At 34.8% G+C, this 72,089-nt stretch overlaps 8 protein-coding genes across 9 annotated transcripts; 4 read left to right on the forward strand and 4 right to left on the reverse strand.

Moving 5' to 3' along the window:
• The first annotated feature begins 8,480 nt into the window (after positions 1–8,480).
• LOC133295024 (F-box/kelch-repeat protein At3g23880-like) lies at positions 8,481–9,740 on the forward strand. The gene has a single exon (XM_061493803.1). The coding sequence runs from the start codon at positions 8,493–8,495 to the stop codon at positions 9,594–9,596; it is 1,104 nt and encodes a 367-aa protein (XP_061349787.1). The 5' UTR covers positions 8,481–8,492; the 3' UTR covers positions 9,597–9,740.
• A 4,983-nt stretch (positions 9,741–14,723) lies between these two features.
• On the forward strand, positions 14,724–15,350 carry LOC133295018 (F-box/kelch-repeat protein At3g06240-like). The gene has a single exon (XM_061493794.1). It carries the CDS (start codon positions 14,724–14,726, stop codon positions 15,348–15,350), a length of 627 nt encoding a protein of 208 aa, XP_061349778.1.
• A 10,490-nt stretch (positions 15,351–25,840) lies between these two features.
• LOC133295020 (F-box/kelch-repeat protein At3g23880-like) lies at positions 25,841–27,386 on the forward strand. Its single transcript, XM_061493799.1, has one exon. The coding sequence runs from the start codon at positions 25,919–25,921 to the stop codon at positions 27,122–27,124; it is 1,206 nt and encodes a 401-aa protein (XP_061349783.1). The 5' UTR covers positions 25,841–25,918; the 3' UTR covers positions 27,125–27,386.
• A 965-nt stretch (positions 27,387–28,351) lies between these two features.
• Positions 28,352–32,427, reverse strand: LOC133295019 (protein FAR1-RELATED SEQUENCE 7-like). Of its 2 annotated transcripts, XM_061493798.1 has the most exons (3): positions 32,288–32,427; positions 29,440–31,937; positions 28,352–28,463 (listed from the first exon to the last, which is right to left on the reverse strand). In XM_061493798.1, exons 2-3 carry the CDS (start codon positions 31,716–31,718, stop codon positions 28,460–28,462), a joined length of 2,283 nt encoding a protein of 760 aa, XP_061349782.1. In that variant the 5' UTR covers positions 31,719–31,937; positions 32,288–32,427; the 3' UTR covers positions 28,352–28,459. The 2 variants fall into 2 exon arrangements, with proteins under 2 accessions (XP_061349782.1, XP_061349781.1); XM_061493797.1 differs by lacking the exon at positions 28,352–28,463 and having other exon boundaries at positions 29,329–31,937.
• Positions 32,428–36,280: 3,853 nt separating this feature from the next.
• Positions 36,281–39,167, forward strand: LOC133295022 (BI1-like protein). Its single transcript, XM_061493801.1, has 4 exons — positions 36,281–36,701; positions 38,175–38,288; positions 38,457–38,614; positions 38,750–39,167. The coding sequence occupies exons 1-4, from the start codon at positions 36,431–36,433 to the stop codon at positions 38,954–38,956; spliced, it is 750 nt and encodes a 249-aa protein (XP_061349785.1). The 5' UTR covers positions 36,281–36,430; the 3' UTR covers positions 38,957–39,167.
• Positions 39,168–40,649: 1,482 nt separating this feature from the next.
• LOC133295021 (probable UDP-glucosyl transferase 73B6) lies at positions 40,650–42,414 on the reverse strand. Its single transcript, XM_061493800.1, has one exon. The coding sequence runs from the start codon at positions 42,275–42,277 to the stop codon at positions 40,844–40,846; it is 1,434 nt and encodes a 477-aa protein (XP_061349784.1). The 5' UTR covers positions 42,278–42,414; the 3' UTR covers positions 40,650–40,843.
• Positions 42,415–57,722: 15,308 nt separating this feature from the next.
• LOC133295027 (scopoletin glucosyltransferase-like) lies at positions 57,723–59,165 on the reverse strand. The gene has a single exon (XM_061493804.1). The coding sequence runs from the start codon at positions 59,163–59,165 to the stop codon at positions 57,723–57,725; it is 1,443 nt and encodes a 480-aa protein (XP_061349788.1).
• A 9,368-nt stretch (positions 59,166–68,533) lies between these two features.
• On the reverse strand, positions 68,534–69,979 carry LOC133295023 (scopoletin glucosyltransferase-like). The gene has a single exon (XM_061493802.1). It carries the CDS (start codon positions 69,962–69,964, stop codon positions 68,534–68,536), a length of 1,431 nt encoding a protein of 476 aa, XP_061349786.1. The 5' UTR covers positions 69,965–69,979.
• Between the last annotated feature and the right edge of the window lie 2,110 nt (positions 69,980–72,089).

Consider the following 72,089-nt stretch of genomic DNA (forward strand, 5'->3'; position numbering starts at 1 on the left):
GTCGAGCCCAAAATAAGGCGGGACTGGTCTCGCCCAAAAGTAGGCGCGTCAGGGGGTTGGTTCGCATCCAAAATGCTATATCCATAATAATGTTGATTGGAAAAACTTTTAAAAAGCACGCATAAGTAGCCAAAAGGCTCTTACTAACCGGAGTTTTGGTCATGTGCTCTGAAGGTGCGTTAGGGGATTGGGTCGCGCTCACTTTTCAGAGCTGGGTTGGCCATAGGTTAGTGATAACTCTCTCATGGAGAGCTATTTCTGGGCTTTTATTTGATGATTTGGTGCCATATATTATGCATAATTCCCTTAGAATTATATGATATTTGCATTAATATTGTCTTTTTATGTTTTGAAATAGAAATATGCTAAATGTTGATATTTGAGATTTTTCGAGAGCTAGAGCTATTCACTGTCTTTGAAATTTTTGTTGCAAATCAGAGCCATAACAGAGTTATAGCAATCGTATTTAAGTGAAATGGTGCATTCAAGACACAAGGAATAACTAACTTTTGAAATTCAAATTCAAACAGAGATATAACACAGTTGCAACACTGGATCGGGATAAGGAAGTTTCGCAAGATAAGAATAAGCACATATCTTATCTAATCCCTGTAATTCAGCCAACAAGAGGATAAAACCAATCTTAAAGATAAACCTTCATCCTCTTAAGAGGCTACTCTTTAGGGGATTCAAATTGGAAGAGTTACTTGGCGCCGCAATTTACTATTTTCTATATAAAGAGGAGTCTACACACGTCCAAAACAAGCTTCGAGGTCAGGAACACTTAGGAGATTTTGAGGGCTTCATTAAGAGAGATCTAACTAGTCAAGGGGTGAAGATAGGATCGAGTAAGAATAACATGCCCTATATGGTTTTCTTAAATCGTCCTTTCGAGGCGGGGCCAATAATAAGTGCCTGTTTGAATCCTCTCTTTTTTAAACTAGAAGCTACTTATAAGTATAAGCTAGGGCAAACAAGTTTTGAAAAAAGCTTTTATAATGAAAAATTCTTTTTTTATAATAAAGTAAAATGCTAAAAGCTACAAGCTCTAATGAGGAGTTTTTTTAAGCTCTTATTTGCTTTTCTTGAATTGCGTACTTTTTTTTAAATGAAAAGCTATAAAGATAAGAAATAAATAATTTTTCTTGAAATATGTGCTTTTAAATAATTTTTAAGCTAAAACTTTTATATAATTACCAAATAGTTTTTAACTTTTTTTTTAAGCTCTTTTCTTTTAACTTTAGATTATAAATAGCTTGTAGCTTAAAAATAAGAGAAGCGAGACGACTATACTACTGATGCAAATTGGCAAGTCTCTCGCCAACCCCTTTCTGTCCTCCTATCCGATAAGCACGTGCTTCCCGTGCTGATCCCCCACCGACTGGAAAACAAAGCTTGGCTCGAATTAAAATTCACGAGATTTAAGTCAGTGCCCCGAATCAACTCTCGGCATCCTAAATATTTTTATTTAAATGTTTTTCCATAACTTCAATTTAACAATAATTATTCCAAGTCCAACTCATTGATTAGGAATTTGAGAATTAAACTTTTTATTTCAGAAGTTTAAAAATAAAAATACAACTGTCTATTATTGCTAATAATTTCTCCATTTAATTAATCGTGCGTTCCCCCAGGAGAAGAATAAGTTTATTGATAAACCAAGTTTTTTCTTAAATAGAAAGTTTTTTCTTTTAATTCGGGATTTGCTCTCATCCAAATCTTGTAAATTATTCACTCGCGATAACAATCCGTTATTTAAATCTATTATCAGTACGATGCGTTTACCAAACTCAAATAATATAATTTGGACAAAATAGAGTCTCTATCTAAAACTCTCTTTTTAAATTTATTGAAGGAGATGAATGTAGCTAAGTTGAGAACATAAATTAAGTAACTAAAGAAATATTACCAACAAAAAAAAAAGTAAGAAACAAAAAAATCTGAGTTTGATTTCCACAAAATACATCTTTAGACAGGACACGAAATAAAAATATTGTATATCAACCTGTAAAATAGATAGAATCATGCATCATGGCGACACTGGTTCTTTTAGTGCACAGTGTATATAAATATTTAAATTAAAAGAAAAATTGGCTTGAAAGAGACAAAGAAAACACAAGTTGAACGATATTATAAACTCTTGTATTTTTTTTCATGATGGTAAATGATAGTTAAACAGTTAAATGAATGTAAAAAATCACAGAACGAAGAATGCAGCCCAAAAAACGAAAAAGAAAAAGGTTACAGGAACAGAGGATACAACGAACTTTGAAATTTTCTCTTTAAACCAATTGTGCCATTTTTTATTGTATGATTTGTATAAACAACTAAAAAAAACGTGGCTATAAAATAAGCATAATAATAGAAAAGTTGATGGCAACAAGAAACATTGAAATAAACATGGTTGTATGATTTTAATATGTGAATTATTTTAGATTCTGAGCATGTGTATGAATTGTTTCGAAAGTTAAAACATGGGGCAGTCACATATTGCGGAAAGAAAGTTGACAATCTTTCCAAGAAACAAAATGAGTAAATACCTTTGCTTCCTCAACAAAAAAAACAAGAAATTTATTTTAATTCTTTAGAAAAAAAAGAAGTCAACGGTCCAATGAAATTCTAATTCGTTGAAATTAGGGCTTGAGTCCGTAGGATCCGCATGCGAATTTTTCATGACTTCGTGTAAACGAAATTTGAAATTCCATTCTCCTCAATAATCTCCTTGAACCCTCATTTCGTCTCCTCCTTTGGTTCGCTTTGTGCTCCTACGCAAGCTGTCCTCTTCTTCTTAATTGCAACACCTCCCCTGCTTCATTGCTTCTCTCCATCTTGTTAAAGTGATCTTTTGAATTGTTAAGTTCTTGTTTTCAGACTTTCCTACATAATACATTCATTTGATGTAACTGAACTTTCAATGTGTTCTTCTGCTTTAGTCAACATTAAAGGTTTCAATTACTGCTTTTTGTCTAGCGGATCTAGGAGGGACTCACTGTCAAATTAAGCCCTAAATTGGTTCTCAAAATTACTGTTTTAGTCAACATTAAAGGTTTCAATTACTGCTTTAAGGGTGTGTTTGGTAGAAAGTATCTCAAAACTTTGCTAGGCATCTGAAAATGGATAAATTGGTTCTCCACGTTTGGAACAGGGTTTCCCAAAATTTTCCTACCTAACTGATTTGCCTAGCAAGTAAGTTTTCTGTGCAAAATTGGACCAAAACTAAGGCAATGAAATCCTATTTCTACGGTGGTATTCCATGGATATCCAGCTAAGCAAAAACCATGAAAATGGGTGCTGCCAAAACTACTCTTGTGCGTAGTGCTTCCCACATACTTGTCACAAGTGCTTTCCTCTTTATATTGCAGAGCCCTCTAACCAAGTTGCTGGTTCAGATGCTGAAATTTAGACAAAAAAGGATAAAAAAAAATATATATTGTACAACAACAACAATTACATAACTAGGAGTAGACAAGCAGTGGTGAGTTTAGATAGTTTGCAAGTGGTCATAGATGTTGTCTCTAATCAGCTCCAGGTGATTGATTATCCGAACTATGTTTCTGCCCCAAAAATGTTTCACCTCCATAACCATGAAACCCTAAACCAAAACCCAAAATGGAGGAATCAATAACTCAAAAGCAATGAACATGTTTTACCTGTACATGCAAGGATTAACACGCCACTGCCTCACCGTGCCGGAGTTATGGTTGCTGACCGGAGAAACAACAAACGGAGAGAAAGACAGACAAAGACACCAATTGGCGTTGGGGGTGAGATATGGTACAACACTCACTTGTATGCGGTGGTTATTTTAAATTGTTTTTACAACAGGGTCATTTTGGTCAATTCAACCAATTTTTCCATCACTATTTTATCTTCAACCAAACATAAATTTTGCAAATTTACATAAATTTCTCTGGTAATATTTCGGTGAACCAAGCAACTTTTTTAACATTTTTCTACCAAACTCACTTTTCAACCATTTTTTCATCAATTATATTTCACTAGTATTCAAAAAATTTCTCCTCAACCAAACGACCCCTAAGGTATTCTCGAAAAGGGAAAGAACATAAAAAAAGAAAAAAAAAATCGTTGCTGGGGATCAACAATCTGTTGGGCTTCCTCCTTCAATGCTAAGCCCAAGCCCATTTGAGGGGTTTCCTAAAAACCCTAACCCTAATTTCCACCTCCTCTATATATACTCATTAGTTGTTGGTAGAGGCTAGGTCAGATTTGAGATGTCAGATTTGAGAGAACAAATTTGAGAGAACAAATTTGAGAGAAAAATTGTTTGAGTAAAGCTTTATGCTTTGCATTTGAAAGATCTCTAGAGAGAGAGTTTGAGTGAAACATCTCTAGGGTAGTTTGATTATCACCATTGTTGAGAGGTTGAGTTAACCACCACATTGGTGTATTTGATTATTTGTAACCATTATTTTCATAGTGTATTTCTGATGTGGACTAGGTCCCGTGGGTTTTTACTTCTTCATTGGAGAAGGTTTTTCCACGTTAAATCTGGTTGTGTTCTTCTTCTCTCTCCTGTTTTCGTTTTGATTTTTCCGTTGCGCTGCCTGACCTGGTGAAGTTCAGGCCGAGGTATTGTCGAGATCCGAGATCAGCATCTTGTTGATGGACTTCCGCACAAAGGCCCCTGAGCCGAGCTTGAGGGAACCGAGTTTTCCCAACACAATCTACACGAACTATGTCTACGAGAATATTTTTTTGATTATCATTTTTTAAAATTTAAGCGAAGTGTTGACAATTAATTGTAAGTATGAATTGTAAATCGAAGTTAAATCAAGATTTGAAAAAATATAAATTCAATGAGGAGATACCATTCCATAAAATAAATGAGAATATATAAAAAGATATAATCTTATTATTTGGTGCAGTAAGAGATCTAGTCCAGTGGTTCTGTGATCCTTAACATGGCGGAGCTTGAGTGATTGCTCAGGTTATATTGTAAAATAGGAAAAGGGGTCAAGAACTCAAGATGGAGATAGATCCTCCTCCCTAATAAAAAGGTATCACCTTATATTGAACTGGTCATGACTCATGAGAAAAGAAAATTTGTTACAAGCTGCGTTGAGGATCTACTTCCTCCTCGGAACATATGAGACACCTCGAATATCCTCTAATAAATGTGGGTGTTTTCTGCCATACGATGAGATACCTACTATAACTTTGCGCCCTAAGAATTTGATGTGGTCCATTGGGCCTAATGTAGGTTCTGATCCAAAACAATACAAAATTATATAAAATATATGAGAGGAACTTAGACTCTCTCTTTTTTCTTTTTTCTTTTTCTTTTTTCGCGACGCGAATTATTCTTTTGGGGGCGTTTGGTTGAGAAGAAATTTTTGGAATACTAGAGAAATGTAAGTGATAGGGAAATAGTTGGAAAGTGAGATAAAATGAGATAGGTAGGAAAATGTAAAAAAAAAAGTTGTTTGGTGAGAAAAAATTTTACTGGAAAAATTAGGTAACTTTATAAAATCTATGTTTGGTTGGAGGTAAAATATAGATGAGAAAAACAAGTTGGTTTTACAAAAATAATCTTGTTTTAAAATGGAACAAAGGAACATATTTTCAGCAAATGGATACATGTAAATATGACACTAAAGCAGCATAATTTTCAACTGTGAGAGCAACGATTAACCAAATCAGTTTGTTCTGTGTGTCTACTGACGAGGATATAAAGTGAATACCACATGATCAAAGGGAAACAGTATGCCGGGTATCTCCGTGAAATAGATATGCATCTTGGATAGGTAGGATAGTGATTTAGGTAGGTAAATATGAAAGTTGGCTCAACCAAACATGGTGTAGAGATATTCCCACTTCTCACTTACCCATCTATCTCAACATTTTCCCCCAACCAAACACCCCCTTTAGAATAAGTCAGGTTTCTAGAATTTCAGGTATCTCATATAGGAACTCATGTATGTATAGGATTAATTCCGAGACAAGTAACGTGACAATACTCCAAATATCCTCCCCACGAATAAAATCTATGCTCTTTTATAATTCGTCTTGGATCTCATATTACTACTTAAATCTGTGATGATTTCAAATTATATAAATGAGGCATCCATATTTATTTTTATATTTCCTTGGCTAACAAATATGAAAAAATGATAGTTCATAAAATAAATCATGAAATTACCTTTTATGAGTGCAAAATACTCATTCTATGGAAATTCATCAATTTGCCCAAATCTCTCATGAACTAACATGACTTTGAAAAGAATCATTTCAATTCAAAATGTTAAACTATTGGTGAAGGTCATATTAATGTATTTCTCTATTATGTCTTCATCGGGTTTGAAGGGTAGACAATACATATGTCCCTTTTATTTATGTTAAGAAATTTTATAATATTTAATTATTTATTAATAAAACGGAGACAATAAAAATCAAAGTCGTGAACACATAATCACGGGGGCTTTGAACTATGCAAAAGAATTAATTTAAGCCAAAGATTTAAGCTATTAGAATATGATATTTTTCTTACAAAAATTGAAGTTTCATGTTAGTTGCGTTTTAGGCCTATTACTGTTCCTACAGACTTGTTAGAAGTAATTTGAAATCTATGGCCAGTCTTCCACTAGTCTTTCTGCATTGAGTGTTTTCGTTTATTTTGAGGGAATTAACGTTTCCTTTCTAAGTAGGAAAAAAGTAGGAAAAGACCTTATCTCTCTATATATATATATATATATATATATATATATATATATATATATATATATATATATATATATATATGAAAATAAGTAAAACCTAATAAAAAGGAGAAAAAATAAAATAAATATTTTTTTATGTATATGTAAAAAATAAAATTATATTATCTTTACATGAGAAATATTAAATCTTATTTTGAGTGAAAACCATCAATCTAATAAGGGAAAAATGTGTTTGCCTTGAGGGGCGTTTGGTTTCATGCTTTTTGAGATTTTCTTAAGTAAATGAAGTTTGGTTTTTAGAAAACCAATGTTTGGTTCAACAGGTTTTGACCAAAATCCATCTATATGAAATGTCTGGCTTTTTTGAGAAAGATAGTAATTTGCACTGTTTAGAAATCCGATTTGATGGTGGTTTTTTGAAAAAATCCGGGTAAAGCATTGTTGACACATTTTTTGTCATATATTTCCTTGGTAAAATTTTGTCAAACCAAACTACTTTTTTTTAACTTTCTCATCTATTTAATTTTCCATATGGATACTTAATAATTACATTTCTCTATATTCTTAAAACTTATATTCGACCAAACCAAACGATCGCTGAAAGTGTAAAACTATGATATATTTTTCTCGGTATACCTAAACCGAAAAGTAAACAATCTTTTCTTCTATCTTAAGTTAGCGGGTTTCATTTTAAAGGCGTACGAGTTTTTCCAATTATTAATATGAGAAGTCAAGAATCAAGATTTATAAGTTTTTATCTGATTCACGAAAAAAAAAAGGTTAACATTTATTACTTTTTCTTTTGTTTTTTATTCTCTTTAAAAAACTATTTATCTTTTTAAAGGATAAAGTATGTGTTATTTTAAGTAAAATAATAATATTTTATTTAATATTTAATTAAAAAATCTATCAATATTCTTCCACTCTAACATATGGTCTTCTATTGTGTAATTATTTCTCTCACTATAAAATATAATAATTTTAGTTAAGATAACTCAATATTATATTCTTTAAGAGAATAAATACTTTCCCCATGTTCAGCCTTCAAGATATATATATTTTTTTTGGTAGAAAGCCTTCAAGATATTTATAGGTATGTATTGGATACTTAACAATTTTTTATTAATTTTTATGTATCAAAATGAAATTTAATTTGTAAAGAGTAATAAATTTTTCAAAGGATCATATATATTATTCTTAATTTCTTTTTTGAATTTATTGTTAATTAATTATGCATATATTTTTTACAATTTTAAATTTTTTAATTTGTTTTTTAAAAATTTTCTTAAACTATTTATTCATATTCCTTTACAATTTTTAAATTTTCAAAAAATATTTTAATTTTTATTTTACCTAAATTATATAAGCGTCTATTTTTATTTAATTATAAAATAGGCAAATAACACCCCTTTAATCATAATCTGTTTTTGGTACAATTAGGCTACCAGAAATATAAATATTCAATATAGTAATATTAATTCGATATGCCGGATGCAAGATTTTTTCTTCTTAATATTGTATATATCTTAAAATATATTTTAGAGTATGAATATGCATGTTGATGTTTTTAGTCGACTTTTCAATAGTTTTTTGTGGTGTATAATATTTGTGGATTCAAAGGATTGACCACTACATACCCGTAAGAAGAGTGCTATAAAGAGTACCGAAGAAGTAGATGGAAAGAGTACCGAAGAAGTAGATGGAAAGTGTGCCGAAGAAGGAACGTTTATGATTGCTTCTCTTTATCTCCCTATATATAGTACTACTCTGTTGTACATTTTGTTAAGGTAAGCCAAAATGAAGAGAGATAGATACATGAGAAGATCGAGGAGCAAGAAGAACAAGAACCTGCGTATGCCTCAGGAACTGTTAATTCAAATCCTGTTGAGGTTGCCGGTCAAGTCTCTTGTCCGTTTCAAATGTGTGTCTAAGTCATGGCTTTCTCTCATCTCCGATCCCCACTTTGCAAGATCCCATTTTGAACTAGCCCCTGCACGAATCCATAGACTTGTGTTCTTAGCGGCTTCTGCTTATGAAGCTCGGTCCATAGACTCAGATGCACCGCTTTACAATCATTCTTCTGCTGCTGCGGTCAAGCTTGATTTTCTGCTTTCCCAATCTTATCCTCATGCTGAAATTAAAGGTTCCTGCAGAGGGTTTTTACTTTTGGATTGTTATACAAATCTCTATGTATGGAATCCATCCACAGGTGTCCACAAACGAATATCTTGTTATCCTTTGGAGCCCAAATATTTCACGTTTATACATGGTTTTGGGTATGACCCATCAACAGATGACTACCTGGTGGTGCAAGCGTCCTATGATCCAGGTGCTGATTTGACAACCCACATGGAGATTTTCTCATTGAGAACTAATACATGGAAACAAATTGAGGGTGCCCATTTTCCATATATGAATTCATGCGATGATGCCAGAGTTGGATCGTTATTGAATGGGGCTATTCATTGGTTGGTTTGGAATTATGATTTATCACTGAATGTTATTGTTGCCTTTGATTTAACGGAAAGGAGTTGTTCAGAGATACCCCTGCCAGATGATTTTTTCGACGACTTTGAATCTTGTGAATTGTGGGTTCTTGGAGGATTTCTCAGTCTATGGGCTATAGGAGAAGGTACAACTGATATATGGGTGATGGAAGAATACAAAGTGCACTCGTCTTGGACTAAGGCCATTACTGTGTCTACTAATGACATTCCTACTCAATACTTTTCCCCAATATGCTCTACAAAAAATGGTGATATTGTTGGACTAGACGGTACTAAAGGATTTGTTAAATATAATGATAAAGGACTGCTACAAGAGTATTGTAATGATTCACATGGATGCCAAGTGGCTATGTACACAGAGTCTCTACTTTCACTCCCGGGTCACACTGAGCAACCTGAAGAAGATGAATGACAAGAAAGATTAGGTTGTGAAATATTTTCCAATACAAAGATTAAGAAATGCTAGCAGAAGTTAGTGCATGAACTTTAGCATCTTTATGTTATTTCATCATGATTTTTTTTTTTCTTGCTTTTCTTTTTTGAAGGCGAGTATTTTGTGAGGATGTTATTTCTTTGTCAATGTTTGCAATTTGTTTCCTCCTACTCTCTTTACTGAGTTTTTAGCTTGAAGCCTTAATATTGAATTTATCCCATTGCTCGCATGATATTGCATCTGATCCCCGCTATATGAACTTGATGCAACTTTGATATTAATGAAGGCATGCAATTTAGCTAAGCTATGAAATCAATATTATCAATCTTGGCTTCCTTGCCAAATTGAATTAAGGTTTTTATTTTTATATTGGTGTCTTTATTAAGGCATAAATAATAATTTCCTTGATGAAGATATATTTTATCAATATAAATTTTTTCTTTCACTCCATGGATTGACATGAATATCAAGTAATCAAGTAGTGCACCAGAAAGGCAGGAATTACTGAAACTAGTACAGTAGAATGAAATGCTAAGTTGAACAAGAGTAAATTTAAAATAATGCAATTAATCTTTAGCCTTGTTGAGCACCGCATTTGAGAAGGGGCCAACCGATTTCTTTGTGAGGAATCCAGTCCTTAAAACCGTTCCTCCAAAATATTTTAAATGGCAAGGCGCCCAAGTAAAACTAGCCAAGTTAATCTGCACTGGCATGCTTCAAGTGCAACCTCATATTGTGTAAGGGTGTATGCTTTTCACATTAATTGTTTTTGGCAATGAAATGTTGAAACAAAATAGGAATTAAGGACAAGGGATCAAATTGCCCAACTCTTCCCGTGCACTGACACAACCTATTACTGTTCTATAGACTTGTTAGAATGATTTGGGTTTTGCTCGCTTTTTCTCTGGATTTCTGCACTGTTGTAAGCTTTGCCCCCTTATTTTGAGTAAAAAGTAAAAACAATCAATCTTCATGGGTAAAAAACTGCGGTAAATAAGTAGAAGACGATATATTTTTCTCAGTACCTAACTAGAAAAGTGCACCATCATCTTCTCTTCTCTCTCAAGTTCGCATGTAATACCAGAAGTCAACTGGGAAAAGTTCAAATACCCCCATATAATATGCTTTTAAATCACTAATCCCGTATGTTTTTTATTTTTATCATTTACTCTCGTATGCTTCTTTTAATCCAAATATTCTCTCCTAGTGTTAGAATTTCTAATTAATATGACTATTCTATCATTCTTACAAATTTATACTTCAAGGTCTGAAGGTTAAACAAAGATGCGATTTTTCTGTTGTATGTGTTTGTTGAATTACTTGGAGCTGAAACATTGTCTGATGAAAACCAGTCTATCAGAAAATTTATTCTTGTAAAAAGGCCTGACTAAGGATTGCTTGCTGGTCTCTGGAAGTTTCCATCTGTCTTGCTGAGAAGCAACAAATCGCTTCTTGAAAAAAATTCTCAAAATTGACATAAGAAAGACTTGCAATATAATTTTGAGGGAAGATGTTGGGGAATTTGTTCACATTTTCAGCCACATTCGTCTCAAGTTGTATGTTGAATTGCTAGTGTTACAGTTGAAAGGTTTGAGTCTACTTCTATATGGCATTGCAATTTAAAAGTGAAATTTAGTCTTTTATTTCTCCAGATCACATTTACTTTACTTAAATAGGTCATTCTAGATATAAACAATATATTATCATTATTAAATATTTAGGAACTAAATTTCATTACCTACTCATTGAAAGTAATGAAACCTTGAATTTTGCTATAAGGACCATGAGCATCCAGGGGTTTAGCCAAAAGTTCCTTACTTCATTGCATCTCAATGAATAGCATTGGACAAGCTACTATCAGTGACGAAGCCAGGGAAAAAAATCAGGCAGTGCCAAAAGATTCGGCCAGTTAGAATTAGGTGGTGCCAAGGTTATATTATTTTTAAAAATCCAACTAATATTAAGTTTGTATCAAAAAAAATTTATCTTTCTTTCTTCAACTTCCCAGTCATAATTTTTGTTAGTCATAATACAGCTCATATGTAGTTAGAGTGACACAAGCTACATGTATTTGAATATTGAGTGAGTTGGTAACAAATCATCTTTTGACTAGCAGCTATTTTGTATTCTCATATCTTTGAATTCATCTAGTATATGAGATTCTGTGGTTTAAAGAAGACTATAAAAACTGTTGTGCATTCTGGACTATAGCCTATAGATGATGGGCATGAAAATGAATAAAATGATAACACTCTACACATCAATGCTACTTTTCTGTTCTATTGTTAATTTTTTCTTCTGGAAGGGGGAGTCCATGATTTGTTCAAAAGCCAGGACAATGAAACTACAAACTGGAAATGGGTTGACAGCAGTTCCCTTTCAAGTATGGGACTGACAACCAGTGTAACTGTAAGAAAGGTAGTACGCTGCTGCACTTAGCGACCCCACGCTTAATTCTTTTCAATAATAAGCTGCTAGAAATAAAACATATTTGGCAGAAAGGATGCGTTAACAACTTAGGCAGTGTTTGGCGCGCGGATAAAACAGAATGAAATGTTCTGTTCTGATCTCTTTGGCTCTTCCCTTTCGAGTGGAACCCAAATGTACCTACCGTTTTTAGCCTCATGTCATGTTATGTTCCATTTTTAAAATGCACCAATCCTTTCTTTTAGGAAGAACTCAATTGCCACAGCCTCAAAAGAATGATGCTAATGCTGATACAGAAGCCAGTAGTTGAAGTGTATTTTTATAAGAAAAGTAGAATATTCATATTAATTAGAAACTTTAACATAGTTAAGAATGAAGTTGGATGGAATAGAGGGTAAATGATAAAAAAAAACATATAATGGGTATTTGAACTTTTTCCTTTTTTTTTATTTGATTTACCAAATAAGTTAACATTTATATTATTCATTTAAGATGTTCAAAGGTTGGTAATTGATACTTCCCCTACTTAATTATAAAAATAAAATAAAATTATATCTTACCTAAATTTCATAAGCATTTTTTTTTAATTTTAAAAATAAAATAGGTAAAAGAACACCGCCATTATTCAAAATCTGTTTTTGGTACAATCAGGCTAATTACCATCTGACGGATGCAAAAAAAAATTTCTCTTAAAATGTATTTTAGAAGAAAAACTTCACCGGAAGTATTGAATTTGATGCACTATTTTATTAAAAAGGAAAAAAAATTAGGACTTAGGGAAATATAAAAAAAAAAAATGGACAAAAAAAAATTCTTTTTAGTAAAAGAAAATATCAAATTCAGTACTCCCATTGAAATTTTTCTCGTATTTAGAGCATAAATGTACACATGGTTTTGGTGATGTTTTATAGTTGCCTTTTCAACAATTTCTTTGTGATATATGATAGTTGTTGACTCAAAGGATTGACCGCGACAAGCCTACAATTAGGGGTGTTCGTGGTCTGGATTGGATCGGTTTTAGAAGCAAAACTCATCCGATCCAATTCCTTCGGTTTGATCATGTAATCATCCGTTCGGTTTGAATTTTTTTTCAAATCCGATCCGATCCAATCCAAATTTTTTCGGTTTGGATTGGATCGGTTTTCGATTTTTTGAATATCCTAAAATTAGTTTTATGATTATTGTGCAAATAACATCTTTTGTATATATTAGTTTTGTAAAAAAAATATTGAAATACAAAAATATCAGTAGACGATACTATAGTTATTTTTTTTTGCAATGAGATATGAAGTTCTATAAGGATTAAATTTTGTTGATGAGACGTGACTATTTTTTCTTGGGATTAGTTGATGAGTTAATGGGTCTTAGGTTTAGAAATTTTTGAGCTATGATTGAGTAAAGAACCAAGTAAGTAGAGGAAAATTAATATATTAGATCGGTTTGGATTGGATCAGTTTTCATCAATCCATCCAAAAACCGATCCAATCCAATCCAATCCAATCTGCGGTTTTTTGTCGGTTTTCGGTTTTTCGGTTATCGGTTTTTCGGTTCAGTTTTTGCGGTTTGAATCGGTTTGGATCGGTTGATGAACACCCTTATCTACCGTACATATAGGAAGACTATTAAACAAGGGAATGATTCTGTCAAACTTAAAATTCGTATACATGAAATTAATTTGTATGTGTATTTTTCTCTTTTTTTAATATTGACAAATTTTAATTAGATTCCACCTGATCAGGCTATAATTTTTTTATCATGGCAGGATCCGCCTAATTACACAATAATAAAAAAAGGTCACGGTGGATGGAAAGAGTGCTGAAGAAGGATTAATCATGATTGCTTCTCTTCTCTCCCTCAGCCCAATTTTAAATTCACCAAGCAAGAGGGTGCGAAATTGAAGAAAAAGAAAGGAGCAGTTTTCGTCAAAAGAGCAATTGAATGGTAAAATCTTGTACAACTAAGATGAATTTTTGTTGTGTAACTAAGCTGAAATTTTAACCGGAGTTTTTTTCACTCATTGTTCTTCAAGGTGGACTCTGCAACACTTTGTTTCTACGTTAGTAACTCTTCTTTCTTTGATGGTTTCATTTTGATGCATTTCAATTGATGTTGTGCGGTTTGGTTCCGGGATAATTTTAGAATAAATGTTTCATAAGATTCTTGAAATATTTTGCTGTTTTTTCAACATTTAAATGTTTCGTAAGATTCCGAAAATATTTTACTTCATTATTTAGAGGAAGTTTCGTTGCTAGTTTTTTTTTATCATATGTAGTAGTACTATGCATCATTTTCAGGGTAAGCTAAAATAAGGAGAGACAATTAGAGAGGATTAAGGAGCATGGAGAACAAGAACCTGCATCTGCCTCAAGAATTGTTAATTCAAATCTTGTTGAACTTACCCGTCAAGTCTCTTGTACGTTTCAAATGTGTGTCCAAGTCATGGCTTTCTCTCATCTCTGATCCCAACTTTGCAAGGTCGCATTTTGAACTAGCAGCTTCAGCCTTCACGCACCCATAGGCTTTTCCTATCGGCTTCTGGTTCTGAAACTTGGTCCATAGACGTAGATGCATCGCCTTCTGATCATTCTGCTTCTGCTGCAGTAGCTTAATTTTCTGCTTCCCGAACCTTTCATTCATATTCAAATCGAAGGTTCCTGCAAAGGGTTTTTACTTTTGGAAATGGATTGTTTTTCATCGACCGGTGTTCATAAACGAATTTCTTCGTCTCCTCTTAACTCCAATTTGAATGTCATGTTTTTCACATTTTCCTATGGTTTTGGATATGACCCATCAACAGAAGACTACTTGGTGGTTCAAGCTGTTAAGAAGATATCAAATGATTGGGAAACCCACTTGGAGATTTTCTCATTGAGAGCTAATACGTGGAAAGAAATTGAGGGTACCCCCTTCCCTTACATGAATACCTCTGATGTTCCAAGAAATGGGTTGCTTTTCAACGGGGCTATTCATTGGTTGGCTTTTAACTATGATGAAACAGTGAATGTTATTGTTGTCTTTGAATTAGTGGAAAGGAGCTTGTCAGAGATACCCCTGCCAGATGATTTTCATTTCGAATTTGACTTTGAATTTTGTGATTTGTGCGTACTTGGAGGATTTCTGTGTTTTTGGGTTCTAGGGGAAGTTACAACAGATATATGGGCGATGGAAGATTACAAAGTGCAGTCTTGGACTAGGACTATTATTGGGTCTACTAAAGACATTCCTACTAAATACTTTTCCCCAATATGCTCTACAAAAAGTGGTGATATTTTTGGAATAGACAACAGTGCACGAGACAGGTACTGAAGTTCCTCATATATTGATAAAACGAAAAACTGAACATTACAACTTTCTCAAGACGTACTTATACTCATAACTACAAAACTGAAACTGACTTAATCACGGTTATGCAGTTAGCTCTGACTTAACCATACACGGTTATGCAGTTAGATCAAAGAAAAACTGTTAACTCAATCTGTAACTGAATTCGATGACGTGGCAACTGGTGCAGCTGGATGATTAGTCTCCAATAGCCCCCCACAAGCTGGACGATGTATATTGGACATCCCCAGCTTGGAAACAGCATGAAGGAAAGAACCAGGAGGCAATGGCTTGGTGAACATATCGGCGATTTGAGCAGCAGAAGAGATGGGAAGAAGATGCAGTAAGCCAGATTCAATTTTGCTGCGAGTAACATGGCAATCGATTTCGATATGCTTAGACCTTTCATGAAATACTGGGTTACGGGCAAGATGAATGGCAGAGTTACTGTCACAATAAACGGAAGCTGGATGTGTCCATGGAAGGCAAAGATCTTGAAATAGATATTGAACCCACTGGAGCTCACAAGAGAGATGAGCTAGAGCCCTATACTCAGCTTCAGAGGAGGAACGACTGATCGTGGTCTGTTTCTTGGAACGCCAATGCACATGGGCTGAACCTAAGAATACGCAAATACCAGTGACAGACTTCCTGGTGTCGGGACAGGTAGCCCAATCAGCATCAGTGAAAGCCTGAACTCGAAGATCATTATTAGCGGGAAAGAATAGACCAGAACCAGGAGCACCTTTGAGGAAGCGAAGGATGCGTTTTGCAGCAGCAAAGTGGACAGTAGTAGGACGAGCGACATATTGGCTGAGACGATGCACAGCGAAGCAAATGTCGGGCCTGGTGTTAGTCAAGTAGAGAAGACGGCCAATCAAACGACGATAAGGAGATGGATCATCGAGAACTTCTCCCTGATTGGAATGAAGTTTGACAGAGGCATCCATAGGAGTAGAGACAGGTTTACCACCCAAAAGTCCTGCATCTGAAATGATCTCAAGAGCATACTTCCTTTGATTCAACACAATTCCACGTGAAGAACGAGCAACCTCCAATCCAAGGAAGTAACGAAGATCACCCAAATCCTTAATCTTGAATTTATCATCCAGCATTTGTTTCACACGAGTGATTTCAGATAAGGCAGTCCCACATATCACAATATCATCAACGTATACCAATAAAACAGTAAAGGAGGATGATGTTTTGAGGGTGAAAAGAGAGTGATCAGCTTGTGCCTGAATGTAACCAAGCGAAATCAAAAAGGAGGAGAGCTTGGCATGCCACTGTCGACTTGCTTGCCGTAAGCCATAAAGGGACTTCTGTAATCGACAGACCTGACCAGGCTTATCAAGATGAAGACCTGGAGGAGGCATCATATACACTTCTTCGTTAAGGTCTCCATGTAAGAAAGCGTTGTTTACATCTAATTGATGGATGAACCAGTTCTTCGAAGCTGCTACAACAAGTAAAATGCGAATGGAAGAGATCTTTGCCACAGGCCTGAAGGTATCAAAAAAATCTACACCTTCAATTTGGGTGAAGCCCTTAGCAACAAGACGCGCTTTGTAGCGTTCAAGGGAACCATCTGACCTGTATTTGACCTTAAAAACCCACTTGCAACCAATGGGTTGTTTGCCAAGGGGAAGATCAACCAATTTCCAAGTATGGTTCTGTTTTAAAGCCTGAAGCTCAGTAGACATTGCCTTGCACCAGAGATCAGACTTAGCAGCTTGTGAATAAGAACTTGGTTCCACATGAGAGGAAACATTAAGACAGAAATGTGTGTATGTGGGTGAACAAGCAGTGTATGTTAAGACAATGGATAAGGGATATTTAGAAGGAGTGGAGGAAGAGGGAATCATACCTTGGCAGAGATTGATACGTTGAGTGTGAGATGGGCTACATTGATATTGCTCTAAGTACTTTGGAGGAGCCCGAACACGAGTGGAACGACGAAGAGGAGGAGAGGAAATGCTGAGAGCTGGTGGTATGGGGTTAGGTGATGAGGCTGTGGTAGAGGATGGGTTAGGTAATGGGGCTGTGGTAGGTAATGAGGTTGTAGAAGAATAAATGGGTGAGGGTACAATATGGGGAAGGTAACTGTCAAAATCAAAAGGTGAAGTGTGTGAAGATGGTGGGTATGGTTCAGAAAGTGGTTGAACAATGGGATCAATCAAAGGTTGATTGTTGAATGAGAATATATGTTCATAAAAAATAGCATTTCGAGACAGAAAAAGCTCCCTGGATTGAACATCATATAATAAACAGCCTTTGACACCTGCTTTATGACCCAAGTACACTGCCTTTCGTGCCCTTGGTTCAAACTTTGTGCGATGGTTATGCAGAGTGGATGCAAATGCTAGGCATCCAAACACTCTCAGGTGTATTAATGAAGGAGGAGTACCATGAAGGACCTCATAAGGAGTTTTATCCTGGAGAAGAGGTGTGCAGGTACGATTGATCAAGTGAATAACATGGGTTATGGTATGGTTCCACAGTTTGATAGGTACTTAGGACTGAAAAAGTAAGGCTCTTGCCACATTTAAAATGTGTTGATGCTTACGCTCCACTCTTCCGTTTTGCTGCGGGCACTCAACACAACTCCTTTGGTGTGTAATGCCCTTTTGAAGATAGAACTCAGTCATTAAGAATTCATTTCCGTTATCACTTCGAATTGTAGTAACAGTGGTTCGAAAGTGATTCTCAACAAATGCAATGAAATTCCTCAAATGTACTCTAGTTTCTGCTTTATTTTTCATCAAAACTATCCAAGTATACCTTGAAAAATCATCTACAATTGTTAGAAAGTATCTATGACATTCAACAGATGGAGTAGAGTAGGGTCCCCAAATGTCTACATGAATTATATGGAAAATCTTCAATGATTTTGTCAGGCTAAGGGAAAAGGGCAATTGCTTTTGCTTTGCCAAATGGCATATATCACACGGGCTTACATGTTTAACAGGAATAAAGGAAAACTTAGAGGACATATTTTTCATTACAAGTTCAGATATATGCCCTAGTCTTGAGTGCCATAAGACATGATCACCCTTATTCTGGTTACAAGAATTCAAAGCAGTATGTAACTTCTTGCAATACGCAGCATCCCTTCCAGTCCTCCCATCAATCACATATAGCCCATCCCTTTGCTCAGTTGTACCAATCTTCGCCTGAGTATGGAATTCCTGAATAACACAAGTTGAACCACGAAATATCTATTCACAAGGGATGGTACTCAAAACCTTTGTGACAGAAATCAAGTTCACCTTAAATTCTGGTACATAAAGGACATTAAACAGAATCATTTTTGGGGATATATGGACAGTTCCTGAGAACTTAGCAGTGGCACAATGACCATTGGGCAGGTTAATCATGACAGGCTTAATTTTGTGAATATGAGAGAGCTGTGAATAAAGGTAAGTAACATGATCAGTGGCACCTGTGTCGAGTATCCACTTGCCATGTATGATACCTGGTTGTGAAACTTGGTCAGTATTCACATTTGAAACTTGTGTAAAATTAGCTGCATGCGTGGTTGACAGAGCAGTGTTCTTATCCAAGATATTAAGGAGGTGTTGAAATTGATCGTTGGACAAAGACACACCAGAATTGCTGGCTATCAGGTTGCTCATATCGTGTATCTTGCATAGCATTGTTCACATTATGAGTAACAATGCTCCTTGGTTTGTAAGTCAGTGGAAATCCATGAATATGGAAACAAGTATCCACCGTGTGGTTAGTCCTACCACAATGTGTGCACATTTTATTTCCTTGAGTGCGTCCTCCATTATAGTTATTAAATGTAGTTCTTCCTCTTCCTCTAAAGCCACGTCCACCATAGTTATTACTCTGTCCACGTCCACCATAGTTACTTGATGAACCTCGAAATGAGTTTTGCTCAGTAACAACAGCAAAGGTTTGAGCATTCGTGGATCTATTTTCTCCCTGAAATTGACGTTCTTGATGTACTACCATAGAAAAGACTTGATTAGCATCTGGAAGAGGAGTAATGAGCATGATCTGAGACCTAACTTGAGAGTATTGATCGTTCAAGCCTTTCAAGAAACGAATTACTTGATCTTTATCTCGATATTCCTTCATCTTATCATATCCTCCACAACAGCAACGAATTCTACAATTACACGTTGGAAGTGGCTTGAGATTCTCAAGTTCATCCCATAAGGTCTTTAACTCAGTAAAAAACTCTGTAACATTCTTATCTCCTTGCTGTAATCTATAAAATTCTTCTTGAAGATCAGATACACGAAACAAATCTGATCTGGAAAATCTCTTTCTCAGATCTGACCAAATATCACTTGCTCTTTCTATCCAAATCACAGATTGAACAATAGGTTGAGATATGGATTTATGGATCCAAGCACTCACCATATTGTTGCATCTCTGCCATGCAAAGAAATTCTGATCGGTTTCCGAAGGTGGAGTTATGCTACCATCGACGAATCCGAGTTTGTTCTTCGAAATGAGAGCTACGGTCATAGCCCGAGCCCATGTATGGTAGTTACCATTACTCAGCAATGGAGTAACTAAGACAGTTGATGGAGATTCATTCGGATGCAAGAAAAACGGATTAGAAGGATTAGTATGAAAATCTGGAAGGGAACTTTGGTAGATTGTAGGTTGTTGATTCACTGTTGCTTCATTATTCACTGGCGATTGATCATCAACGAATGGAGCTTGATCAGCCATGGATACGAAGCATTAAAGAAAAAAAAATTATCTCTCCTATGATACCAGAGCTCCAATTTAGAGCTCTGATACCATACTGAAGTTCCTCATATATTGATAAAACGAAAAACTGAACATTACAACTTTCTCAAGACGTACTTATACTCATAACTACAAAACTGAAACTGACTTAACCATGGTTATGCAGTTAGCTCTGACTTAACCATACACGGTTATGCAGTTAGATCAAAGAAAAACTGTTAACTCAATCTGTAACTGAATTCGATGACGTGGCAACTGGTGCAGCTGGATGATTAGTCTCCAATAACAGGAGTAGTGAAATTTTACGACAAAGGACAGCTAAAAGAGTATCGCTCAATTTGTAATAGACTCTGTGGCTATGTACAAAGAGTCTCTACTTTCACTCCCGGGTGGAAGTGAGCTAGCTGAAGAAGATGGCTGACAATAACAAACAAGATGGATTAGGTTGTCAAGCATTCTTTGATACACAGGTTAAGAAATGCTAGCAGGAATTAGTGCATGTGCTATAATATTTATATTATTTCATCAGGATGTATTTTTTTTTATTGTTTTAAGGCTTGCACTTCATCATGATGTTATTATTATTATTTTACTTTTTTTAGTAAAATGTTGTTATTATGTTTAACTATTTTAAATTTGTGACCTTCTCCTCTTTTATGGGGGTATTAGCTTGAAACCTTAATGTTAATACTGAATTTACTGCATTGCTAGCATGATATGAGGTCAAATTTGTTGCATTTGATCCATATTTGATGAAACGTTAATATTAATGATGATATCCAATTTAGTCCGAGCTACATGTTATGAAATCAATATTATTAATCTTGGCTTCCTTGCCCCGAATATCTTCGTCCACGTGATTTTGGTCGTTCTAGCGTTGTCCAATTCAAATGTCTATTTTGGCAGCAAAGTCGTTTTTCTTAATGATAACTATCTTATTGAGAATTTTTTTTTTTTTTAGGGAATTGCTTTTCCTTAAATAAATTTCATGGATGTACCTGCTACGAGATCCCTGTTGAATGTGGTTATGTATGAGTCGTATGACTTTCCAGCATGATATGTATGTGTCAGTTGTTCATTCCAATGATTTGAACAGAAAGGAGATTCAAGTACAGCCCAGACTAGAATTAGTAAAGCGAGTTGAGATTCTCTCTGTTAAAGCCAATTATAAATTTATACTAAAATGAAAATAATGTTTTGTCTTACCTTTGAGCTCTACTAGTAGGTTTCTAATGTATCATTTTTGCAACAAGTCAATATCGTGATTTAATGTGTTTCTTCGGTGATATGCATGGTAATTAGGTAGCACGCGGAAAAAAATTCAAGTGAGATTATACAGAAAGTTCTTATCTAGTTTGTCCCTGCGAGTTGATATGTAGTTAGGGGGTACTTAATTGGTTCAAATGAAAATACCGACACAAACGAAAACATTGATTGGGATTATCCTCTGCTCGATCTGGACACGCGGGGTGTTGACTCAAATGGTACAGGAAAAAAAATAACAACAATCATTAATTATAGAGAAAAAATAATATTACCTTAAATAATTTTGTCTATTATTTACAGAAATGATGTTTTTGTTCGTTAAAAAATTAAAAAATTAAAATATTAAAATATAAAGGCTATTACAACCTTGAAATAAATTAAAATTACAAATTTATTATGATTTCTGCCACAAAACAATATCATTTCAGTAAATATTAGATAAAATTATCTAAAGAAACTTTAGAAAAAACGAATCTTTAATTTTATTATAGGATAATTGCATTTTTTCAAAGAAAAATATTCATCTCATGTTGCATGAGAAAATATTTCTTATATCACATACCTAGAGATTTGAGTCTTTATTTTATTTTTTTTAAGTGTGAAAACTATTAAAATTATGTCTATGGTAGAAATTATTATTTTCTATTGCATGTGTTCATTATCCTTCTTAAAAAAAACAGTTTTTCACATAGTGGAACATTCCCAGCAGCACCTCTAACTGTAGCACATTTTAGGTAAAAAAAGAAATAAAATAGAATATGGAAAGAGATGTTGAGATATATAGTCTCACATTGATTATGTGGACAACTAATGTGACATTTATAAAGCCTTGGGCACTCCCACCCTTTGAGCTAGCTTTTGGGGTGGTATATCCCAAGGTTCTTTACATGGTATCAGAGCGATCCTCACGACCCCCCACTTTCAAGTGGAATTAAAAACAAAAAGTTAAACCAAAAATTGGGCCTGTGCAGTTCCACGCTTCTAGGCCAAAGAACTCTTGCGTGAGGGGGCGTGTTGAGATATATAGTCTCACATTGATTATGTGGACAACTAATGTGACCTTTATAAGGCCTTGGGCACTCCCACCCTTTGAGCTAGTTTTTGGGGTGGTGTATCCCAAAGTTCTTTACCAGAGATAACCATACAGATAAAAATAATATAAATGTGTTTTCTTTTTTGTTTCATATTTGTAGTACGAAAATTATTTTCTTCTAACTTATCGATGTTTGACTAACAAACTTCACCACTCGATGATTTTCAACAAGCAATCGCGACTTAAATTAACTCTTAAAAAAAAATAGCTGCATTATCTCAACGTACAACAAGCAAACAAGGTGCAGAATTACAAAAGGACCAAGGTGAAAATGATGCTATATGGAAATTTTCTTAAAGCGAATTCTAGATTGAATTTTTCTCATTATTGCTTTGTCGTTTGCTCATAGAACTATTGAGGAGCTCCTGCGGTCGTCTTATCCATTGAACAAGTGGATAAAAAATATATGAAAGCTGTAGTGGTCTGTGTGGGGCAAAATGATATTGACAATAACATGAAAGCATGTAATAGCAATCTTCACCATCTAGTGGATGAGGCTCAAACTTAGAGACAGTGAGTGTTAATGATAGGATAGGCAAAGAGGCAGAGTCGCTCACCACCATTGAAAGTCGCAGCAAATTTAGGTGATAAGATAAATCATGATGTAGAAATCGTCTCAAAATGTTCTTATCCATGTTTCATAGTTTGAAGAAACTATATTAATAATTTTATATTTATTTATATATTTGTATATGAAATTTATTGGACTTAAATGATAGATGATGTATTTGACTGAAGTTATTATGCTCAAAATACTTAATAATATTTAATTGTTTTTATAAGTAAAATAAGAATGGTGAAGATCAAATTTGTGACTAGGAGTGTAAATGAGTTGGGTTGGGCTAAACTTTAGTTTTGAAAATCTAAGTATGCGTTTAGATGTGTATGATTGACCTAGACCTGTTATGAATATAATTATTGTCTTGTGACCGGCTTATTTACAAAATATAAAAGCATTGCTTAGCCTGTTAAGACAATAAAAATCTATCCAAACAGAATATACAATCAATAACACTAATAATTTCACAAAGATTCATAAATTCAATGTATATTCAAACAGCATAATATAGAATAAAATTATTAAAAAATATGCTTAACCAATAAACTAAAGTAGTACAAAATTCTGCATATCCAAAAGAATACAAGACTACAAATTCTGTGTAAACAATATAATATACTAATATCAACAATTTAATATATTGCGATTTTGTCTCCTCTTGTATAAAAAAGAAGTCAAATTATTTTTAAATTCAATTATAATATTATAAACCTTTGTTTTTTTCTTTATGTCATGCTTAGTAGTATTAATTTAAATTTGAAATCAAATAAAAAAAAACTAAGAACAATACATGTCATTTTTAAAAGGAGAATAGACTAAAATATTAATTCGCTGTTATTATAGAATACTTCAATTTAATATATGAAAATGCAGAGTTGAGTTCTAAGAACATGAACAATTGAGATTTAAGGAGATTCTTTTTAACATAAATAAAATTATAATTATTTATTTTGAGAACGTAAACATTTGGATTGTGAGAAAAAAAATCTAACTAAGAGTTGTTTTTGTATAAAAAAAAGTGCCCGCGGAATCACGCATTTTATAAAAGAAGATACTATAATATGAATCTCAGACTGAAAACTCTATTTTATATATAAATTTATAATTTTTAAATATTTTTGGTGGAAATACTTATTGTACATAGTTTATGCTATTACAATTACTCAGCTTTACAGCTATGGTTACCACCAAATTAATTTTAAAAATCTGCGGGTAAAAACTAGTAATGTAGTTTTAAATATGAGTTTAATGTCTCTCAGGTTACAGGAGATAAAATAATATCTTAGGACCTGTTTAGTGCGACGTATAAGGTCTGATAGTATAAGCTTATATTATACATTATGACATTTTCAATTGTTTGGTGTGACCATCGTATAGTATATAAGCTTATACAATAGGATCCCTTAATACATCAAAATAATGTATAACTTAATCCGGCCTAAGGGGGAGGGATAAGGCCTGAGAAGAGGTTGGTGTATTAACATCGTTGACCAGTGTAATTCTCAAAAATTAATATATTATTTTAATATTAATATATTAAAATAAAAATTAATTTGATATATTAATTTTTAAAATATTGAATATTTTTTTTATAAAAATTAATTTATGTTTTGGACACACTGATCAATAATTTTTTATAAAAATTAATATCATATGATATTTTTTTGAAGAATTATATAAATTCTTTATTAAAGGATATTTTTATTAAAAATATTTATTTTTATCCTATATAATATTATACAGTGCATTACCAAATACTAGATGATATTATCTTATACAATATATTATTTTATACAATACCGTGTCAAACGTTGGATAGTATTAAAATCCAATCAGGTCTTGTACAATCAGGCTTTATACTATTAGGTCTTATCTTATCATGCCTTATCCTATACTATGCACCAAACATGTCCTATATAAAAATATGTGGGCTCATATTTTATTTTATTTTCTATTTTCTCTTCACATAATACCATATTATATATGTATAGGAGATAATTTTATCTCTTATTATAACGTAAGAAACATCAAACTCTTTTAATATATAACGAAACTAAATTAGATTTCTTAATAAGTTGCGTCAGGCTTTAAGTTCAACATTACCTTAGCAAGTAATTCTTCTTGACTATTAATTCATTTTAAGGTTTGTGTTGAAAGTTAAATGTAAATGATGAATACTAAGTTTTATGTTAGTTAGAAATGATAATCTAAGTAAGGAGTATATAACTAGAAAGACACATAAACAACACGTTAAATTTTATTTTTTTTTGTAAATAAAAGTTTAAATGAGATTAGACACCGGTATCCCACTAGAGTGGGGGAAGACCCCAACCTCTTTGAGGATTTCTGGGAGGGATTACAATATCACTCACCAACAAAGTCCTCACATCGGCCAGCGGGGTTTGAACCCACGTCCTTGAGGAGTATGGACCAAACCCTTAGCCAACTGTGCCCACCTTTGTTGACACACGATTAAATTTTTTTGGTTACGATGTAGTGTTAATTCCTAACACACTGATTTAAGCTCCTACTTAGCTTATTGAAAAGAATATCATTGTATGTCACATAACAACAGATATTTAGATATCACGGTTGGTGTTAGTATATTTGTGTTTGGAGCCAAGATTTGAACATTCAATACTGTGAATTGAGGAATCTATGTATATTATAAGCAATAATAAGGTAACTTTAAACCGGTTCTTCCAGAGAATGATTGAGCCAAGTAAAAATATCTCCTCTTACCGTAATTTAAATAATAAAGGTGAATGATGTCGTGGCATGACTGTTAAGCATCTATAAATCATGATCAGCCCCCAGATGAAACGCTCAAAGGGGAGAGAGAAAGAAACTTAGGCACTAATCAGTGATCACTCACCTACAACCAGAACCTCCCCTCTCACCGATATGTTGTCGTCGGAGGAAGGCGGCGATTACGACCACCGCCGAGGCACGAGAAAGAGAGAGCCCAAAGACCAAACCTTAGCACCACCGCGTAAAAACAACGCAGCAGCTCTGGTTTCAGTTCCACTACCCTTCTTCCCTGATGAACTGGTTGAAGAAATTCTGTCAAGGCTCTCTGTGAGGTCTCTGCTTCAATTCAGGTGCGTATGCAAGTCTTGGATGTCTCTGATTTCTGATCCTTACCTGGTGAAAAAACACCTTCACTTGTCAACTCAAAGCACCAACTTCACACACCATAGGATCATATTAAGTACCACAACCGCTGAGTTTCACCTCAAGTCTTGCTCTGTGAGCTCTTTGTTTAACAACCCATCAACCATTTGTGAGGACCTTAACTACCCAGTGAAGAACAAGTTCCGCCATGATGGAATTGTTGGTTCTTGTAATGGGTTGCTCTGTTTTGCCATTAAAGGAGACTGTGTGCTTCTCTGGAACCCATCTATTAGAGTCTCCAAGAAATCCCCACCTTTGGGTAATAATTGGAGGCCCGGGTGTTATACTGATTTTGGGCTTGGTTATGATGAAAAGAGTGATGATTACAAGGTGGTGGCTGTGTTTTGTGACCCTAACGTATTTTTAAGTGAAACTAAAGTGAAGGTCTATAGTATGGCCACCAATTCTTGGAGAAAGATTCAGGATTTCCCTCATGGTGTCACACCTTACCAAAGTTCCGGGAAATTCTTGAGTGGCACTCTCAATTGGGCGGCAAATTATTCTGTTGGTTCAAGTTCTTTATGGATAATTGTTTCTTTCGATCTTCACAAGGAAACATACCAGGAATTTCTGCCACCTGATTATGAAAAGGAAGACTGTTCCACCCCTACTTTGGGTGTTTTAATGGGATGCCTGTGCATGAATTATGATTACAAAAGAACTCACTTTGTTGTGTGGCTAATGAAGGAGTACGGAGTAAGAGAGTCCTGGGTAAAATTGGTAACCATTCCCTATTTGTCTAATCCTGAAGATTTTTCATATTCAGGGCCGTATTGCATTTCAGAGAATGGTCAAGTCCTGTTAATGTTTGAGTTTGACTTAATTTTGTATGACCCAAGAGACCACTCTTTTAAGTATCCTAAAATTCAGAGTGGGAAGGGTTGGTTTGATGCAGAGGTCTACGCTGAAACCCTAGTGTCACCAAGGAAGCATTAAGATTGAAGGGCTGCGTCAAGGCAATAGTTTTTTAAATCCTTACTGATTCCATCTATATTGATGTAATTTTGACAATAGATGAGTTGATATATGGTGTAACTGAAAGCCATAGCAGTGTATATATGTTATGTGTAATATATGCATAACTAAGAGGCAAAGCTGTGTGCAGATGTTAATATTTATGGAACTCGACTGCCTGTGGTTGTTGGCTTATGTATCTACTAATGATAAGAGAAAATTTACAGCCTCAACTCTATTTATTCTGTTTACTATTTGTTAGTATGGTGGAAATTGGGAAGAAAGATATTATCAGGATGAACTAAGTATATGCTTTTTCTTATTATACTAAGAGGAAGATGGTTAGTGACTCATCATCAATTCCTTTGCTTTTCTCAAAGAAGAATCATGACTTTTCTCGGGTTAAAAGATAAGTAACGAACTAATTGGGAAGAAAAAGACACATTCTGTTAGTGAAGGGAAAAAAAAGGAACAATTACACAGGTTTATTTGGTTATATTCCAAACTCCATTCCATTGCGCACAGAGCAAAGCAAAAAATATGCGCTTGACCTCAGGCAAAAGCCGATAATGGTATAAAGTAAAAAGCTTAGGAACCAGGTTCTCTAACCCAACGCTGGAAGTCAAGTAATCAAGCAGTGCACCAGAAAATTGCACTTCTTGAATTTAGATTGAACGTTTTCAAAGAAGAATGAAAACTTTTCTGAAGTTAGAAAAAATAAAAATGTATAAACTAATTGAAAAATCATTTTTACAACTCCTAAGTCCTAACCCATGCCATTCGTTACATCCCATTCCATTGCCCACTAAGTAAAAAAAAAAAAAAAAAATTGCTCTCTAGATCGGGACACTGGAAGTAAGATTTCAGTCTTCTTTTACCACGTACACTATATCAAAATTAGAAAATAACTGAACTCATGTGGCATAAAAAATAAAGAAATGAGTGAAATAAACGGAATTAGGTCGAATCATATTTTTTAATTATAATGGGTTTAGTAGCACGTAGTCCTCACAATGAAGAGTCTTGAAAATTTATCCCGAAGCAAAACTAAGGATCCTTGCCTGTAGTACCAAACCACTTATATTTTAGTATCAAATTTCCAATTCCATTCGGAGGCATTTGTCTAGAACTAAAATAAAAGAAAGTGGGACATTTGTCCCAATAGAAGCGTAGAAACACCAAAGCGGTTCGTGATGATAAAATTAGTAGCGGTACCTGAAAACTACTCCCTAATCAGATAAGCAAAATTTTGACTGCAGCTTTACTAGAGTTTGTGGCTTTTTGTTGACTAGCTATCATCCATTCCATTGGCGCGGTCTACCTAAAGACAACACAGACCGCAAGAAGATAACAGAAAGAAAGAGAATCAGTGATGCCGAGTGGCGATTTTCATTCGTTTCCATTATCCAATCGTCAATTTACTAAATTTACTTCGATTTAGTTCTCAAACACTAAAAAATACTTGCGATCTTCAATGGTAATTTATGGTCCACAGATGACTAAATTGTTAATGATAAAAGATACGACAGCATCTGTGAACTTTGATTGTCCACTCAGCTTTGCCGTGTAGCGTACAGGAACCTATGATGCTCCCATCCAAGTTCTATTGCCAGATTCTCTCTTCAGTTTCACAAGAATCTCGGTTCATTCTATTGCCTAACTAATTCTTTTGCATATGCTAAGGAATCGAGGACTATTTGTCAAGTGGTATTTTTCTTTTCGAATTAACTGTTAAAATTATAAAAATATAGATTAATTAATATAAACGGGAATACTGAGTACAACTTAATTAATATCAGTTAGGTTAAACGGAAGTTATTATTTATCCTAGGCACGAAGTTCCTATTAAGTTACTTTTTTTTAAAAAAAGTCGCTATTATTAAAGAGAAAGGTTATATAGACAAATTTTTTTTTACAAACTTACAAATTACACTATATCTTACCGGTAAGACTTCACTTAGACATAGTGTAATTTATAAGAATTTGTAAACAAAAAATTTGTAAATATAACCTTCTACATTATTAAAATTAAAAAACCCATTCAAAAACCTGGCAGGGATCACTCGCTCCGTATATGGAGTCAACACAATCTCGATTCAATACAATAAACCAATTGTTAAAAGAACCCGCAACCATAACCATGCATTAATTAGCTTAAAATTGAAGAAATACCACTATGCAGGAAAAACATTGGTATTTTGGTTAGAAAAGCAGAAATGTGACTATAAAAAACAGTTCAAGCTATATAGCTTAATTGTGCAACTATGTACAACCTCACACAATATAGAATTATTCACCTGGGCCAACATAGCTTCCTCCCACCCTCACGCAAAATCTCGCAGGCAAGTTTGTACTTTTCAATAGATGTTGCCCCAGCATCTATGTATTTAGATGCAGTTTCTCTTAGACTCCATAGCATCAAATTCCTGAGTTCCTGAGAGCTACTCCAGGCTTCAATGTCAGGAAAAACACCATCGTCTGCATTTTTTGTCCATCGGTGCAAGATGTAGCGAGATGGAACTTCTCTTAATTCCAATATTTGAAAAACCCTCAAAGCATGTCTACAAAGAATTCCTTCATATTCAAACATCTGACAGCTACAACTAATGCTTAGATTGGACACACTAAATGTAACTACATGCTTCTCCATATCGTTTCCACACCTACGCACCAAATATCTGCTAAGGCCACCTTCTTCGTAAATTTTAAACCCAAGATAACTATAACATTGCAAAAGCTCTTTCTGAAATACTTTGAATATGGTAAGAGTGTAAAGCCTTCTACATTGTTCTTCTACTGGTTCTTTTGTTTGCAACATGGGTTGAAAATTGGAGGTATTAAAATCTTCTTTTCTTTCTTCCTCACGGCGTCGCTCAAGACCTCTTTCATACCGTGAAATGAACTCCACGATAGGAGTCTGGGCATTTAAAAGTGCACCAAAGAATGAATCGACACTTTCATTGATGGGAATCCCAGCAAAAAAAGTGCCCCTTAAATAAAATGGAACCCAAGACGCACGCTTCTCATACATTTCTTTCAGCCAAGCATTATCCTTCAATCCATACTTGTTGAGCAGGGCATTCCATGCGGTGTCAAATTCATTAACTGTCTGACTCTGGTAAATGCTTTTTTCAAAATCATTTGAAAATCCATTACCCATCAGACCCACATTCTCTTGTTCCTTTGCCTTAATTTCCCACAACGAAAATCGATGATGGGTTGCTGGAAAGACTTTTGCTATTGCCTTCTGGATTGCAATGTCTTGATCAGCTATTATTGACAGAGGCTGCTGGCCACACGTTGCCCTCAGCCAGGTCCGAAACAACCAGGTGAAAGATTCTTCAGATTCATCAGCAATTAGAGCACATCCAAGAAGCACAGGTTGCTTGTGATGGTTAATGCCAACAAAAGTAGCAAAAGGTACCAAATAGACACTTTTTCGATAAAACGTGTCTAAAACAAGGACATCACCGAACTGACTACATGAAAATCTAGATCTGCCATCAGCCCAAAATATGCTCATGCATTTACCATTATCAACTTCCACAGCATAAAAGAATCCTGTATCTTCAACTTGTCTTGATTGAAAATATTCAAAAAGCAGAGTGTACCAATCACTTTTAATGTGATTTTGTCTATCTACTCTTGGGACAGGGTAGTTATCTATCCGAAACAATTTACCGTTTAACAATCCAGCATCTACCTCCTCACTCAAAATATTAGAAGCGGGAAGACTTTTTTCCCTACCCTCCTTTTCAGGGTCCAGATTATGATTATGTTCTTTTTGGAGACGGTCCACTACCCACTTTCCTGATGGTTGTCTCTTTATTCTCAAATAAGTCCCACAACCAACTCTTGAAGGGTGCTGGAACCCTTCCTTCGAGCACACAAATCGGCGGGAAGTGATCAACCCATCATTCTTAGAACGAAACAATTGACCAAATCGAATACCAAAACCCACACATGCTGCATATGCATGATAAAATTGGTAGGCTTCATTAGCTGAACTAAACACTTGACCTACATATGGTTCAATCCTGGACTTTCCTTGGTCTCCTTCTTTTCTTAGACGTTTGAAATTAATAATGCCAAAGGGACAAGATGGTTCATCGTCGGCTTCTTCAAGCAATTTCTTCCTTTGCCTGCGAGATGCATTAACAGAATAATTGATATCTGTAGCACCTTTCTGCTGCAAAGTTGGAGTGCAATTTTCACTTTCCGCTACAAGATCGTGATTGTGGCCCTTCAGGAAATGATCAATAACCCACTTTCCAGATTCACGTCTTTGTACCCTTACAAATGCTGGACAACCTGTTCTTGAATTGAGCTGGTAACCCTCCTTTGAGCACACGAATCTTCGAGAAGAAACCGACCCATTAGTTCTTGATCGATACAGCTGACCAATCCGAACTTTAAATCCAGTTCGCTTTGCATAGGATGTGTAAAACTTAAGCGCATCATCTGCTGAGTCAAATTCTAGCCCTATGTATGGTTCACAGGCATATTCTATTTCCTCTTCCCCACTGGCATTATTCATTGCCAGTTCAGTACCTACTGGGTTTTCCTTTGCAATCATGCTCCAAAATTCTTCTTCATTCAAATCTAATTAGTGGTATGGACAATGGAGAAAAGTTCTATATAAACTTTAGGCAAGAGCTGCAGTTGTTCAAAGCTCTTTGAAACTGGTATATTAACTTCTCTACTGTGATCCTCCCTCTTTTAAGGCAAGCAAAAACACATTCCATATGCTAATTAGAAAGCACCTTCATGGAGTTACAGCATATTCCTGCTGTAGCTGAAAAATCAAAGAAAAAAAAATCTTATAATTGGTCACTTTATGGTCGAAGGAAGTAAAACAAAACAAAATTCATCTGTCATTCAGGTATAAGTAATACACAAACTTCCCCACAGCTATGATCTAGCTTATAAATTTAATCACCCACAGTTTTTTCTGGTACGATTTCTCCCAAATTTCTCAATAACCAGACAAAAAATGAAGAAAATAACATAATCGAGCGCCGAAATTACAAAAAAATATAATTTAATCAATGCAATTGAAAAAAAAAAGTTTGGAGCAAAAGAATAAGCATGGAGTCAACGCAGCAAGAAATTGATGAAAGCTAGGGTTTCGTAAAGAAAATTTACCTCGAGTTTGGGCGGAAACCGATTGAGTGTTGAAATTGGTTGAATTGGATTGCTGCGCGGAAGGTGGGAGTATGGATCGGGATCCCAAACCCAGAATGTTGTGTACTCATTTCTTTCTTTCTCCCCACCCAATCTCCAATTAACCCACATCATCTCTCTAATTAATTAAACAATTATTTGTTGACATAAATAAATAAAAATTTAAATTCATTGTATTTGAAAGAGCAACTTTTCTTTATTTTTTACTTTTTATTCGTCTTTCCTTCTTTCAACAGTTTTCCTGTAAGAAACAACACTGTCACTAACCACTATTTGATCAATAATATTAGCGAGAAAGACTTCTCGATCTCGTGTTGAATGAGAAGTCTCTTCTTCGACCACTCTCACTTTATTGTTTGTGTCAATCACTTTTTTATTTTTTATTTTTTCTTTAAGGTGGGCCTCGCTCCTTTCTCTCTATGTAGAAAAACTTGAATTTTTCATGCAACATGAGAAATTGCAAGCCCACAATAATAGGGAAAAATTATTCTCCACCAACAGCAGGAGAGTAGTTTATTTTTCTATAGAGACATAAATTTTTAGATTTTTTTTATTTAATAGGGTTATATTTATTCCATGTTACATAAAAGAAACTAATTTTTTACGTAAACAAAAGAGAGGTGGGTCTCACATCTATTTTTCTCTTTCCTCTAACATGTGGGTCCCACTTATAATTTTGTTTATGCTACATGAAAGAATTTTTTCTTACAACATAAGAAAACTAATTCCATATTTAATAACTATGTGGGTCCCACCACAATATAGTAGGAGATACCCTCTCTCATGTTGTTGTAGATTAGTAGAGCCCATAATAATATATTTAAATATTGGAGTTTAATTTTCTCATGTTGCATGAGAATTGAATTTTCTTATTGTGACTCAATTAGTGATAGACTCCACATTTATTAAAAAAAAATTGCACGCAAATCAAAAGATTACAACATGAGAATTCAATTCTTATGTAACATGATAAAATATTTTTCCTTAAATATTTCCTTTTTGAATATAATGAATAGTTCCTTTTATCCTGTGGGCTGCAGCCAGTAGGTAGCACCCGTTTTATTTTTTTTTGTACGAATAACATCTTCTTTAATATTTCTATATATAATCGATTTCAAATTCTGATTCATTCTCCTCATTTATTAGCGTTCTAACCCAATGAAATTAGTGTTAAAATATTAAAAATATATAAGAATTAAAATTTATCGAGATCCAATTAAGAATAATTATTATGCATAGAGATGAACAAAATTGAAAACGATTATATATATGAAAAATATTACTCTCCTTTCACATGAGATAACTTCTTTCTCTCATACATATACATATATGGAAAAAGATATTGTAACAACCAAGTTGTGTTATTATCATGTTACTACCAATCAATCTCACCGTTAGATCGATTATGTAGATCCAATGATTATATTTATTTCTATTTTTGTATGATCATGATTCTCCATATTTAATACTTTATATTTATTTTCACTTTTGTATAGTTATGATTTCACATATTTAATGCTTTCACTTTAAATATGTAGAATCATGACCATACAAAGATGGAAATAAATATAAATGTTGGATCCACATATAATCGATCTAACGGTGAGATTGATTGGTAGTAACATGTAACACAACTTGGTTGTTACAATATCATTCCCATATATATATATATATATATATATATATATATATATATATATATATATATATATATATATATATATATAAGGGAATGATCCTTTGTCAAACTTATAGTTTGAAACCTCATCTGAGAGCCGTTAGATAAATAAAGATTAATGGTGTCACATGCTTACAAATAAAAGTCGTTGATCTTTTTTTATCTAACGGCTATCAGATGAGGTGCCAAATTTTAAATTTGACACTGGTGTCAAAGGATCCTACCTTATATATATATATATATATATATATATATATATATATATATTCGTTTTTTCTGTAGTCAATATAAATAAGTTATTTACATTGAGCTCAAAACGACGTCGTTTTGAGACGAAAATCATGATATTTTTGTAAATTATAATTTATTTCAGAGTTATAATAGTTTTTCTTATTATAATTTTTCAATCTTTCAACATAAAATGATGTCGTTTTGGAAGTTATCTACGTACATTATAGAAACATTAAATCATATATATATATATATATATATATATATATATATATATATAAAAGGAGGGCGGTTATAATTTATATATAGAGATGAATAATTAGTGTTATACTTACTATTAAAATTTTTTACAACTTTTATTATTAAATTAATTGTTGATTTCTGACAATTTAGCAGTTATAATTTAGTGAATATATTTATTAATTAATTAATAATTTTCAATAAATTATAATCGTTAGATTGACAGAAATTAACGGCGATTAGTTTAAGGGTAAAGAATTTCTCCAGTCAATGGAGATAAGTTATCGCCGATGAGCCCAAACGACGTCATTTTGGGGTGAAAATCAAAGTGTTTTTGTAATTCTAATATATTGCAGGGTTATATTACTCTTTATCATTATAATTTTTTAATCTTACAATCCCAAATCGACGTCATTTTGCACTCATTGGAGAAATATTTTTCCCTTAGTTTAATAGTAAAAGTTGTAAAGTTTTCAGTAGTAAATATAACATATCCCGTAATAAGACTTAAATTTAACATATATACATATATATAATAGGATCCTTTCATATCGGTGTCAAACTTTTAAATTTGACACCAAATTTTAACCATAGATTTTCACCAATTAACGATTATCATTTGTTGGGAATCAAAATTTTTAATAAATGATAATTGTTGATTGGTGGAAATCAACGATTAGAATTTAGTATCAAATTTTAAAATTTGATACGATGTCAAAAGATCTGCTCATATATACGTGTAGACCAAATTAAAAGTAAATATCATGCATGCAAATTAAAAATATTTTTTAACGATGATAATAATTATTCGATTTCAAATAAGTTATAGAATTTAAACTTTTGAACCACCAACTTCCTTTTTTACCCCCCCCCCCCCCCCCCCCCCCTCCCTCCCCTTATTAAAATATTAACTGTAATTATTCGTTGCGCTTGTTTTTCTTTAATAAATTTGAGGACAAGTTGTTGACAAGGCCATAATGTGTTTAAATTTGGATTTCTAGCTCTCCACCTTACCTCTTTTAATAAATACAAAATCAGTTAGTGATCTCCTTTTATCAAGATTAGAGTCACAAAATCCTATAATTTCAAAATCATTTGAATTTAGCAGAATAATGCAAATAGTGGTCAAATGACCCATTTAAGTATCTCAACAATCATTTTACAACAAACCAATGATGTTTACAAGGTTTACTCATAAACCTACTAATTACACGAACCCCATATGTTATATCGGGCCTTGAATCTATTATAGCATACACCAGACAACCAACACTATTTGAGTAAGGCACGTACAACATGTGCTTTAATTCTTCTGAAGAAAGATCACCAGAAACATATTTTAATCTGAAGAGTGCTACTAAAGGTGTGTCGAGAGACTTGATCAATTTCAACACCTTCTTCACATAATTAGACCGAGAAAGAGTTAATCGATGATTTTCGTCAATTTAATGGTTATAATTTATTAAAAATTAATAATTAATCAATAAGTGTGACCCAATAAATTATAACGATTAGATTGACGAAAATTAACAATTAACAATTGGTTATAAAAATTTGTAAATAATTTAGTTTATAAATATAACCATTCCAAAATTTGAGAGTACTCAAATCGAATTAAACTGATTTAAATTAAAAAAAATAGAAATCATGTGTCGAATTCTTCATTGACTCTTAAAATATTATGTCGAATAAAAAACAAATAAAAATTTCTACTATATCAAACGTGAACAAGGAATTGCTATGAATTTATCTACATCATTGCTTCTTATTAATTGTGCATTAGCTCATTCCTTTGTAGAAAAGCAACTCTAGCGCAAGAAAGAAGAAAATAACCCGTCGCGATGGTAACTACTGACTAGTGACGAGTGAGAAAGAAGAAACCCCCCCTTACGAATTTTCCAATTCCTGATAGTTAATCTTTCATTTGGAGCGAGAGAAGAAAGAAAGGAAAGAAGATGAATGAGCAGCAGGGTTACATGGAGGTGCGCAGCACCGGCACCAAGAAAGAGGAGTACGACCTAGAATCAGGGGAGACCCTATATCCAGGTCTCAGCGTCGGAGAGAACCAGCTTCGATGGGGCTTCATACGCAAGGTCTATGGAATCCTCTCTGCCCAGATCCTTCTCACCACCATCGTTTCCTTCATTACCGTCTTCTACTCTCCCATCAACGATCTCCTCAGGGGCACTTCTGCCCTACTCTTCATTGTCTTTCTCCCCTTCATCTGTACAGTCTTCTATACATTCTCTTTCTTAATTCTCTATAATTTTTTGAATTTTTTTGCTGAAATTTTATTTTCCTAGGGTTTGAAGTAATTTCTTTCAATTTTCCTATTTTGGACATTGTGCTTCCTTCATTTATGCATTATTTTTCCTTCAAATGATCACTCATTAACAATTGTAATCTTTGCCTTACTTAGTATCAACAAAGTTAATAACAATTGATATACTGACTTCTTTGTTTTCTGTATCATATATACTGATTCTAAAGCATAGTAGAAAGAGCATTAACATTACAATTTACAACGGGAATAACATGGGTGGAAGTTATTTTCCCACTGATACTAGCAGATTTTCCTTTGTCTCGAATGGTGATGTTCCTTAACTGAACCTGTTTTCCTATTAATTATTAGAAGCAGCAAAAGAAAGGAAAATGTATCCCGTTCAAACAAAAACACCCTTAAGCTGTCCATCTCATATAAATCATAACTTGTGCAACCTCATTTAATGGTAATGTGTGTCTTAGGCCTTTCTATCTGATGTGTTGCGTGTAAATTTCGGTTACATAGCGATCCTTATGTTTATCATATGCTTTGTTTTGGACCGGCCGCACTTGCCCAGTCCAATGGGCCGTCCATTTAAACCCATATAAGGGATCACTCCCTACATTCCTATAGTGTGATTTTTAAACCCTCAGTGTGGAGGATCTCACTCTCTTGCACACACAGCTCACACTTCAAGCTTCATGTGAGTGTGCTTGCCTCACACAGGGGGGCCCACAAGAGCAAAACTCACTCTCTCACTCATAATTGGGAAATCTTCCCCACCTACATATATATCAATTGAAAAAGCACCTTTTACACACACCGATTCCAGAGCTATTGCTCTTCCAAAATACTATCTCAAAACCACCATGCCCTTAGGGTGAGAGAGTGAGTCACTGTGTTCTTATACATTTCCCCTTGCTCTCAGATATCACCTACACTGACTCTCCATAGAGCTTTGGTTAATACCACTGCATCTTAGATCACTGTTACATTGAGATGCTATACCCCATCATGGGAAACAGTTCTAGTCTCACCTCCTAAACAGCTCATGCTTTGCCTATAAATGTCACATTGTTCACTTGCCCTTGTGGGCAACTTCTATGGAACTCACCTAATTCTTCTTCCATACATGAGAATTCTTTTCTTTGTTGTTGTTTGACATGTTGATACTTGATTGCATATATAAATACTGGCATTTCATTTTGAGATTTTTTTTAATAATGCTTGTAAGTGATTTTTTCGTATAAGAGGATATTTTTAGTTCTGCTGTCTCATTTCTTCGCCAAAAATGAAATTTTGTCTATTATTAAAAACTGCTTCATTGATGATAAACTTACATTTTGAGGCTTATTACTGGTTTAGTTGTTGTGTTTTTATTTTTATTTTTGGGTTAATATGTTAATCTCATAAAACTGAATCTGAATCTCTTGCAGTCTTGTTCCCTTTACTCAAGTACCAGCAAAAGCATCCCCATAACTACATCTTGCTTGGACTTTTCACCTTGTCTATAAGTTTGACTGTCGGAGTTACTTGTGCAAACACAGATGGTTGGTATCATTCTCCTCCATTCATCTGATATACATGTTTCTACACCATACCTTCTCGTTTTCTAATTGGGTAGAACAGTGAAGGGTTGTTGTCTTGTTCACATGTTATGCAGGTTTTTTCTGCTCTGCTCATATTGATCTGATTATATCTCGATGAAATGCTTGCAGGAAAAATTGTCCTTGAAGCATTGATTTTGACCTCAGCAGTGGTTTCCTCTCTAACGGGCTATGCTTTCTGGGCTTCCAAGAAGGGCAAGGATTTTAGCTACCTTGGTCCAATATTGTTCACTTGTCTCTTTACTCTGTTCTTGACTGGAATGATGCAGGTCAGATTTTCTTATTTCATGATATGATAAATATCAACTTTTCTGTAGTTTTCAAAATTGCAAGACAAGTGCACATTTATATACAGTGAATGTTTTTGCAACTTTTGTCATAATATTTGCTTTTCTTTCATATAGATGTTCTTCCCTCTTGGGCCTACAACCAATGCTATCATTGGTGGAATCAGTGCTATGATATTTTCTGGTTATATTGTATACGACACTGACAACCTGATCAAGCGATTTACCTATGATGAGTACATTGGGGCTTCAGTCACTCTTTATCTTGACATACTGAACCTGTTCCTTTCCATCTTGAGGGTGCTGAGACAGGGAAATAATTAAATTAGTAATACTGTGTACATTGAATTCGAGTAAAAAATCATAGGAACTAGCTCCCTTGTTGCTTCTCTATGATACAGTGGGAAGTTAGCATTATAAAGAATAAAGATATTCTATTCCTTTACAGCTCACAGTACTTGGTGACGAGGAAAGTTGTATGCTTGCTATTGGATATGTGTGAAAAAAGTATCTACTATGCCAATTTGTTCTTTCATTTTTTCTGTCTGTCTCATCTTCTGATTTATCTTTTAATATAGTTTTATATGAGCATAGATAATCACACCTCTACCACCTTAATTTTGTATGCTGGAAATCGTGATACGATTTTTGTGTCATAACACTCTTGTCTTCTTTCTTTTTCTTTTTTTAAAAAAAATCTTTAGTTCTATTCTTGATAAAGGGAACTTGTTACATTTCTGTATTTGTGCTTTGCTACAAAGCGGGCGCAATGTATTCATGTATATGATTTGGCTCAGCGGCATTCGAATACTATTATTGATGTTCTATTAAATTTTTTGTATTTTGATATGTGTGTATAGCATGAAAGCAGTAACGTTTTCTCGGTGAAATTGGTATAATAATAATGGGATTTATTAATCTCCTTCAATAGAAGATAACTTACCTCATGCATAGAAACAAGTTATGTGGGTCCCACCATTTTTTAAAAATAAAAAAAAAATAAAAAAAGAATAGCACAACTTTTTATATCTCACTAACATGAGATAATTATCTTCTATAAAATGAGATAATTTAAACCCTTACCATAATAACAAGGGGGGAAACAAAAATCTGTCACATGGTGTTGACATGCTGGGATTGGACGAGAGATACATATCGTTTCATAAATAATGATAAGAGTGGGGATTATAATATCAGCATTATAGATTTCGTTTAATTATTTTATAATGCATTTTTTAGTGAATGAATTGATAATAATAAAATTTGTTAAAAAATATATATTATATATGCAACAATCATTTTTGTATACTAATTATGGGATATGTATCTTTCGCAATTTTTTTTCTCTTTACTGATTTCATTTTCTCTCTTATTTTTCTGTCTCCGTAGGATTAAATAGTATTTTTTCTATAACATAATAGTTGTATAACCCATTAATTATTACAAAATATAAAATAAAACTTGATATGTTGTTTGAGGCTTTTTTAAATAAATTTCTCAAATGACAAAAGTTACAATAAATCTATTAATACTAGGATATGAAGCCGTATCCTGGAATAAAAAAAATTACAGGATACGTATCCAAATGAAAATAAATGTTGCGATAAATTTTCTGATCTGGTGCAACAGAACAGTTATTAAAGTTTTTTTAAAATATGTAAAAATTTAAAATCTTTAATACCAGCGTATACATTTGAATAATCGTTTATTTGTAGATATTATAATAAGCACCCGTAACGCGATAGGTCCAATGCTTGTGATGCGTTGTCACAAGCATGAAGCAGGTTGGGTCCATTTGAATTTGATTTGAGTTGTTTGTGTTTATTGGATTCATGTTTGTGCAGCTATCATACTAAAGCGAGGTTTGATGTCACGATATATATGGGGACCATTGCGAAGAAGCATGCGAAATATAGTAATTGGCAGGAGAACAAACTTACAGATTGTGTACTTGACAAATGTCTTTTTTATAAAGAAAATACAAGTTACACTCAAACCCTTCTTATTGGATGATTATGATACTTCTCAAAAATATCGAGATTTTTTATCAATGGATAAACAATATCACCATTTTTGTTCAACAAGATACCTACCAAGGTGGATGATTGAAACTGTAGCAATTTGATAATTATACATATTCGTTCTCCTTTTTATCTCAAATGCCTCGTTTTTAACCAGAAAGTAAGATAATATACTAAATTTGAAGGGCTGTTAATAAAGAAGCTTATAGTCTCTCAAGCGCTTAAGATCATTAATGAGGGCAGTTAAATTGTTGTGGGATGAACCACCTTCCTGAACAGCTTCTCTAGCCTTCTTCCCAAACTCGTGAGCACGCCTTCTGATTTTCTGAGCTTCATCACCACCGTCCATCAACCTCTTCACAGCATTCTCTATTCTATCTCTGCTCACCACCTTCTCTATCTCCCCAAAACCAATATTTCTCCACTCCTCTGCACCCACCTCCACCCCAATCCCCCTCACCCGTGTTATCAGCTTCTCGTTGTAGAATTGTTCGCCATGCACTGGCCACGTGATCATCGGAACCCCTGCGCTGACAGCCTCCACGGTGGAGTTCCACCCACAATGCGTCAGGAATGCACCCACGGCGGGGTGGTCCAGTATCAGCACCTGCGGGGCCCACCCTCTAATGATCATCCCTTTCTTCCCATTCCTTTCTTCAAAACCCTTTGGCAGCCACTTTTCCTTCTCCTCCTCGCTCTCATCGTCCTTCCCTTTTTTCTCAGGTACCACCCATATGAATTCGTGACCCGAAGCTTCTATCCCACATGCCATCTCGTACAGTTGGCTATCTGGGAAATGGCAAAGGCTCCCGAAGCATATATAGAGCACCGAGTTGGATCGCTTCGAGTTAAGCCAACTCAGGCATTCATGCACGCTCAACACGCTCTCTTGACCCCTCTTTGCTTGCTCTTCCGCTGTTCTGAGAATAAGAGAGGCTGGACCAAGATGCCATGCCTTGTGACCCGTGGTTTTCTCGTAGTGGTGGACGTACTCTTCTCCGTCGAGCTCCACGAAGTTGTTGACGATGAGCCCAAAGCTTTTGAGCTCTGTCTCCAGCATCGAGTCCAGGAATTCCCTCAACTCCTTTGGCGGTGTTGTGTTAATGGTTATCGGGTGAGGAAGACCCGAAATGACTAAGGAACCGGAAGCATCGATTGAGTGTGGCGTCACGGAGTTTATGGCGCAGATGGCAAAGAGGGAGAATCCGTTGAAGGCGAGCCTGGGGATGCCAAGCTTGTTTGCAAGGTCTTCCACCCATGGGAACAAAAAGTCAGCGACGATGCAGTCGGGTGGGTTGTGCTCCACGAAGTGCTCGATGGGTGATCGGAGGAGCGTGGTGGCCTGGTAGACCTTGGCGAGGTTGTTGAGGTCGACGGTGGCGGAGAGGTTTTCGATGCCGTCGGGGAGGCCAACCTCTTGGGAGGGGAATTGAACGGTGTGAAGGCGGAGGTTGTGATTGGAAGGTAAGGATTTGTGAATGATTTGAGCGTTGGAGGGAGTAGTGATGATGGTGACGTGGTGGCCACGAGAAGCGAAGAGTGTTGCTATGTCGCATAGAGGGATCATATGACCAGCTGCTAGGTAATGAATGAAGTACAGTTTCAGAGGCTTCCCTGAGTCCATCGTACGTGCCAACAATTACGAGCCTTTGTCTCTTGTCTTTTGGCTTTCCCTTGTCTTCAATTATATATTTTTCCAATTCGGCAATTCCTGCAAGCATCTTTCCTGTGGGAGTAGTACAAATATATCAAACATTTACAATCGCATATAATATTATGCTTTTTTGTCTTCCATTAATCATGTCGTCAACTTTGGAGTAAATTTTTGGTACCTGCGTTAAGACATTACTAAAAAAAAAAACATGTGAAGTTACCTTGTCTTAAATTTTTTATATTTTCTATATAATGAATAAAAAATACTCATTTTAATGGGTTTTCTTACTAACTTTTGGTAAAATGAGTAAAACGTAAAATAATATAAGACTTTTAATTTATAAATATTATTTTTGTTTATCTATTAACATGATTAAAGATATGGAGCTCCAGTTTACCTAAAAAAAAAGATATGGAGCTATGCCACCAACAACCACGAGTTCAATTGACAAGAAATTTATTTTTCCATTCGTTGGAGATAATATGAGTTTACTCGAACCGAAATAAATCATATTGAAAAAATATATATGAAGCTCCTGTTGGGCTTCTTCCTTCAATGCTAAGTCCAAGCCCATTTGAGGGGTTTCCTAAAAACCCTAACATTAATTTCCACATCTCTATATATACTCATTAGTTGAGGGTTAAGGCTATGTTAGATTTGAAAGGTCAGATTTGAGAGAACAAATTTGAGAGAATTATTTGATTGTTTGAGCAAAGCTTTATGCTTTGCATTTGAGAGATCTCTAGAGAGAGTTTGAGTGAAACATCTCTAGGGTAGTTTGATTATCACCATTGTTGGAGAGGTTGAGTTAACCACCACATTGGTGTATTTGATTATTTGTAACCATTATTTTCATAGTGGATTTCTGATCTGGACTAGGTCCCGTGGGTTTTTACTTCTCTATTGGAGAAGGTTTTCCCACGTTAAATCTGGTTGTGTTCTTCTTCTCTCTCTCTCTCTTGTTTTTCGTTTTGATTTTTCCGCTGCGCTGCCTGACCTGGTGAAGTTCAGGCCGAGGTATTGCCGAGATCCGAGATCAGGATCTTGTTGATTGACTTCCGCACAAAGGCCCCTGAGTCGAGCTTGAGGGAACCGAGTTTTCCCAACAGTGGTATCAGAGCCCGAGTTCGACGGGTTCTGAAGGAGACGAGATGGAGACCAGTGGCATAACTCATGATGGAGATATGTTCAAGTTGACCGCAGGCAACTTCACTTATTGGAGACCGATGATGGAAGATCATCTCTACTGCAAAGATTTGCATGAGCCCATTATCCTTGATGAGAGACCAGCAGGCAAGACAGATAAGGAGTGGGAGATCCTGAGTCGGAAGGCGGTAGCCACGATCAGGAACTATATTGATAAAAGCCTCTTTGAGCACGTGTCCGAATTCACGAACGCGTATGAGTTGTGGACGAAATTAGAGTCCATGATTCAGAAGAAGACTCCCAGGAACAAAGCACACCTGGTTCGCCGACTTGTTAAGCTTGAATACAAGGACGACATGAGCATGATTGAACACCTGAACACCTACAAAGGTATTGTGAATCAATTGTCAAAGGCTGATATAAAAATTGATGAAGAATTGCAGGCATTGCTGCTGTTGAGCTCGCTGCCAGAAAGCTGGGATACTCTGGTGGTGACCCTGAATAACTCGACTCCAGATGGAAAATTGAAGATGGATGTCGTGACAGACAGCCTCCTGGGCGAAGAATCCAGGAGAAGAGAACGAGGTACTTCGAGTACGTCTGAGGCCAACGTTGCTGAGAACAAAGGGAAATCTGACTCCCGCGGTAGAAGCAAAAGCCGAGGTAGAGGTCATGACAGACGAGAAAAGTCCAGAGGTCGGTCAAAGCCGAAATATGAGTTGAAGTGCTTTTACTGTGGAAAGACAGGCCATAAGAAGCCAGACTGCTGGACCCTGCAAAATGACGAGAAGAACGGCTCTGTGAAGCCGGATCAGATTATTCCCAAGAAGAGGGAAGACAAGAGCACCACTGCGGTGGCTGCCAACCCGGATGCCGAGATATTCCCCCTTGGTGAGGATAATTATTTGAATGTTGCATATGATGACTGCACCTGGATTGTTGACTCCGGTGCCTCCTTCCACGTTACTCCACACAAAGGTTTGTTCTCCTCTTATCGAGGTGGTGATTTTGGAGTCGTGAAGATGGGAAATCAAGTGACCAGCAAGATTGTTGGTGTCAGTGATGTAACTCTGACCATGGATGTCGGATGCCGACTTGTGTTGAAAGATGTGAGGCATGTTCCTGACATGCGTTTGAACCTAATCTCGGTAAGCAAACTTGATGATGTCGGGATAGTGAACTACTTCGGTAGTGTGAGATGGAAGCTGGCCAAGGGAAACTTGGTCATGGCCCGAGGTAAGAAAGAAGGCTCCTTGTACGTGATGCAAGGAAAGATCAATGGCGGAGAAGCCAATTCTGTTCGAGATGAACCTAGCTTGGAGCTATGGCACAAGCGCTTCGGCCACATGAGCGAGAAAGGGCTACAGATCCTGAACAAGAAAGGATTATTGACCGGGTTGAAAGGCCAAGCGTTGGAGAGTTGCACGCACTGCCTAGCTGGAAAGCAGCACCGGGTTTCTTTTGTGAGACCGGATCAACCTAGACGTCGCAGGTATATTCTTGACCTCGTCCATACTGATGTTTGCTCCATGTCGGAGAAATCTCTTGGAGGAGCTCAGTACTTTGTTTCGTTTATTGATGACCATTCTTGCAAAGTGTGGGTATATTTTTTGAAGACTAAAGACCAGGTACTCCAATCCTTTAAAGAATTCCATGCGATGGTTGAAAGGGAGACTGGCAAGAAATTGAAGGTGGTCCGATCTGACAATGGTGGTGAGTATTGCGGCCCATTTGATGCATACTGCAGAGCGGCCGGGATCCGACTTGAGAAGACGCCCCCCAAGACTCCACAGTTGAATGGACTTGCTGAGAGGATGAACAGAACTATTGAAGAGAAGGTCCGAAGCATGTTATCCAATGCCGGATTGCCGAAATCATTCTGGGGAGAAGCTGTCAAAACTGTTGTTGACTTAATCAACCTATCACAATCACGGCCACTTGAAGGAGAAATTCCAGAAGAAGTCTGGACAGGTCGGAAAGCGGCCTATAATCAACTAAAAGTGTTTGGATGCCGAGCTTTCGTGCATATCCCTAAAGATGAAAGGGCCAAACTTGATGCAAAGACTAAAGAATGCATTTATCTTGGTTCGCCGAGATGTGAGTTCGGGTTCCAACTTTGGGATCCAATCAATAAGAAGTAGGGGTGTTCATCAACCGATCCAAACCGATTCAAACCGCGAAAATCGAACCGAAAAACCGATAACCGAATAAACCGAAAACCGAAAAATTAGAAACCGAAAGAAAACCGCAAATTTTAATTGGATTGGATCGGTTTTCGGATGGGTTGATGAAAACCGATCCAATCCAAACCGATCCAATCCAAACCGATCCAATATATTAATTATTCTCTACCTACTTGTCCTTTCTCCAATCATAGCCCAAAAATTTCAAAACTCAAGACCCATTAACTCATCAACTAAACCCAAAAAAAAACTTAGTCACGTCTCATCAACTATGGTATTGTTTACTGATATTTTTGTATTTCAATTTTTTTTTTACAAAGCCAATATATACAAAAGATGTTATTTGCACAATAATCATGAAACTTATTTTAGGATTTTCAAAAAACCGAAAACCGATCCAATCCAAACCGAAAAAAATTGGATTGGATCGGATTTGAAAAACAATCTAAACCGAATGGATGATTACATGATCAAACCGAAGGGATTGGATCGGATGAGTTTTGCTTCCAAAACCGATCCAATCTAGACCGCGAACACCCCTAATAAGAAGATAGTGAGAAGCCGAGATGTGATCTTTCATGAGCATGAGAACATTCATGACATCTCGAAGCCCAAAGTCCGGGTTACTGTCAGACGTGAAGAACCCGTCCCTCCTGTCCGAGCTGAAGCAGGGGGAGAAAATCAAGAAAATGAAGAAATTGATGATCAGCAACAAGCTGATGATGACCAAGACACTGAGGTCCGAGTTGATGATGAGATCCGGGATGAGAATGACGAACCGGGTCCTCAAGCTGAAGAACAGCTGAGATATCTAACTCGAGAAAGAAGACCCTCTACAAGATACCCATCTGATGAATACACCGTTGTTGCCGAAGACGGTGAGCCTCAGAGTTATGATGAGGCAGTGATGAGCTCAGAGAAAGAAGAATGGAAAAAGGCAATGCAAGACGAGATGAAGTCTCTGCACGAGAATCAGACTTATGAGCTGACTGAATTGCCAAAAAGAAGACGAGCTTTGAAGAATAAATGGGTCTACAAGATTAAGAATGAAGAGAACGGACAAAAGTCGAGATACAAAGCCCGGATTGTAGTGAAAGGCTGCAATCAGAAGAAAGGAGTTGATTTTGAGCAGATTTTTTCTCCTGTTGTGAAAATGACCTCGGTCCGAACCGTGCTAGCCATGGCGGCTTCAATGGACCTCGAGGTAGAACAAATGGACGTGAAGACGGCATTTCTTCACGGTGACTTAGAAGAAGAAATATACATGGAGCAACCTGAAGGATTCCAAGCTCCAGACCAAGAAGACTTGGTATGTCGGTTGAAGAAGAGCCTCTATGGCTTGAAGCAAGCACCTCAGCAGTGGTACAAAAAGTTTGAATCATTCATGAATGATCATAAATTTGAAAAGACAGATGCCGACCACTGCGTATTTGTGAAGAGGTATGAGGCTGGAGATTTTCTGATTTTGTTGTTATATGTTGACGACATGCTTATTGTAGGGAAAGACAAATCGAGGATAGCCGCCCTGAAAAAGGAGTTGAGCTCGTCCTTCGCAATGAAGGACCTCGGCTCTGCAAAGCAGATACTCGGAATCAAGATTATCCGAGATAGACAGAAGAAGCTACTGTGGCTGAGTCAAGAGAAATATATTGAGAAGATTTTGAAGAGATTTAGCATGGACAAAGCCAAAACAGTGAGCACCCCCCTAGCCGGACACATAAAGCTGAACCAGAAGCAATGTCCGAGATCTGATGAAGACAAAGATGAAATGATGAAGGTCCCTTATCAATCCGTCGTCGGAAGCCTGATGTATGCAATGGTTTGCACTAGACCCAACTTGGCGTATGCTGTTGGAATGGTAAGCCGGTATTTGTCAAACCCCGGCAAAGAGCACTGGGAAGCAGTGAAATGGATCTTCAACTACCTCCGAGGTACGACAGACTTTTGTCTCTGATTTGGAGAAGGTAAAGCCGAGTTGCAAGGCTACTCGGATTCTGATTTAGGGGGAGACGCCGACTCGAGGAAGTCGACTACAGGATATTTGATGAGATTTTCCGGAGGAGCTGTCTTTTGGCAATCAAGACTTCAAAAATGTGTTGCACTATCTACAACTGAGGCTGAGTACATTGCCGCTACTGAGGCAAGCAAAGAAATGCTGTGGATGAAGAAGTTCCTCATGGAACTCGGCCATGATCAAGACAAGTACGAGCTGGGTTGTGACAATCAAAGCGCAATCCATCTTGCGAAGAATTCGACCTATCACTCCCGCACTAAGCATATTGATGTGAGGTATCACTGGATCCGGGATGTGGTGGAAGGTGGAGAGCTCGAACTCGTCAAGGTGCACACTGACCAAAATTGGTCCGACATGATGACAAAGCCGGTTCCAACAAGAAAATTTGAAGACTGCTGTGAAGGAGCCGGGTTGATGCTGAAGCCGACGCATTGAAGTCGGAGGGGGAGATTTGTTGGGCTTCCTCCTTCAATGCTAAGCCCAAGCCCATTTGAGGGGTTTCCTAAAAACCCTAACCCTGATTTCCACATCCTCTATATATACTCATTAGTTGAGGGTGGAGGCTAGGTTAGATTTGAAAGGTCAGATTTGAGAGAACAAATTTGAGAGAATTATTTGATTGTTTGAGCAAAGCTTTATGCTTTGCATTTGAGAGATCTCTGGAGAGAGTTTGAGTGAAACATCTCTAGGGTAGTTTGATTATCACCATTGTTGGAGAGGTTGAGTTAACCACCACATTGGTGTATTTGATTATTTGTAACCATTATTTTCATAGTGGATTTCTGATTTGGACTAGGTCCCGTGGGTTTTTACTTCTTCATTGGAGAAGGTTTTCCCACGTTAAATATGGCTGTGTTCTTCTTCTCTCTCTCTCCTGTTTTTCGTTTTGATTTTTCCGCTGCGCTGCCTGACCTGGTGAAGTTCAGGTCGAGGTATTGCCGAGATCCGAGATCAGGATCTTGTTGATTGACTTCCGCACAAAGGCCCCTGAGCCGAGCTTGAGGGAACCGATTTTTCCCAACAGCTCCCACTTCATAATAATTTTTTGTTTCCAATGAAAATCTCACGAATTTAAAGACTGATAATATTATTTTGTCTTTTAAAATATTAATATCATAATACGTAAGAATGTTCTTAAAAAAATTCATTAAAATCATTTTTTTCCTTTTTATCTCTCAAAATTCTTCACTATGTCCACGATTCACATTGAATTTAATAAATTTCTGTGAGCTAATATTTATGTGAAAGAAACTTTCTGACAATAATAAAATACCAACATGTGAGAATTGTTTTGACATGTATTCTTGAGGAATTACCGTATTAACAATTACTTCTGGCTTTTGGAACATGAAAAATACCTTTTTTATTATTGCATCATGTAAACAACTTTTTAGTGTTAATGTTTAATCTTATTTAAATAAAAAAAAAAAACCCAGTCGAAAGTCTCAGCGAAGCAACCTCAAATATCCTCAAGGCGTCCCAGTCAAACATAATGGTTGCGTTGTACTGAAATCTCGAGATCAACACTTAAGTTACCGGCACATAGCAAAGTTACATGATGGATGATTCAACTTAACCAACGGTGTAGCCCACGATAGGCATCCCAATCACGACACCAGCATCCTATATAACCACCATAAGAACGGCCAATAAAAGGCCAGAGCCCCAAAAGACCTGACACATACTCACTCAGAAGCGATGACGTATTGACATGAACTTCAGAGCAAGTCCTCCACTCATTATAAATAATAAAGCCTCCTTGAAAGGAACATACATACTCATATACGCTTAAACTGTGATATTAACTTATTTGAGTGTTACAGTGTTTTGCAAGTTATAACATTCATAGCTTATTAATTTTACTTACGTACTTTGAATAATAATTTTACAAAAAACGACTTTATATTAAATTGTCAAAATACAAACTATTAAACTAATATAAAGTATTAATTAAGTCACCCTTAGAAAATATGAGTACCAAAACCAAAATATAGCTTTGGTTTAGTACAAAATTTCACAATTGAATAAAATATGGACTTAATTGGATAATACTAGACATTTATTATAGTAAATTTAACAAAATTACAAGTTTTTTGCATAAGTATAGTATTTTCAGTTATAGCTTATATGAAAAAATCCTTAATGAAGTATCCTCGTGTCCGCTATGCCACCACTCAAGGGAGAACATTGATCATGCTCTCTAGCAATGTGCAAAGTATAAGGTGATATGGATTCATCTTCAGCCTTCCAAACTAATCCATTATTTCTTTCGTACGAATTGGAATGAATGGCTGTCGAATAATATCATGTTTCGAGGATCGAATAGTCTTAACATGGATTGGACTTCAACCTTTTTTATTACTTGTTGGCAACTGTGGAATTGGAGAAACAACTATGTTCATAACCCATCCCACCCTATTCCGAATAATCCTGGACTTGTGATAAAAAATAAGGTGTTTGAGGTACTTCAAGCTCGGGTTAGTAATTTCCGCATAGCCACAGCAACCTAGTTGCTAATTATAAGGTGTACAAATGACACCCCCAAAGATGGTTGGGTGAAAGGAACCATTTGGGCAGTGGCTTGATGGGTTTACATACTGTATTAATTAGTTGTTGTACTACTTTTATTGTGGAGCTATTTGGAGTTTATAAGAAGGGGCTTGAATTTGCATGGATAAAAGGCTACCTAAATAATGATGGAAAACAATTTTTCTGCATTAGTCAATCTGTTTACCAGATCTAGAAATGCTTCCTCATAGACTTATCTCTTCTCTTGAACGTGGGCTCTGTTAAGAATATTGGGATATATCACTCCAAAAGCTAGCTCAAAGGGTGGGAGTGCTTAAGACCTTATATAAAGGTCACATTAGTTGGCCACACAATCAATGTGGGACTATATATCTCAACACGTCCCCTCACACAAGAGCCCTTTAGGCTAGAAGCGTGGGAAATTGCACAGGCCCATTTTTGGTTTACCTTTTTGTGCTTTTTTTTATTTTAATTTCACTTTTTAAAGCGGGGGACGGTGAGGTGAGACTCTAAAGAACCTTGGGATACACCACCCCAAAAGCTAGCTCAAAGGGTGGGAGTGCCTAAGGACTTATAAACTCCACATTAGATGCACATCTAACCAATGTGGGACTATATATCTCAACACGCTCCCTCACGCAAGAGCCCTTTGGGCTAGAAGCGTGGAATTACACAGGCCCAATTTTTGGTTTACCTTTTGTGTTTTTTATTTTATTTTAATTCCACTTTAAGGAGGGAGGCAGTGAGGGCTCAAGCTCTGATATCTTCGAGGGAATCCTTTTTCCGTTGAAAAGTCAAGAAAATATGATTTCTTTTTCTGTTATTTTTTTCAAAAGCTTTCGACGGAAATCGTTTTCCGTCGACGGAATCCATTTTCCGTCGAAAAAGTTTTGACAAAATCAATTTTCCGTCGAAAGTTTTTGACGGAATCTGTTTTCTGTCAAAAAAATTCAACGATAAACGAATTCTGTCGAAAATTCCATTAGTAATTTCCACGGAATTTTTTTCCGTCGAAAATAATGACTTTTCTAGTAGTGTTCTTCACAGCGAACCAGAAGCTTACGACTCTTTTCCGTGTTTAACTTATGATCTTAGCTATCTATTTAAAGATCTATCTTTCTTTTGTGAGAGAATTCGAAACATTCAATTGTTAGTTTTTCATTTATTTTTTTATACAATAGTTTTTCATATTTTTTTATAGGGAAATTAATATAATTATTATATTTTACAAATAAAATTATTTATATAATATTCTCACTACTAAAAAAATCATATTTTTTACAAAGTTTCTACGTTGCAAATGACGAATATTCGATCGAAAAAGTATTTTACAATCGCAATACTCTCGTCAGAAGGTGATGGAATTTTTTATCTCTCTCGTAGTTTTTTACAGAAATAAATTTTATGTCAAAATTTTCGACATTCCGTCAAAAGTTTTCAACCAAAAAAATTCCATTGAAAGTTTGCGGAAAAAAACTTATGTCAAAAATATTGAAGAAATGTTTTTCGAGTTGATTTTTTTTTGTCAAAAATTTTGAGGGAAATTTATTTTTCTATCGAAACTTTCGACAGAATTTATATTCATTCCGTCGAATTTTTTTTCAAAATTTTTTTTTGACGAAATTTAGATTCCGTAAAGAATTTTGACAAAACAATTACAAATTTTTTACAAAAATACTTTTCATCAAAAAAAATTACGAATTAACACAACTTGTATTATTTAAAATGATATATATTTTTTGTAAAGTAAAAACAATAAATCCTCATGGGTAAAAAAACTGCAGTAAATAAGTAAAATAGGATATATTTTTCTCAGTACCTAAACAGAAAAGTGTACCATCATCTTCTTAGAAATTTTTATCATGCTCCAGAATCATGATAATCCTCCCATTGAGGGAGGGACACATGTAATTTTTTTCTCCCCCTCCTCTTTTCTCTCTCTTCTCCGTCCACCTAATATTTTGTGGGACGGAAACACTAAAATAAGTCTCCATCTTCTCTTCTTTGAGAATTAATTGTGTGGTCTTGGACCACATGCTCCCTTGGTTAAATGGGAGATAAAATAAAAAAATAGGGACAAATAAAAAAGTTATGTGAGAAGGAACATAAAATTTTAATATGGTCTGAACGATATTAAAATTTTCCCTTCTCTCTCGGGTTCGCATGTTTCAATTTAAAAGCCTACGAATTTTTCCAATAATACCGAAGTCAACAATCAAGATCTAGTAAATTTTTTTAAAAAATTCAAATATTCCTGTGATTTGACTTTGAATCACTTAACTCTTATATATATTTTTTTAATCATTTCTTTTTCTCTATCTCGTTTACTAACAAATCGGTTATGATTAAGAATTGCCAATGGGTTGTGTGAAAAATGACACTTCATGAAAGGACACAAAAGAAAAATAAAATAAAAAAAGTAGAAAAGTTGCACCCATAGGACCTTACTGCATGCCTTGTTTTTATTTTTACTTTTTCTTTAAAGGTAGAAGATATACCAAATATAATTTTATAAAAAAGTTAAAAACTAAGATATTTCAGAAGGAGCTTTTTTTAAATGTATACCAACATTTTAGAGTCATTTTTTTTATTTATAGTTTTTTTTAATTCTAAATTCATATTATAAACTTTATTATGTAATCTAGCTAGTAATTCATTTTAGGGGTTTGCTTTTCTCATGTTAGATGAGAAAACAAATTCTTCCTACACACACCATAAAATATGTATCACTCTTTTTTTAAAAATAAAATAAAATAGGTGGATCTCACATTTAATGTATCTCTGACATGCGAGTAGAATTTTTCTACAACATAAGATTTATTTTTCCCTTCATTTTAATAACAAATTATTTCTTTTTCATTCCTTCAAAATTATCAAAAACAACTTTATATAATTATTAAACAGCTTTTAATTTTACTTTTCAAATATTTTTCTAATTTAGTTTAAACTAACTTTTAACTTAAATTTTTTTATGAAAAACATGCTCTTAAACATGTGGCGGTAGCTGCATCTTAATTATAGGAAAAAGTTCATAAATCACTTGTGGTTTATTTTTTTTATCATTTATATCTCCATATTTTTGTTTTCTTATCAATTTATTCTTGTGATTTTTTTCCATGTAATTCACCTTTAACACTGTTATTAATAAGTTAACTTGTCCATTTTACCCATATTTTACTTGTTAATTACGTGAGTCCCTTCCACCCGGTGAGAAATAAACCAGCACAAGCTGCTATTCCCTTGCCGAGAGACGGTCAATCATCTCTTCCATAACATCTTTAGGCTTTGTTTGGGAGTTTGGAGGGGAAGGAAGGGAATCCAAGAGGGCGAGGAAGGGAAAGGAAATGAAAGAAATTGAAGGGTATTCTCTTCCCTTATTTGGGAGTTAAAAAAAAAAGATAAAGGAAAAAACTAGAGGATTAATGAGATATTTTTACCCAATTTTTAAAATAAATACAATTATTATATTTTACAAATTAAATTAAATTTAAAATTTCTAACAAAATTATTTATGTACTTCTCACAATACTAAAAAAAATCATATTTTCAAAAAAAATTCCACGTTCCAAACGACGAAAATTTCGTCAAAAAATTATTTTTTAGTTACAATATTTTTCGTCGAAAAGCAACGAAATTTTTTCTTTGATAAAAATTTTCACAAAAATAATTTTTCGACGAAATTTAGTTTTAGTCAAATGTTTTGATAAAAATAATTTCCCCAATCAAATGTTTTAAACGAAGAAAGAATTCCATCAAAAATTTTAACGAAATATTTTTCGTTCAAAATTTTGATGGAAAAGTGTTCTGACCAAAATTTCGACGAAAATTGTTTTATAAAAAGGAAATGTGTCATTAGAAACTTTCAACGAAACTTAGATTATGTAAAGAATTTTGAAAAAATATTTTTTTCGTCAAACTTTTTTATTGAAATATGTTTCGTCAAAATTTTATACGGAAATATTTTCTGTCAAATTTTTTTTTGACAGAAATGTGTTATGCCGAAAATTTTGATGGAAATGTGTTTCGTTAAAAAATTCGACAAAATTATTTTTTGTCAAAAAGTTAAACAAAAATGTTTCTGTCGAAAACTTTCGACAAAATTTAAATTCTGTAAAAAAAATTGTGAAATTTTTTCTATCAAAAAATTTCAGTGGAAATGTGTTTCGTTGAAAATTTTGATGGAAATATTATTCGTCAAAATTTCGATGAATATTTTTTTTGTGAAATATTTTGAGGGAAATGTTGTGAAGAAATTTAGATTTTGTAAAGAAGTTTGACAAAAAAAAAAATTTCCTTCAAAATTTTTTACAGAAATATTTTTAGTCACAATTTTGAAGGAAATGTTTTTCGTCGAATTTTTTGCGGAAAATTTTTTTGAAAATGTTTTTCGTAAAAAAATTTGACGTAATTGTTTTACGGCGAAAATTTTCGATGGAAATGTGTTTCGACAATATTTTACATGGAATTTAGATTCTATCAATAATTTTGACTGAATTTTTTTTCCGTAAAAAAATTATGTCTGTGATTATGGAAAAATCTGGTTCCATCTCTAATTTTGTCTTTAAATTTTACGAATTTTTTTGATAAAAATCATTTTCGACGTATATGATTTTCATCAAAAATTTCATCGCTATTTTTGACAAAATATTTTTCGTCGATAAATTCTGTCGATATTTTTGACTTTTCTAGTAATTTTACATTTAAAAATGATTCACATTTATGTAGTTATTACATTTTAATGCTAAGGGTAGATAAATAATTTTTAATATTTTTGTCTTCAAACCCCCCAATTTGGTGAAACTTTAATTTCAAGAAGAAGAATGATTTTGGAGGGTCAATAAAATCCTCAATTCTTTCCCCTCATTTTTTAAACTCACAAACAAGGAAATGACTTTCTAAAACCTTCTTTTTACTTTTCTTCCCCTCCTAAAATCAACTCCAAAACAAAGCCTTAGTTTGGAGGGAAAGGGAAGGAGGGAGATTCAAGGGGGAGAGAGGGAGGGGAAGGAATGGGAGGAAATTGGAGGGTATCCCCTTTCCCTTGTTTGAGAGTCAAAATAATGGAATGGGAGGAAAATGGAGGATTAATGAGATATTTTTATCATTTTACGCTTTTCTTAATTAATATAATTATTATACTTAACAAATTAAATTTAAAATTTCTAAAAATGTTATTTATATACTTTTCTCACTACTAAAAAATAACATATTTTCAACTTAATTTCTACATTGCAAATGACGAAAATTTCGTCACAACATTTTTTTTCGTCAAAAAATGATGAAAATTTTTCTCCGATGAAAATTTTTAGAAAAATAAATTTTCTATCAAAATTATCGCCAAAATTTAGTTTGTCATAAGTTTTGAGGAAAATGATTTCCTCCAACAAATGTTTTAAACGAAAAAAGACTTCCGTCAAAAAATTTGGCAGAATGTTTTTCGTTTAAAATTTCGATAGAAATGTGTTCTAACAAAAATTTTGACGGAAATTGTTTTGTCAAAAATTCAGAGGAAATTGTTTCATTCGAAACTTTCGACGAAATTTAAATTTTTTATCGAAATATTTTTCGTCAAAAACTTTTACGAAAATATTTTTGGTCGAAATTTTTTGACAGAAATGTGTTATGTCAAAATTTTGAGGGAAATGTTTTTTTATCAAAAAACTTGACGAAAATATTTTTCCTAGAAATTTTTTCATGGAAATTTGTTTCGTTCAAAATTTTGACGGAAATTTTTTTTGTCAAAAAGCTTAACGAAAATGTTTCCATCGAAAACTGTCGACGAAATTTGAATTCTGTAAGAATTTTGATTAAATTTCTTTTCATCACAAATTTTCTATGGAAATGTGTTTCTTTGAAAATTATGAGGAAAATATTTTTCGTCAAAAAATTCGATGAATATGTTTTTTTGTGAAATATTTTGCGGGAAATGTTTTGACAAAATTTAGATTCCGTAAAAAATTTTGACAAAAAAAAATTCCGTCAAAATTTTTACAGAAATGTTTTCAGTCACAAATTTTGAAGGAAATGTTTTCCGTAAAAAAATTTGACGTAATTATTTTACGTCGAATTTTTTTAATGGAAATGTGTTTCGTCAAAATTTTGGACGAAAATATTTTTGTTTAAAGTTTCGACGGAATTTAGATTCTATCAATAATTTTGATTGAATTTTTTTTCGTAAAAAATGTATGTTAGTGATTATGGCAAAATCTGATTCCGTCTCCAATTTCGTCTTTAGGTTTGGCAAAAAGTTTTTGCCGTATATGATATTCATCAAAAAAATTATCACTATTTTTTGACGAAATATTTTTCGTCGATAAATTCTGTCGATATATGAGATATTTCTACTAATGTCACATTTAAAAATGATTCATATTTATGTAGTTTTCATATTTTAATGCTTAGGGTAGATAAATAATTTTTAATATTTTTCTCTTTAAACTCTCCAAATTGGGGGGACTTTTTTTTTGGGGAACTTTAATTCTAAGAAGAAGGAGAGTTTTGGAAGATTTAACAAAAATCCTCAATTTCCTTCCTCCATTTTTAAACTCACAAACAAGGGAAAGGCTTACTAAAATCCTCTCCTCCCCTTCCTTCCCCCTTCAAAAACCAACTCCCGAACAAAGCCTAAGATTCCCTTGTCATCCTCTCAAGCTCCTCAATTGCCTCCAAGAACCCATCACCGACCATTTCATCTTCTTCATCATCACTGGTCACGAATTGGTCCACCGACTTGGTTCTCCTAAAACCTCTGATTGAGAAGCTGGGTTTTGCAGCAACAAAGGTAGGGTTTTGGAGCAATGGGTGCCTCTCTTGTGGTAAAGACAGAGAAGAAAAATAAACCCAATTTGAATATAGGAGCAAGCCTCGCATAGGCATCTTTCCTTCACTCGGGTACTACAAACGCAATGGAGGATGCCATTTGATGAGATGGTGTGGGGGGGGAAAGAAATAAACAAAACACTGAGCACATGAAATTCTAGCTTCCAATCACCCTTTAAATTTTTGCACTTTAACCCTCGAACTTCTGCAAATTATAAAACTGACCCCAAACAATTAAAATTTACTAAGAAACCCCCAAATATCCAGAAATTAGGTTTTAACCTCATATTTTTTTTATCTCGGCATGAGGAATATTATGATTCTCCCTACCTTTTAGAAAAACAATCAACAAGATTTAAAAAACAGTTGAGCATGCTGCATGCAGCATTAATTAAGTGCACTCTTTGATCACTTCCGCCACTACTATCATAAGTTAAAAATTTGGTATACAGTTTCTACTATACAAACATAATTGTGATATTCCAATACAGTCATACAAAATTTATATAACACTCACCACATTTATTCATAAGTAGTGGCAAGACAAATAAGAACCATTCAAACATTCACTCATCCATATAATATTTCTAGGAATCTGCATTCAAAGTAGGGTTACACTAACAAGTATTATTCAATTCATACGGCGCAATTAAACTGAGAGATAAGTAATTAGAAAACAAATTGTGGAGCATAAAAATGTGACGGCTATATTTAACTATCAAAATTAATCCAATGGCTTACAGTCTCTCAATCGCTTAAGATCATCAATCAAGGCCGTCAAATTCTCGTGGGACGATCCGCCTTCTTGAATAGCTTTTTGAGCCTTTTTCCCAAACTCTTGAGCGCGTCGTCTGATAATGTCAGCTTCATGACCACCGTCCATCAACCTCCGCACAGCTTTCTCTATGCGATCCCTACCAACCAGCTTTTTACTCTCCCAAAAACCACAAAATTGCCACTCCTCTGCACCCACCTCCACCCCAATCCCCCGCACCTGCGTTATCAGCTTCTCGTTGTAAAACTGATCGCTGTGCACCGGCCACGTGATCATCGGAACCCCAGCGCTGACGGCCTCGACGGTGGAGTTCCACCCACAATGAGTCAGGAATGCACCGACGGCGGGGTGGCCCAGGATCAACACCTGCGGGGCCCACCCTCTTATGATCATACCTTTCTCCCTATTCCTCTCATCGAAACCCTTTGGCAGCCACTTTTCCTTCTCCTCTTCGCTTTCATCGTCCTTCCCTTTCTTCTCAGGAACCACCCATATGAATCCGTGACCTGTTGCTTCGATCGCGCTTGCCATCTCGTACAGCTGCTTATCAGGGAAATAGCAAATGGTTCCAAAGCATATGTAGAGCACCGAGTTGTCTCTCTTCGAGTTAAGCCAACTCAGGCACTCGTGCACGCTCAGCAAGCTCTTTTGGCCCCTCTCTGCTTGTTCTTGAGCTGTTTTATAAATAAGAGAGGCTGGGCCAAGATGCCATGCCTTGTGACCGGTGGTTTTCTCGTAGTGACGGACATACTCTTCTCCATCAAGCTCGACGAAGTTGTTGATGAGAAACCCATTGCTTTTGAGCGCTACAGTGAGCAGCGGATCCATGTATCCCTTGGAGTCCTTATGCGGCGTTGCGTTGATGGTGATGTGGTGAGGAAAATTCGGAATGACAAAAGAACTGGCGGAATCATCATCGATGGGGTGTGCCTTGAGGGACTCCATGGCACAGATGGTAAAGAGAGAGAAACCGTTGAAGGACAGTCTAGGGATGCGAAGCTTGTTTGCCAAATCATGCACCCATGGGTATAAAAAGTCCGCCACGATACAATCGGGTGGGTCCTGCTCCACGAAATCCGCGATGAGTCCTTGTAGCTTAATGACGGCATGGTAGACCCTAATAGAGTTATCGAGGTCAGTGACTGCGGATAAGCTTTCGATGCCATCAGGGAGGCCTACTTCTTGGGAAGGGAATTGGAAGGTGTGAACGTGGAAGTGGCTGGATTTGTGATTCTCAAGGGATTGGGCATTCGATGGAGTGGTGATTATGGTGACGTGGTGGCCGCGTAAGGCAAATAATCGGGCTATGTCGGAGAGTGGGATAATATGTCCAGCTGCTAGGTATGGAATGAAGTAAATTTTGAGTGGCCTATGCCTATCTTCAACGTCCATTGCGGTGGAATGGAAGAGATATTGTGCTTAGACCTGCTTTTTGCTTTTTGCTTTTTGCTTTTTTGCCTTTGCCTCGAACTCCAGTCTTTATATATCTTGGAAACTAGTTTGAATAAGCCAAAGGATTTTCGTCATTGTTATTTCCGTTGGCAAAACGAGCTAGGAAGGTTGGAAACATGGCTTTTTTATACAATTTTCATTTTTAATGAATTCTTTTGACCTATTCTTCGTTATTGAATCATTTTATATGAGTATCAGTAATAAAAAATGAATCTGAATTATGTAATAAAACTCCCTTCAAATTCTTGTAATAATAAAACTTGTGATACACAAGAATGCGGTGATATCCAATCAGAATAACCGTAACAAGAAAAGTTTGTACAGCAAAAAACAAAACACAAGTTGGCTAATGTTGACGGCCTTCCCTGTGTTTTTTTGACTTTCTCATATCAATTGGCCGGCTTCCATAATTAACTTATAATTTAGAGTAATATTATGTGCATCTTAATAATTCCTGACTCACAAGCTGCAGCTATACTAACCTGGGGACGTTCAGTAGAGCAGAAATTTTTTTGTTTATGACAACCATGTTTTTTATGAATATGCTAGGAAAATGAATTTCCTAGGAATATTAGGCTGAAATATTTCCTATAATATTGATTCAAGTTTCTTGATTTATATTTGATTAATTGTCATTAATTATTGATGTGAATGTGAGCTGATTTTACAAAACTATCCTTTATAACATTGCTATATGAACTTAGAATATTGCTGCCAATATTGGTTGACCGATGAAGCAGCGGAGGCACTGCCGCCTTGATCAGTTCCCTCCGTTAAAATCACAACCTGAATAGAAATAATCAAGTTTTCTAAACAGTCACTAAATTAGATATATAATCAACCATGTTCTGCCATTATGTATTAGGATATAGACATAATCAACCATATAAACATGAAAAAATGCGAGATTTGGAGAAAGTCTTTTGTTCCAATGACTTACATTAACAATCCCATATTTAGGGTTCTAATTAGAGGTGTAAATGGGTCAGGCTGGGCTGGGCTTTAGCCTTCCTGGCCTAAGCTTACGTAAAAAAAAATTCAGCTTATATGGTCTATTGGCCTATTAAAGGCTTTGTTTACAGGCCAAGTCTAGCTTATTTTTTAAAAATTAGAAAGTCTGCTATGGACTATAGACCTCGTAGGCCTCCCACTGCAGATACTGAACAAAGAAAATAATTGTATAGAGAAAAGAAAGTTTCATTCATGCATGCACTAATATTTCTCGTAAAAAATAAAAAATAACAAACAAGAAATAATCAACATAATACCCCAGCTCTAGAATATCAGAGAGGAATTAGAGTCAAAGAAATAGGAAAAATAAGAAAGAAATACAATTACTGGGTCAATCAAAGACGAAACTTAGAGACGGAAATGAGAAGTCACTTAGAAGCGGTGGTGCAAAAAAGAAATTAGGGTTGGTACTTTACCACCTAGAATAAATATTTTATTTTTAAAAATTAAATAGGTCAACCTACAAGGCTTTAAGCCAGGCTTGACAAAATTGGCCTATAACCTATTTGTTAAAAAAGCTTTTTTATAAGTCTAATTTTTTCAAAAAAAGACATGCTAGGCCATGCTTAACATAGGTCGAGCTGTAGGTTAGGCCAGGCTAGCCCATTTACACCCATAGTTCTAATGAATCTAACTTATAATTTTAGAATCCGAACAAAAGTAAAAAGCGAAAACAATCAAGGGATGAAGTTAAGGAAAATGAGATTTGGAATTAGATGGTGGTAGTTAATTGGGGGCAAAGAATGAAAGGATAAGGTTAGAAGAAAGCATAAGGTAGAGATACTAGAAAATGAGAATGGAAGATAGAAACAAAGAAGAATATGACCAAAGAATCAATAGATAGCGGAACCGAAAAAACAAGCGAGCATATCTACGAATCTAAATAGCTAAGGGTATTTTAGACATGAAAATATGGGAAAATTTCCCACTAAAGTGTAAATCCAATAGTACCATCTACCTGTATTCTTCAATGGGATCTTGCTTCACAAAAATAAATCTTAGAAATCTGATTTTTCTAGAAAAATTTTCACAATTTTTATACTAAATATGGATAAATAGGATCCCAATATCAATTGTCTAAGAATCTAAAATTTATCCTTTACCAAATACTTCTGTGCTGGGAAGAATAAAGTGAGTTCAACTCTCTTTTACACTCTATTGTTTCCCCTCCCATTGTGAATTTTCCCTAGACTAATTCTAATTTCTAGCCATGAAAAAAAAAAAGTTGATGTAACAAAATAAAAATTCTGGACACATTGCCTATTCTTATTATAGGGTTAAATATGTATTCCACATATTATCACCCCCGCGCACACACCTTTTCATAAAATCACCTATCACTAACAAAAGCATGCATGTTCCCACAATTGGCACAGATATTCGCTTACATAAACTGATGCGATCTTTTATACAAAAGTACAAATCTATTAGAATTCAAACTCAATTTTGATTTTACATCCTTTCCACCATCAAAAAATTTAAATTTAAATTCAAATTGAATTTCTTCATCACTTATCAAGAATCTTATGAAATCTTATATAAAATTATGGATACTTGAAGAAAACTCATGGAAGTTTGTGGAAAAGCTTGAAGACTGTAGAAGAATCTAAATCTTTCTTGAATTCTATCTATTGTCAACCCATGATGAGTTGGAAATCTTATTCTATTATTATGAGTTGTATTTAGCATGTAGTTGTTATAAGTTGTCAAATTCAATTTGAAGACTAAAAAATTACAAGAATGATAAAAAATGGTAACTAATAGTTGTAATAGGTTATAAAGTTCAAGTTAAACTCTTTCACGTATATCTATATATATGTAGTATGTTAGGCGTTAGATGAGTGGATAGAAAGATTGAAAAGTGTGTGAAGAAAGAATAAATTATTAAAATACTTGTGAGAAAAATAGAAAAAAGATTTGTGAGAAATAAAAAAAGAGATTAGTGTTGTAATAAAAAAATCAAATAACCTCCAAAAAAAAAAAACAAAAATCAAATAAAAAGTTCTTCTTCTTCTACTATATTTCTTTTGTTTGTTTAATCCATCTCCAGCAGAATCTTTTGGCTTATTGGATACTCACCCTTCTTGCGTATTCGTCAATAGCTTTGTACAGACAGATTATTTATCCTTTATCCTTTATTTTATTTTATATAAATCATCCAGGATCCTATTGTAAACGGGCTCGTAATCCGAATTCGAATTAGGTTGTTTCACTGTTTCAATCAGTATGTCTTTTAGTTCTCATCTTATAAGAAGTGCAATTGGGGGAAAGTTTATTTGTGTGGGTGATTAATCATTTTGTCCTTAATTAAGGACAAAACATTTCATTCATCTACTTGATCGTGACCGACTTATATATTCGAGTATAAAAACTTGGTACTCAAGTATTTTTCACATAACAGTACTTATTCGAGTACACTAATTGAGTACTCAAATATTGTTGGTCATCCGAGTTTTATCAATAATATATTCGAGTACAGGGGTGGGATCCTTCAGTATATTGCGGGACCATAACCTAAAGCCATGAATTGGCCACCTGCACTGTATACTATATATTTTTTTAGTTCCTTAATTAATTCTGATGTATTACCGGGAAAAAGTTTTTATAATAGAAAAAAATAGATATTATATTATAGGAAAATTCTAATATCATATCATATATATATATATATATATAAATATATATATATATAAAAAAGCTAGAGACCCGTTTATTTAAAAAATAAAAAACAAAAAAATAAATAATATATTTTTTTATAATATTTGTAAGAAAAGTTTGTTTTCTTATGAAAAATAAATCACTTTGTAATATCAGTTTCCGTAAGCTTACATTGGGATATTTTTATTTGAGAAAATTCTTTCTTATTTTAAATGACAGAAAATTATATCATTTTAAGAGAGATACAAACATAGAAAATTTGAATTTTAAATTAAAAAAATCATTCACTTTCTCTATCCCATGATTTCTATTTTTCTGTGTCTATCTCTCTCTTAAAATGACATAACTTATGTCATTTAAAATGATAAACACCAAATTCTTTTTATTTTTATTTAAAAAATTCCGTTGTGTTTTGTTTTCCAAATTCTGACACAGTTTGAAACAGCAGGCCACATGTACACAATTACGAGAAAATTTATTGTGGTTAGTATTAAATATTTCCCACGTTTACAGCAAAGAAAAAAATGGATTTGTGTTCCTTCCTGACACGATCACGTGAGCCAGCACGTATAACATAGTGTACGTTAATAATAAATTTTGATTCATAAGAGATTATTATCAGCAAGACAGCAACCCATCACGTGGCCATAAGTTTTCTTTCCCACCGCAAGCTGAAAATTAAATTATGAAAAATAGTTGTCTTATATCAAGAGACAATTATCTTATGATGAACGTTCGTAAAATTTTGACCCCTATTTTTTTATATTTTTTTAAAATTTATGGACTTCACAACTTTATTTCACAAATATAAGATCGTGAGTAAAGTGTGTGTCATTTTAAAAGGTATAAAGTTGTATCATTTTAAGAGAGAGAAAGAGATAGATAAAAGAAGAGAGAGAGTTGACAAAAAAATAAAAGTGTGGGTCTCATCTCTTTGTGAGAATGAAATGATATAAGTTGTATCATTTAAAAGGATAAACATTTTTCTCATATAAGATACTTATGTTATGTGATATAAGATTAATAATTTCCTTAATTTATATACACAACCCATGCTGCCTTTTTTAGTTTGTTATAAGAGATTATTACTTGCAACCCTCCATCTTGTGAATTATCTTCTCAAGAAAAGCATATACACAACCTATGATGCCTTTCTATGAAGCACGGATACGGCAAAAAAAAATTTCACGTATCCGATACGTGTTTTATCCGCGAACGCATTCCAGACGTTATATCACGTATCAAAAAAGTCAAAAAATATCTAATTCGGTCAAATGGTTAACTTGTAAAATTTTAAAAAATAAAGGGCGAAGATTTTGGCTTAAAAAAAGCCCTAAAACTAGAATAAACTCAAATATCGTCTTCTGAAACTTATCTGAAATCGGAGTCATCCTCTCGTCGTTGCTCTGGTCTGCTGCTGGTCGTCGTCGCTGCTGGTCTCGTCTCTGCCATCTCGCTCCTTCCATCTCTGTTGGACTTCCGGTCAGTTTTTCTAATCTCTCTGTCTGCCATCTCGCTCCTTCTTCCATTTTTTCTAATCGTCTGCCATCTCTGTTGGACTCTCGCTCGTTTCTATGCGTTTTTGCGTTTCATTTTTTTTTATAGTTGCTTCTTTTATTTTTTTGCTTTATATAAATACGTTGCTTTGTTGTTGTTTTGTTTTATATGATTTGCTTCTTCCATTTTTTTTTGTTTTATTTTCTGATCGTTTTTTTTGTTTGTATTTTTTGCTTTTATTTTTTACTTTATATAAACTGCCATTATTTTATTTTATATGATTTTATTTTTATTTTTTATTTTTAATATGATTCTATATTTCTTTATATTTGTCATTTATGTGCCTTTTTTTATATATTTTTTTATATTTGCTGCTTTTAATTTTTCTTTTTAACATGATTTTATATTTTCTATTATTAAATATGATTCCGTTTTTTGAATATGATTATGTTTGCAAAATATAATGAAGGAGAAAGTCAATATTGGGACATTAGTGGAGATGCAGTTGATACCTTTAATGATGTTGGAGCTTTAGATGGTGTTGCCCTTTCCCTAGATGAGCCAGAGTTGGAGGCAAATATTATTAGTAGCACTCTATATCCACATACTAGTTGATGTATTTATCAATTTTGTATGGATAATCTATTAATTGTGCTTATGATTTTCTTTTTATTATATTTTGTTAATGTGCAATACACTTTATATTTAAAAAAATATTTTTATACTAAAACGTATTGGAACGTATCGAAATATTAGTATTTTTGAAGTAACGTATCGATATCACGTATCGGGAACGTATCGAAAACGCCGTGTCGGTATCGGTGCTTCATAGCAGCCTTTTTTAGCTTGTTATAAGAGATTATTATTTACAACCCTTCATCTTGTGAATTATCTTCTCAAGAAAAGCAAGTTTTTTGGCCATTAGGTGATGGAACCTAGTATCTGATACTGCTTCAACTCTGCACACCGAACGTACTCGCTCCTCAACTTTGGTGAGTTGGATCTGCGAATCATCATGCTGCTGTGTGAGCTTCATCATCTCCACTTTCAACATGTTGTGGTCGTTCTTGAGCTGCTCAGCTTCATCCTCCAATGCTGCAGATCGAAGCAGCTTGTCATACTTGTTTCTCCTTTTTATGTTCTTCAGCAAATGCTTCTTCCCTCCCTGAAATCCTTCATTTGCAAACTCCTAACGTTCTGAATCAACCTTCATAAAGCCCTGTGCACATATCACACAAATAATATCAGTGCAACCTCCCCAATAAGCAATAAGCCAACAAATTTTAATTTATTGAATAACAAATATTGAAGAGCTGACATAGGTGTTAAGTTGGTGAATGAAGCTTGAAAAATTGTTGTGCTTGAAATACTTGGGGAGAATAGTTGTGGAGAATTCGTGAGAATCCCAAACCTCGAAGCTATCACGGGTTACGGCCCATGACACAATCAGGTTGGTATCCGGATCCAACACTATTTCGAACGACTTCTTCACGAACGGTGGAGCCTCCACAACAGGCGGATCTAAGTTTATGAGAATTGGGGCAAGTGCCCAGATATGATTTAAAAATATAGAAATATCTTGCACTTAAAATTCAAGTTTTCCCAATTTAATCTCGGGATAAGATATTGTAATAACAATTAGGATTACTACCAATATTATTACCAATCAATTTCACCGTTAGATCGATTATGTTGATCGAACGGTTATATTTATTTTCACTTTGTATGGTTATGCACTACGAGAAAATGTATGTTTTGCGACAGATGATTCGCGACGGTCAGGGGCCAACCGTCGCAGAATAAATCATAACGACGGTTGCTTCGACGTTGTGCTGAAACGTAGTTGAAAATCACAATTTGACGACGGATTTTAGCGACGGTTATAAACCGACGCAGAATATTTAATTTCACGAATGTTACCAACCGACGCAGAATGTGAAATGTAAGGCGGTTACCAACCGTCGCAGAATATAAATTTCATAATGATGGATGTTTTTTTATGAACAATGGCACTTAGTATGATTTGAACACGATATACATTGGAGGAATTCAATGACAACAACTACTATGCCATTGAATTTATTGTAATATTTTATATTATTCTTAATATATTTATTACATACTTTTGTATAAATTTAAATCAACCGAGTCAATGATGGGTCTAGTCTTCATAATGTTGGTTCAACCATCATTTTGTGACTTTAATGTCTCTCATGTTGAATTTATCTCCTACACACATATAAAACTGTGTTGGACCCATCTTTTTATTCTCTTTTCTTTTCACACGGGCCCATATACTTTTATACGTGTAGGAGATAATTTTATCTCTTACAATATGAGAAACATCGAACCGTTATTTTGTTGAGTATCTCTCCCCCCCCCCCCCCCCAAAATCTCCTTGCTATATTTTGGACAAAAAGCACCGAAATTGATTATTGGTTACATAATTTCTATAGTAATTTCCCTAATTAATATATGGGTCGGGGCAATTAGTACGATGAAAACTTAATTGATAGAGTAGAATCTAGAAAGTCAATGATGTAATAAGAAGTAGTAAATATTGCTCATGGATATCATTTTTGAAAGCTTGTTCATGTCATTGCATGTCTACAAGACATGCTAGTTGACAATTATTCATATAATATGGAGATTGCAAGAGAGGTGGACATAGTGAAGGATAACTACACATGTATAGTGGCAAGAAGGAGGTTGGGATTAGCTAGAAAATATAATAACAAGTATATTAAAAATGATAAAAATATATATAATTTGAATTAAAATATTTTTGAAATATAATTTTTATTTGAATATATATATGTTTTAATATTATATTTTTTCATATATATGTTTTTTTATTTTTTTCTCAACTAATAAAAATTTGTATTCCAGTTTACCAAAAATAAAATTTTATACCAATCAAAAAAAGATCTCAATTAATGACTATATATAGGGAACTTGGTGCGCTACGTGGCACATCACAGATACCCGATCAAAATTAATGAGTATAACAGTCACAATAAAAAATGACTATTTAATTAATATACCTATCACAATTAATATACCAATCACCAATCACAATTAATGTACCAATCAAAATTAATTGCGATTGGTACATAAATTATTTGTGATACCATTGTAACAAATTCAAATGATGTTTGTGAGAGATAAAATATGCCAAATGAGATGTTATTGAATAAATCTCGAAAAGTTATGTGAAATAAAATAAAAAATATATGATTGTCGATATTTACTATAAAAAGTTTTGACCGACGTTGATTCCATCCCGACGATTGATTTGGCAAAGGTTGGTTAATCGTCGCACTGCTTTTTTAGCGATGGTTCTAACCGCCTCGAAATGGCAATTGAACCGTCGCAAAATACACCTTTTCTTGTAGTGATAATTCTTCATATTTAATAATTTATATTTATTTTCACTTTTGTATGGTTATGATTTTTCATATTTAATACTTTTATATTAAATAACCATATAAGATAGAAATAACTTTTACTTGCATGCATAATTCGCTATACTGTGTAGCGAATTATGCCGCGTGGCATTTTGGCAAAATTTACTGTTGGCGTGGCAGTCTGATAATTTTTTTGTCCAAGCGTAACACACTGTCCTGATTTCAGATACGATCCTATAAAACATTTAACTTGGGGATAAGATCAATTAACATTATATCTTAATCATTAATCTCGTAAATTTTTAATAATTTTAATTTATTGGATCACATTTTATTAATTAATTATTAAATTTAAATAAATTACCACGGATAAATTGATGGAAAACAACAATTAAAATTTGGTATCATTAATTATATCTCTAATTTATAAGTAAGAACCTTAATCCGTTTTCTCTATTATTATTTTTGGGACATACATTTTCTCTATTTCATTGGTTTCTCACAAATGGGTTTTGAATGGGCAATGGGTTGTATCTGAAAATAACGTACAAATTTTATGAATGACCGGAAAGAGTAAAAAAAAAAAACATTTGTTTAATTGACTACCAGATTTGAGTGCACGGAGATTCACTTCGATCGAACTCAATCGAGGGATAACTTATTTGAAAATCAGTACTTTACCTTCCAAATTTGATGGCTATATATACATAACCAACAAAATTGTGGAGAATAAAATTAATCCCGCGGCTTACTGTCTCTCAATCGCTTAAGATCATCAATCAAGGCAGTTAAATTCTTGTGCGACGATCCACCTTCCTGAACAGCCTGTCGAGCCTTTTTTCGAAACTCTTGAGCACGCCGTCGTATATCGTCAGCTTCATCGCCACCGTCCAACAACCTCCTCACTGCTTTCTCTATGCGATCTCTAGCCACCAGCTCTTCACTCTCCCAATAACCACTAAAGCGCCACTCCTCTGCACCCACCTCCACCCCAATCCCCCGCACCTGAGTTATCAGCTTCTCATTGTAGAACTGATCGGTGTGCACCGGCCACGTGATCATCGGAACCCCAGCGCTGACAGCCTCCACGGTGGAGTTCCACCCACAATGCGTCAGGAATGCACCGACGGCGGGGTGGCCCAGGATCAGCACCTGCGGGGCCCACCCTCTTATGATCATCCCTTTCTCCCTATTCCTCTCTTCGAAACCCTTTGGCAACCACTTTTCCTTCTCCTCTTCGCTTTCGTCGTCCTTCCCTTTCTTCTCAGGAACCACCCATATGAATCCGTGACCGGAAGCTTCGATCGCACATGCCATCTCGTACAGCTGCTTGTCAGGGAAAAAACAAATGGTCCCAAAGCATATGTAGAGCACCGAGTTGTCTCGCTTTGAGTTAAGCCAACTCAGGCACTCGTGCACGCCCAACACGCTCTTTTGGCCCCTCTCTGCTTGATCTTCCACTGTTCTGCAAATAAGAGAGGCTGGACCAAGATGCCAAGCCTTGTGACCGGTGGTTTTCTCGTAGTGGTGGACGTACTCTTCTCCGTCGAGCTCCACGAAGTTGTTGATGATGAATCCGTAGCTTTTGAGCGCTACCGTGAGCAGCGGATCCACTACTCTCTTGAACTCCATGGGTGGCATTGAATTGATGGTGATATGGTGAGGAAAATTTGGAATGACAAAAGAACCGGCGGAATCATTGATGATGGGGTGTGCCTTGAGAGACTCCATGGCACAGATGGCAAAGAGGGAGAAACCGTTGAAGACCAGTCTGGGGATGCGAAGCTTGTTTGCCAAGTCATCCATCCACGAGTACAAAAAGTCCGCTACGATACAGTCGGGTGGGTACTGCTCCACGAAATTCTCGATGGGTCCGCGGAGCAGCATGGTGGCTTGGTAGATCCTAATAGAGTTCTCAAGGTTAGTGACCACGGACAAGTTTTCGACGCCGTCGGGTAGGCCCACTTCTTGGTAAGGAAATTCGAAGGTGTGAACTTGGAGGTTGTGGGATTTACGAAGGGTTTGAGCGTTGGATGGTGTTGTGATGATAGTGACGTGGTGGCCACGGGATGCGAAGTATAGGGCTATGTCGGATAGAGGGATCATATGTCCAGGTGCAAGGTATGGAACGAAGTAAATTTTTAGTGGCCCTTCTTCAACGTCCATTGCGGTTACAGAGACGGTGCTGGTCCTGGCTTTGCATTTCTGATTTCCCGTTGTCTGAAACTGATGTCTTTATGCTTAAACAAGTTCGAATAAGCCAAAAGATGTTTCGTCGTCTTCCTTTTGTGTGGAAACGATGATTAATATTAGTTAATATTAGAGTAAATATCATTTTTAGTCCCTAACAAAAAAAATACGGTTTCCACCTTAGTTCCTTACAAAAATAAATTAGTCAGTTAGTCCCTAACAAATTCAAAGTTGATCCATTTTAGTCTTTTTGAGGGACTAATATGGATTTTTTTTGAATTTGTGAGGGACCACGATTTCAATTAAACGAGTCCACTTTGAATTTGTTAAGAATTAATTGAATAATTTATTTTTGTAAGGGACTAAAGTGGAGACAGTATTTTTTGTTAGGAACCAAAAAAGATATTTACTCTTAATATTATATGCACGTTACTTTCTTTTTTTCTTTTTTACAGAATTTACACAAGTAGTTTTTCTTGTAGGGTGTGTTTGGTATAAAAGAAATTTTTTGGTGACCGGGAATCATGATTAATAGGAATTCAGTAGAAATTGAGTTTACTTGGAATCTTACGAAAGATGTGTTTGGTTCGCCAAAATATTACCGGGAATATTGGGTAAAAATTATTGATTCCATATTTGGTTTAGAACGAAATATGACTTGGAATATGAGGTTATTTTACAAAAATAACCCCAAACTATTTTTACTTTTGTAATTGATAGATTGAGTCTAGATTTTTATGTGTATTGGGGTATTTTTGTACCAAAATTTATTGTTGTGTTTTCCCTTTACTTGGTATTCTGATTGGTATTCCGAATTACCATATTATTTTTGGTAATCTGAATAGTGACTTTTCTTTATAAATCAAATTACCGGTAATCCTTGGATATCCGGGAATCGTAATTTATTCCTTCTACCAAACGTGATAATTACATTTACCAAGGAAGGATTACCGGTAATCCTCTCCAAAAACTTGAACCAAACACCCGTTAAAGTCAGTGTCGTTTCCATGGAATGCAATAATGTTAAAAAAAAGTAAGCTAATACTTAGGTTATCGTCTTAAACAAATCAATCTACATGAATGATTTACCCATGGAGGATAATTGCACTGTGCATCTTAGTAATTCCTAATAGTTATCGCGATATTGAACTAAACTGCTGAGCAAGAATTCTCGATAAACTACAGCTAGCATTTTCCGTTCAATATGATATACTATAATGGAAAAAACTAGTCTTATGCCATAAGATATAGGTTTATTTTCCTACAGAGACATCGATTCTTGAGCTTTTTTATTTTTTATTTTTTTATTTTATAACTATGCGGATCCCACCACATGATTGTGAGAGTGGTAAGAGATACTTCTCTTCTATTGATGGAGATTAATAAAGCCCTATTATAATATAATATAATTTTTGTGGTTGATGTTGGGATAATGTCATGTGCAATCTAGAGTACCCTCCCACCAACCTACAAAGAATATGCCTCATGTGGTTGATGTGGGGATAATGTCATGTTCAATAGAGTACCCTCCCACCAACCTTCAAAGAATATGCCTCCTGGCGCTTACGCACATGGTGGGGGAAAAAAGGGGGTTTGTGTAATTTTATGTTGTAGAGAGAAAATGAGTGGGTCCCACTATTACAAAAAAAAAAGTGCGGTGCGGAAATCAAAGTGAGATAACATGAGAGAAGTTATTTTATGTGAAAGGAGAGTAATATTTTTCATATATATACAGGAAAAAGTATTTCTCCAGTCACCGGAGATAAAGTTATCTCCAGTGAGCTCAAAACGACGTCGTTTTGGGTTATAAGATTAAAAAATTATAATGACAAAGACTAATATAACCCTTTAATATATTATAATTATATAAATACCATGATTTCTGCTCCAAAACTACATCGTTTTGAGCTCACTAGAGATAATTTTATTTCCGGTGACTGGAGAAATTCTTTACCCACATATATATGTGTGTTATATTTATAAACCTTTTGTTTACAAACTACACTATAGGTTACACTATGTTCTCCCGGGAGTATATAGTATAATTTGCAAAAATTTGTAAAAAAAAATTTGTAATCAGATCATTCGCATACATATATAT

This window comes from Gastrolobium bilobum, unplaced genomic scaffold, assembly GCF_033153095.1.
Source record: "Gastrolobium bilobum isolate Gb01-03AN ecotype WA unplaced genomic scaffold, APGP_CSIRO_Gbil_v1 utg21668, whole genome shotgun sequence".
Lineage (NCBI taxonomy): Eukaryota > Viridiplantae > Streptophyta > Magnoliopsida > Fabales > Fabaceae > Gastrolobium > Gastrolobium bilobum.

Coding starts and splice junctions, on each gene's coding strand:
- LOC133295023 (XM_061493802.1), bottom strand. CDS start 69,964: ATGGACGTTGAAGAAGGGCCACTAAAAATTTACTTCGTTCCATACCTT.
- LOC133295019 (XM_061493798.1), bottom strand. CDS start 31,718: ATGATTGCAAAGGAAAACCCAGTAGGTACTGAACTGGCAATGAATAAT.
- LOC133295027 (XM_061493804.1), bottom strand. CDS start 59,165: ATGGACGTTGAAGATAGGCATAGGCCACTCAAAATTTACTTCATTCCA.
- LOC133295021 (XM_061493800.1), bottom strand. CDS start 42,277: ATGGACTCAGGGAAGCCTCTGAAACTGTACTTCATTCATTACCTAGCA.
- LOC133295022 (XM_061493801.1), top strand. CDS start 36,431: ATGAATGAGCAGCAGGGTTACATGGAGGTGCGCAGCACCGGCACCAAG. Junction 36,702..38,174: donor TGTCTTTCTCCCCTTCATCT/GTACAGTCTTCT, acceptor AATCTCTTGCAG/TCTTGTTCCCTTTACTCAAG. Junction 38,615..38,749: donor TCTTGACTGGAATGATGCAG/GTCAGATTTTCT, acceptor TCTTTCATATAG/ATGTTCTTCCCTCTTGGGCC.
- LOC133295018 (XM_061493794.1), top strand. CDS start 14,724: ATGGATTGTTTTTCATCGACCGGTGTTCATAAACGAATTTCTTCGTCT.
- LOC133295024 (XM_061493803.1), top strand. CDS start 8,493: ATGAGAAGATCGAGGAGCAAGAAGAACAAGAACCTGCGTATGCCTCAG.
- LOC133295020 (XM_061493799.1), top strand. CDS start 25,919: ATGTTGTCGTCGGAGGAAGGCGGCGATTACGACCACCGCCGAGGCACG.